We start from the raw sequence: 72,089 nt of genomic DNA, 5'->3' as shown, positions 1-72,089 counted from the left end.
CACATACAGCCTCCCAAGTATAAACCATGAAGAAGCCAAATCCCTGAATAGACCAATAACAAGTTCTGAAATTGAGGCAGTAATTAATAGCCTACCAACCCAAAACAGCCCAGGACCAGACAGATTCACAGCTAAACTCTACCAGAGGTACAAAGAGGAGCTGGCACCATTCCTTCTGAAACTATTCTAAACAACAGAAAAGAAGAACTCCTCCCTAACTCATTTTATGAGGCCAACATCATCCTGATACCAAAATCTGGCAGAAACACAACAAAAAAGGAAATTTTAGGCAAATATCCCTGACGAACATTGATTGAAAATCCTCAGTAAAATACTGACAAACCAAAACCACAAGCAGCACATTAAAAAGCTTATCCACCACGATCAATTCAGCTTCATCCCTGGAATGCAAGGTTGGTTCAACACATGCAAATCAATAAACGTAATCCATCACATAAACAGAACCAATAACAAAAAACCCATGATTATTTCTACAGATGCAGAAAAGGCCTTCAGTAAAATTCAACACCCTTTCATGCTAAAAACATTCAATAAACTAGGTATTGATGGAACATATCTCAAAATAAGAAGAGCTATTTATGACAAACCCATAGCCAATATCATACTGAATGGGCAAAAGATGAAAGCATTTCCTTTAAAAACGGGCACAAGACAAGGATGCCCTCTCTCACCACTCCTATTCAACATAGTATTAGAACTTCTGGCCAGGGCAATCAGGAAAGAGAAAGAAATAAGCATATTCAAATAGGAAGAGAGGAAGTCAAATTGTCTCTGTTTGCAGATGACATGATTGTATATTTAGCAAACCCCATTGTCTCAGCCCCAAAACTCCTTAAGCTGATAAGCAATTTCCACAGTCTCAGGATACAAAATCAATGTGCAAAAATCACAAGCATTCCTATACCCCAAAATAGACAGACAGACAGCCAAATCATGAGTGAAGTCCCATTTACAATTGCTACAAAGAGAATAGAATACCTAGGAATACGACTTACAAGGGATGTGAAGGACCTCTTCAAGGAGAACTACAAACCATTGAAGGGATGTGAAGGACTTCTTCAAGGAGAACTACAAACCATTGCTCAAGGAAATAAGAGAGGACACAAACAAATGAAAAAACATTCCATGTTCATTGACAGGAAGAATCAACAATGTGCAGATGGCTATACTGCCCAGAATAATTTATAGATTCAATGCTATTCCCATCAAGCTACCACTGACTTTCTTCAGAGAATTAGAAAAAAAACTACTTTAAATTTCATATAGAACCAAAAAAGAGCCCATATAGCCAAGACAATCCTAAGCAAAAAGAACAAAGCTGGAGGCATCATGCTACCTGACTTCAAACTATACAAGTCTACAATAATCAAAACAGTATGGTACTGCTACCAACACAGATATAGACCAATGAAACAGAACAGAGGCCTCAGAAATAATGCCACACATCTACAACCATCTGCTCTTTGACAAACCTGACAAAAGCAAGCAATGGGGAAAGGATTCCATATTTAATAAATGGTGTTGGGAAAACTGGCTAGCCATATGCAGAAAACTGAAATTGCACCCCTTCATTATACCTTCTACAAAAATTAATTCAAGATGGATTAAGACTTAAATGTAAAACCTAAAACCATAAAAACCCTGGAAGAAAACCTAGTTAATACCATTCAGGACACAGGCATGGTCAAAGACTTCATGACTAAAACACCAAAAGCAGTGGCAACAAAAGCTAAAATTGACAAATGGGATCTAATTAAACTAAAGAGCTTCTGCACAGCAAAGGAAACTATCAGAGTGAACAGGCAATCTACAGAATGAGAGAAAATTTTTGCAATCTATTCATCTGACAAAGGTCCAATATCCAGAATCTACAAGGAACTTAAACAAATTTACAACAAGAGCAACAACAACAACAAAACAACCCCATCTAAAAGTGGGCAAAGGATATGAACAGACATGTCTCAAAAGGAGACGTTTATGTGGCCAAAAAACATATGAAAAAAAGTTCATCATAACTGGTCATTAGAGAAATGCAAATCAAAACCACAATGAGATACCATCTCACACCAGTTAGAATGGCCATCATTAAAAAGTCAGGAAACAACAGGTGCTGGAGAGAAAGTGGAGAAATTGAAACACTTTTACATTGTTGGTGGGAGTGTAAATTACTTCAACCCTCATGGAAGACAGTGTGGTGATTCCTCAAGGATCTAGAACTAGAAATACCATTTGACCCAGTAATCCCATTACTGGTATATAACCAAAGGATTATAAATCATTCTACTATAAAAACACATGCACAAGTATGTTTATTGCAGCACTGTTCACAACAGCAAAGACTTGGAACCAACCCAAATGCCCATCAATTATAGACTGGATAAAGAAAGTGTGGCACATATACATCAGTGGAATACTATGCAGCCATAAAAAGGATGAGTTCGTGTTCTTTGCAGGGACATGGATGAACCTGAAAACCATCATTCTCAGCAAACTAACACAGGAACAGAAAACCAAACACATTTTCTCACTCATAAATGGGAGTCGAACAATGAGAACACATGGACACGGGGAGGGGAACATCACACACTGGGGCCTGTCAGGTGGTGGGGGGCAAGAAGAGGGATAGAATTAGGACAAATACTTAATGCATGTGGGGCTTAAAACCTAGATAACGGGTTGATGAGAACAGCAAACCACCATGGCGCATGCATACGTAGGTAACGAACTTGCACATTCTGCACATGTATCCCAGAACTTAGAGTATAATTTTAAAAAAGAAAATTAATCTAAATAAGGAAGTGGAGATGGGGGTCTCAAAAGGCCTGAGGAAGTGACATCTGAAGAAAGACCAGGAAGAAATAGGCCAGTGTGAAGGTCATGGTGAGCATTACAGAGACAAAGAAAATTAAAGAAGTGGAGGCAGAAATGAATGCAGAGCCTGGGTCAGGGAAGCAGCACAATCAACTGAGAGGTTGTGGGAGAAAAGAGAACACAGGTGACCAGGGGGCAGGTAGTGGAGGGTTTGGGTTTTATTCCAAAGGGGAATGACATGATTGGGTTTACATCATTTAAAGATAATTTCAGTTACTGTGTTGAGAATTTATGGAATGTGAACAAAGGTAGAAGAGGCACACCAATTAGGAGGCTGCTGTACCCATCCAGCCTGGAGGTGGAGGTGCCATGGATAAGGGTAACAGCTATGCACATGATTAGAAGTGGTCATATTCAGGATATAATTTGAAGGCAGAGGTGATAGAGTCTTCTGATGAATTAGATGTAGTATGTGAGAGAAAGAGTATTAAAGATGACTCCTTGGTCCTGCATCAGCACTACTGGATGAGTGACGGTGCCATTGTGATGGAAAAATCTGGGGAGGAATACAGCTGAGAAGGTAGAAATTGAGGTTCTGGTTTGCCTTTTTTTTTTTTTCTGAGACAGAGTCCCACTCTATCGCCCACGTGGGAGTGCAGTGGTATGATCTCGGCTCACTGAAACCTCCACCTCCCAGGTTCAAGCAATTCTCCTGTCTCAGCCTCCTGAATTGCTGGGACTACAGGTGCACGCCACCAAGCCTGGCGACGCTTTTTTGTATTTTTAGTAGAGATGGGGTTTCACTATATTGGTCAGGCTGGTCTTGAATTCCTGACCTCAGGTGATCTACCGTCCTCCACCTCCCAAAGTGCTGGAATTACAGGCATGAGCCACTGTGCCCAGCCTTGCATATGTTTAATAGAGCTAACTTTTAGGAATCCTATCTAAGATGTGTGTGTAGCTCAGGGGAGCCATTTGGGCAGGAGACATGAATTTGAAGGTCATCTATAAATAATTGTAATTTAAAGCTATGTGACTGCATAAGATCTGGGAAATGAGGGTAGATTCAGAAAAGAAGACAGCCAGGATCTGAGCCTGGGGCACTCCTGCATTTAGTCAGAGACAGAAGGCAAGAAGGTATGAGAGGAACCCAGAAAAGGAAGACAATGGAAGACAGTTCAGACGCTGCCAAGAGATGAACGTGACTGGGAATTGGCCTTGGGAGCTGTCAAGATGGGGGCTGCTGACTTTGGGAAAAATATTTCATGTAAGGGTCGACCAAACATGGATAGGAGCGGGTTCAAGAGAGAAAGGGAGGAGAGGAAGTGGGGATATCAAGAACAGACCAACCCTTTAGGAAGTTTATTGTAGAGGGAAGTAGAGAAGTGGAGCAGTAGCTAGAAGGAGGTGTGGGTTTAAGTCAATATTTTTCTTTTCCTTTCTTTTTGCATCAGAAGTAGAGGGAGGATCAGTTCCCTATCTCCCTATCTCCTCACTCCTATCACAAAGCACTTTCCATCTGACCACATGGATTCTCACTTCATTTGAACCGAGATGAGAAATTATGATGACCTTCACAGTTGGAAGACTATTTGTTAAAATGGGTGGTATTGCAGCACATTTGTACGCTGAAGGGAAAAACCCTAGTAGAGCTGGAGAAATTATGGATGACATAGGACAGGAACTGACAAACAATTGTTGCAGAACAAATCCGGACTTCTGCCTACTTTTAAAAGTAAAATTTTATTGAAACACAGCAACAGATGTCATGAGACTTACAAAGCCTAAAATACGTATTATCTAGTCTTTTACAGAAAAAGTGTGCTGACCCCTGAGGTAGGAGGTCAGGGGAAATTGGAGGAACTGTGGACTTGAAGAGATTAAGAGAGATGAGATTCAGGGTACAAGTGGAAGCACTGGCCTGAACTACAGGCAAGGACACCTCCCCTCTGTAACTGGAGAAGGCAGGTATGGTAAACAAATCGCACATTAGTGAATCTAGAGGTACTTCTTCAGGTTATTTTCTTCACATTATTTATATTTTTTCCATTAACTAAGAAGTGAAGTCATTTATTGAGAGTGTAGAGGGAAGAGAGTGTTGGATCTGAAAATATGAGAAATGCATTTAATAGCACCAAGGCAAGGGAAGGTGGTGAGGAGAAACATCACATCCAATCATTCAACAAAGAGTATATCTGCATAGATCATCCCTCACTGGAGAAATTGCAAATTAAAATCAATTAACATGGGACCTCACACAATCACTAAAGATCAAGAGGAAAGAAATAGTCTCACCAAGATTTCAAGAAGAAAACAAATGAAAACTAACAATTTGAGATATTAACATCTAGCAAAACTTAAAATGTGTGTTCTCAATGACTCAGTAATCACATTTTGAGATAATACCCCTTAAATGTGTAAACATAAGTAAATAGGTAAATAGCCTCATTCAAACACGTTTACTGCAGTCCTCCTAGAAAGAAAACAAACTTGGTAACAACCCATATTTTCATAGCAGTGGTACAGCCTAATTAATCTTGGTATATTTCTATCATGAAGCTCAGTACATATGTAGATCTTGAAAACATCATGTTGAGAAACATTCAATTTGCAAAATACTATGTACAGTAAATCATTTATGTAAAATTTACATACATAAAACAATGTTGTTTATTAATATATATTTAGTAAACGTATAAAACCAGACTCACAAAATTCATGATAGCATTTAACTCTGAGAAGAATAAAAAGAAATATAACCAGAGAAAGGCTGATAGAGAACTCAACTTTGTTGTTAATAGTTTATTTCTTTAAAAATCAAATGAAATATGACATACAAATATTCGCTAATTCTGGATGGGAAGTACACTGGCATTTATCTTATCCTTTTTTTTAACTTTTTGGTCTTTAGTTATTCAAAATAAAAAATAAATTATAACAGTTTATAAATATTTTGGAAAAACACAAAAACAGGAGCTGAGATCGGTTTTTTATTTTTATTTTTTTGTTTGTTTTTGTTTTTTTTTTTTTTAAAAAAAAGACTGTTAACAGGATGAGAATCACCATTATAAAAAGCTCACCAGCCTGGACAACATGGCGAAACTCCATCTCTATGAAAAAGTACACACACAAAAAAAACCCCACCAGCCATGGTGGCATGCACCTGTAATCCCAGCTACTTGGGAGGCTGAAGTGGGAGGACTGCTTGAGCCCAGGAGGTCAAGGCTGCAGTGGGCCGAGATCGCACCTCTGTACTCCAGCCTGGGTGACAGTGTAAGATCCTGTCTCAAAATAATAAAGCTAACAATCATCATCATCATCCCATTATCTTAGTGGTCAGGGATGCTGCTGCGAGTCAACTACAAAGCCCTTCACCCTTTGCTTCCTACTTAGGGGCGTGCAGCCTGAGTCCCAGAAAGGATTTCCTCTCCTCTCTATCACCTGGATGGCTCCACTCATCCTTCATCTCTCAGTTTATAAATCATCCTCTCTAGGAAGCCTTTCCTATTTTGTAAAAGTGAGTTATACTTCCCACCTTTGCACTTCAAAAGTTCTCTGTGTACCTCAACCTTGCAGCATTCATCACTCTTGTATAATTTCTTGTTTACTTGTTTGTCTCCCCTCTGAGATTGCTGGCTGTTGAAGGGAGGTGCAGTGTGGAATCCATCGTTTCAGCTCTAGCTGGCATAGTTCCCAGCCCTGAGTACACGTGTCCTACATTTTTGCTGAATTTTGTAGATTCCTGGCCCAGAGTGCTGCAGAGGGCAGCATGAGGGTACTGAATGCCTGAAGATCTCAGCGGGAAAAAGGCAAGACAAACCATCCACTGAAACCCCTTTGCTAGAGCTGGACTTGCATTTCAGAATCAACATCTAAAACTGATTTTCATGGGAAAAAAAAAAAAGTAGACTCATTTCATTTTTAAAAAGCAGCTGATCTTCAGTCTTACTTTTTTTCCTTGTTTTAGCTAAACACACAAGTAGGGAAAATTGGCTCAGAAATGATTCAAAATTGGATTTTTCTTTTACAGCCACCACTCAAAATCACCCACTTAAACCATTTTTCCACATAAAAAAAATCCAAGGCTCAGCCATATGGAAAACATCCGAATAGACTTTTTCTGTTGTTGCTATCTTACCCAATTTTGGAAAACGTAGAAACCACATCAAACCTACCTATTTGAGTAAGGAGGAAAAGATGAGGGTGGGATGGGTGGGTAATGTGGGCTGCATAGAGTGAAACCACACCTCCCATGAACTTTGACCTTAACCCATCCCTACTTTTAGAATCATGACTAAATATTGATGCCCCTTGGCTTCAGAGCTATTGGTCAGAACACCTCATCCCCTCTGACTTTCGAGGAGCACAACGTTTCTGGGACTCAGCCTGAGTGGTAGGTTGTGCAGTTGTTCCCGAGTTTTCTCTGCCCCTTCCCCACTTGGCTTGCCCCTGCCACGTGACTTGCAGAGTCCCCAGTCGGAGAAGATGAGGAGTGTGCTGCTCTGCGCTGCCATATTGACAACAGCTTGGCTAAGGGACCAGCTTTGGTCAATGAAATGAGAGTGAAAGTGGACGTGTGTGTTCTAGCAGAAAGCGTTAAGAGGCATGTGGCTTCCCCACAGCGACCTTGCTCTCCTTGCCCTCTATCAAGAGAATGACAAGCTCCAGAAAGAGGCTGCGCTTGTAGCCTGAATTCCAGAATGAAGGTGACCAGTGGTGCCAACTTGCAGCTGATAGTGTGAGCAAGGAGGGAAAACAACAACAATAAAATTCCTTTCTTTTTGAAGCCACTAAGATTTTAGTGTTGTTGGCTACCGTGGCATAACCTACTGAAAGATGACAGATAGTGAGTTTAATAATAATAATAAACTAAAACTGTGCCCCACACAGAAGGCACTAGGGTGTGGCTCAGTGGCTTCTCTGGAAGGTGGGAGGAAACTGTGGCCGGAGTTGGCCTCTTTTCTTCTGCAAGCCCACATGTAGTGAATGTTCTGTTTCTGGTACACAAGCCAACAAAAAGACTTTTTAAATTAAAAAAAATTTTTTTTCCATCCCAAAGACCCAGAATTTTCTGAGTCTAAGACAAGCTGCTGTGTTCCACTGAACTTCCCAGTGAGAACTTTTATGTTTGGGCAGAGCAGATTGTTTCCTATCTTTCCGGTCTCACTGGTTGGAAGTCCTAGAATTTCCCAAATTAAAGTGTTTTTATTTTCCCCCTATTGATTTTGCCATTAGAGACAACAGCAGCTTCTCCAAGAAGTTAGAAAACCTTTCATAAAATATTTCTAGAATGTGGATGTAGCCTAAAGCCTGCCTGTGGTTATCTTATTTCAGAGGAGCAAGACAAGGGTTTCACAGTTGCAGAGAAAAAAACAACAGAGTTTCATGGAAACATGGTGCTCAGCAGGAGTGTTGTTCTGAAGGAAACAAATTCGACTAGAGAAGGTGATTAAAATGCTCTATTAACACTGGAAATGTGGAATAAACTGGATATTGCATCCATTTGGTTTTAGTGCATTCAATACATGACATTATTCAGCTCACATAAGAGCATTCTGTACGTAAAAATAATTCCCTTTCAATGCCAAATGTACATGCTGTTGAGAATTCAACATGCCATTCTTATTTGCTATTGTCACAGGTCACAACAGTGCCTCTAACATACTGAGTGACCTGGGCTAAGTCATATCTCCTCTTTGTGTATCCATGTTCTCATTCATCACATGAACTGAGGATGTTTTGTTTAATTATTTCTAAGGTCCACTGTCACATTTCAACAATATGAATCTTGCTGCTTCTGTGTACATTTGGTCATTTGAATCTGCTAGTTTTGAATCCTCGGCTAGTTTTCCTTGAGCCAGTTTTACTACTTCTTTATTATTACTATTTACTGACATGTGGGCTTTGAAAGTAGGTATTTTCTCTTATTCAACAGTTGCTGTTACATTGAAACCTAATACTGATTGTCCCTAAAATGATATTTCTAATTTGTAGATTTTCTTTAAAAAATTCAGAATACAGAGTTGCAGAGTCTAAAAGGCATAGGGGTGGGGTGGGGAGGGGAAGAGGATTTTCTTCTGCCTGAAGATGGCAAGTGAGTTAATCCATGTTTCCAAAGAAAATGATCATGAAGCTACTCTTAAGAGAATTTCAGCATCTGTCCTGCATAAGGCAAGAGTGTTGATTTCCAATGTGCTCCCAGAGTCTATTCTTCATAAGCCAGGACCTAAGCAACAGAAGATGGTGGTGTGATAGCGACCTCTCTGTTGGTGAATAAAGGGGAGGAAGTAAAATCAGTCACATCAACATCAACATAGCTGCCTGTGGCAGGGCTAAGAAAGGCTATCTAGGCTTGCAGGTCATTTGATTCATGATCTGTCACATGGTGGATGCCTATAGCCTTCAGAAAAAGTGTTTGCTGCACATATAGTCAATGGCCAGTGTCAAATCTCTCCTGGAAGGTAAAATGACTTGTCCCATGAGCAGCTTTCCTCCCAAATAATTCCTGAATGCGAAGGGGCATTAACCCCTCTTATCCAAATGTCTCCTACTTTTCTCCACTGAGTTAACATAAACATTCTTGTTAATATTTCTAAATAAGAGAAAAAGAGATCTCAAAGATAAAATATTGATGGATTACCAAGTTTAGAGAGGTTTTGCAGATATAGACATTCTCATACACTGTTGGTACAAGCCTAAATTGGCACATCTTTCAGGAGAGTAACTTGGTAACACAGATCACAACTGTAAACACATAAAACAATTCCATTTCTATTAGTTATCCCACAGTTAAGAGGGTGCACAGATGTTTATGGCATAATTGTTTATGATAGCAAAATCTAGACACAACTTTTAGAATACACTGAATTTAAATAAGTAGGGGATTAGTTAAATAAATTATGGCCCATCTATACAATGGAATACATACAGCCACTTAGAAAACAAAATGAATCGACATGTGCTAGCAACAAAAGGTGTTCCAAATGTACTAAATTTTTTTTTTTTTTTTTTTTTTTTTTTTTTTTTTTTTTTTTTTTTTTTTGAGAAGGAGTCTCGATCTGTCACCCAGGCTGGAGTGCAGTGGCCAGATCTCAGCTCACTGCAACCTCCGCCTCCCGGGTTTACGCCATTCTCCTGCCTCAGCCTCCCGAGTAGCTGGGACTATAGGCGCCCGCCACCTCGCCCGGCTAGTTTTTTGTATTTTTTTTAGTAGAGACGGGGTTTCACCGTGTTAGCCAGGATGGTCTCGATCTCCTGACCTCATGATCCGCCCGCCTCGGCCTCCCAAAGTGCTGGGATTACAGGCTTGAGCCATCGTGCCAGGCCCAAATGTACTAATTTTAAAAGGCATATTGCAGATCTTGCTTTCTACATGTATATATTAACTCTTTCACGTAATTATATAAATATATGCAAATTGTATATGCATTAGAAAATATTTAAAAAGTATACCCAAGAAAGTATTAATAGTAGTTATTGCTGAAGAATGGGAAGAGACGGAGTAGAAAGAGAATGGTTTTACATTTCTACAGAACAATTTCAAATTTCAGTCCTCATGCATTGTTTTTATATAAAAAGATTATCAAAGTAAAAAACTAGAAACACCTAAAAAATAAGGAGGAAATGATGAAATAAATTATGGTGCAATCATAAAATGTAATACTAACCAACCATTAAAAATTATTTCCTACAGTTCTACTTGCTGACAGAAAAATGTTTGTGATGTATTGGTACATTTTCAAGGCAGTTTACAAAATAAAAAGAGAAAGAGGGTGAGCCTGAGAAGCACTGGAGCACCTTAGAGGTACATTCCAGGTCAGGGTCTTTGTCACACCAGTGCCAGCACAGTGCCCAGCACACCCGTCAAGAAAGGACTGCTTATTTGATGCTTGCCACACACCTGCACCTGCACACGCTATGGGCTTACATTGCTGATGGCTAACCCTTGCAACAAGCTCATTTATCCCATTTTACAAGAAGAAGATTCAAGAAAATTAGGGAGAGTGTTTTAACTAGTGAAGCTTGAATCCGAACCTAGATTTGTCTTTTCAAACAAGAAGATTTTTGAGACAATTAATGAACACATCAAAAAACATTCGAATGAACTGCAGAAAGATTACAGGGCTACACTTGAATTAGTACAAGAGTGAATGTGGGACTCATAATTCAGGAAGAGATCATTACCTTATCAAAACACCTGAGCAGTGACAGGGCATGGTCTTTAGACCAGGTATTGAGTTCCTGATTTCTTGACTTCAGGTATGTAACTGGAAATAAATATTTAAAGGGTCATTAATAATCATATAGTTCACTGTTTTTCAAACTATAAGTTTTAACCCATTAGTGGAGTCATGAAATCAATATTGGTGTGTTGAAATTATAAGACTTTTAAAAAATAGTAAACTGGAACAGAATGGAATAGAGACAATATTCAAGTATAATATAATAATGAATACTGTGAAGGTCCATATCTTTCTGTGAAATGTATTTCAGTTGCATTTTTATATACATAGAAATATGTGCACTGAGTCACATTACAAACTATTAGTATGAATGGCAGCCAGAAATGTTTTAAAACCCCTGATTCAATGTCTACTACTTCACCAGTTGGTGACCCTGAGGTCTGGAGGGATTCGGTGGTTCCTTTAGGCCACAGTGTCTTTGCCTACAGTACCTGGCTCCATATTGTGCTTCTCATGTACATTTTGTGTTTTAATGTTCCCATCTTTCAAATGGGGCTAATTTTGAGCTCACCTTTCTGACAGGGCCATTAGGGGAATGAAATTATCTTAAAGTGCTTTGAAAAGATAAAACCTATAAATACTGAAGCTCTACCCCCTAAGACTTCCCTTGCTATTAATACAGGATGAGCTGCTGGGCTCTGGCCAGATCCGAAGTCACTGGCTCAGTGTCAGATAAACAGAGTAGATTTCATGACCTGGAGAGTGAGAATTCCAGGTCCACATATGCTGACAGCTTAGAAAAAATGTTTCCAATCCCTAAATGGCTCACAGGTAGAGAGGAAAGCGTGTGGCACAGCACCAGCAATGCAGCATGGCAATGAGTACTTACCGAACATCCCACGTGACTGTCCTCCAAACGCCTGAAAGCAATTCCCTTTCAATGCCAATCCTTGCTCTACCTGCACCCCTGTAGCCTCAACAGGTGTATTAAATTGATAAGAAAGTTGTAATTGTGACTCACCTTAATGCTTTTTCCAATGCCTTACCCTACTCATTTTCATGCTGAGTAAAAACTGTTGCTTTTCTTTTGTCTACCAACGTACCATTTTATTACAGAAGTACAAATTTTCTTCCCTCAGGAGCATAAGGAATGTCCTCCCCTTCTCCATCTCGAGATGTAAACACTTCATCCCTCCCTGGCCCTTAACTACGATCACTTGTGCTATGAATCCTTTTGACCTGTGCTGAGGGGCCCGTGATGACCCACTTAACAGGACTCTTTATGGAAGGATTAATATCAGGCACTCCACGTGCACAGTCAAAACACTGTGGCTGGATATCAGATATCCCAAGACAAGAAACAGAACAAGGCTAAGAAGTAGATATTGCTAGATTGCTAAGTTTCCAACTTTTGTTGGGTTTTGCCACCTTTGTTTTGGTATAGTCTGGACATGGGCAGTACTAAAGACATCCTTAGAGGGAAACAGGGAAAAAATAACAAAAAAAATGCAGCACATTTTGCAGTTTTTGATCCCACCTGTTGTTTTTAACCTAAATTACTCATTTGCTCATTACGACTGGTTTGATTTAGGTGTGCTTCTTTTTATCTTACCTTGTTTTGATCCCACTAGGATTGGCCTAAGCTGGAATGTTCGTTTTTTGATTTGGAATTCCATTTCTAATCCTTGCTTATCCATTTGCTCAAAGAACAACCTGAAAGCCTTGACACATTAATTTCTAAGGAAAGCTTTGCCCACATCCACCAGGTTCTGAAGACTGGTGTGCATGGACTATGGGGGTAGCTATGGATCTATGAAGTTCTTTGTTTGTATCTGAATTTTCTCTGCCATTTATGGTCTTTCCATAAGATCCAAGCTTTCTCTTCTCTATTCCCATGGAAGGCATTTTAAATCTATGCTTAGTGTTTAGTCTGAAAATGGATTTCCCATTGGACAGAAATCCTGGCAACATGACAATTCTTGTGTAAAATTAAACATATCCCAGCCATAAAACTGCAAGTTGCAGTCCTCTGGCACTGACACTAGATCACTTATTTTTCAGTAAGGTATAGGTTAAGGATAATCAGTTCACAATTAAACAGTCAACATTGGGTCTCTTGCTATTCTAATCCATTTCTCTCTGATCTGAAATGTCAAACAGTTTGGTAAACTTCAACCTAAATCAGATGACAGTGCTATAGGTTTATCCAATTCAAGTCAATGGAAACTGAATAAGCAGTTGAAAGAGAGCAACCCATACACAAATCTAGTAACATTTGTTGTGGGCTCACTGTGTGCCCAGAGTTAACAGCTTTCCATGATCTCTTTTGAGCCTCAACACAATGTGAAGAAATTTAACTGAGGCCACTTTTTTGCGGGGGCTGAGCCATGACTGGAGACCTAGCCTACTGATCCCAAGCTAATGCTCATTCCATTTTACAGCTCTCTCTTGTCACAACAATATACACTGCATTTTCTGGATTTGTTTATTCTGGCTGTAAAATGTGCCATTGGGTTCAATAACATTTCAGAAAAAAGTATACTTCAAAACTTTCTAAATTTAATTCTATTTTTAATTGACAAATAATAATTATATAATTTATGGGCTGCAATGTAATGCTTTGATATATGCTTACATTGTGAATGATTAAATCAAGCTGCTTACCATATCCATCACTTAACGGACTTATCAATGCTTTTGCAGTGAGAACTTTTAAAATCTATTTTTTAACTAACTGCAAATAGCATATATCACCTCCTCAGTTGCATTTATTTATAGTCAGAATTTGAGTCTAAGTCTTCTTCCCATTTAGAGTCTTCTAGCTAATTCTTGACCAGAGAGCCAGAAACTTTTGAAAGAAGGAGGAGGTCAAGAGAAAGAGAGCAGAAGGAGAGACCTTCTCATGCTTTTGTATTTAATGGGAGCATTAAAACCTCCCTTCCTTCTTAGCACAATCCCACATATTCAATCAACTTAGAGAGTGAGAAGCAGAGAGGCAGAAAATGCATTTTTCAGCATCTTTCTTCCTCCAGGGAAATATGCAGCCCACAACTCCCGGAGTTGAGCAGACTTGCCCAGACAGAAGTTCCCTGGTCAAAGGTTTTCTTATCATGGAGCAGGCAAAGCCCTACACTTGAATGCCGCAATGCTGGAATGCCAGACAAAGGCAGCTCCTGACATCCTGCCTGGAGGCTGGTGGGTCCCCTGGGCCCGCAGACAACTGGTTTCCCTCCACTAAGACCTGAGGGGGTGTCCATGACAGGTGCAGTCTTAACAAAGCTCCACGGGGCTCCCATCCAGAGGACTCTCCAGACACAGGGAAATGAAGCAGTCACCTTTGGAGTCCCATGTCTGCAGGGGGTCCCTGGCTACAGCTTCCTCTAGTCTTGGGATCAGCAGCTTTAAGCAATGCTTTCTGCTCACTCAGAGCCTCAGCCTTCCAGGATTTTTCTTAAGTCAGGATTTGATCCTTGGAGTCCCGGTCAGGTGTGGCCAGATCTCCTGTGGACAGGAATGATACTTGTCTTCCACCAGTTTTTGTATCCTGAAGCATTCTGTGTCCTAAACAGGAGAGGAGGAATGTCCTAGAACAGCCCAATAAGCTTAAAGACACTCATGAAGAACTCAAGTATTCTAGTAACAGTCCCAGCTCAACTACTCTAAACTAGCAGGGTTCTTTGGTGGCAAGCAACAGAAACTGACCCTAGATAACATAAAACTTATTGGAATAAAGGGGGACTGGCTAGAATGATATATGGGAGCTCAGAGAATGGAAGGAGTCTGAGGAAACATGAGAAAGGACAGGTCTGATTTCTGGTATAAGCGCTGATTCCTGCTGCTTTGTAGCTGATGGTCTGTGTAGTCAGAGTAACAATTAGAAGAAAGCCAGTTCCTCCATAATAACTACCTTCTTTGTCAAATGCTTGTCTTAGAATTAGAATATGAATAAGCGGTTGTGTCTATCTTAAATTTCTTGATTTTTATAACTGCATTCTGGTTATGATAGAGAATATCTTTTTTCTTAGGAATGTTGAAGTATTAAGGGATAAGGAGGCATGGTGCTTGTAACCTTCCTCAAAATGGTTCAGAACACAAACTGTAATATATTATTAGAGACAAAGAGAATGATAAATCAAATGTGGCAAAATTTAAAAATTAATGTCTTGATATACGTTTGGAATTATTTTAAAGTAAGTAGTTTTAAAAGAAATATTTTTTAAAGTCATTTTCTCCAGATTATCTCATCCAAGATCAGTACAATTTGCATCTCTGGGGGTAGGATTCCAACACTGGTAGATTTAAAAGCTCCCCAGGGACTGCACTGGGCAGCCACAGCTGGGAACCAGGCTCCCAGGGTCTGAGCCCTGAACTGGGTTAAACGCAACACTTCTGAAGAATCCCTAAAGTAATAACAACCATAAACTTAACATATATAGTCTTAAGCATTTATTATATTTATGTTTTTCATTATAAAAGTAATATAACTACATTGCATAAAATTGGAAAATTATTTTTAAACGAAAAAAGCTATTACCATAACATAAACAAAGAAAGGATTTTGGTTTATTTTGTCTGAGCATTTTTTTTTTTGATTTTTTTTTTTTGGTTCTTTTTTTTTTTTTTTTTTTTTGAGACAGTTTTACTCTTGTTGCCCAGGCTGGAGTGCAGTGGCATGATCTCAGCTCACCGCAACCTCCATCTCCCAGGTTCAAGTGATTCTCCTACCTCAGCCTCCCGAGCAGCTGGGATTACAGGCATGAACCACCACACCCGGCTAATTTTGTATTTTTATTAGAGATGGGGTTTCTCCACGTTGGTCAGACAGGTCTCGACCTCCCGACCTCAGGTGATCCACCCACCTCGGCCTCCCAAAGTGCTGGGATTACAGGCATGAGCCACCATGCCCAGCCTTCTCCAAGCATTTTTTTATTGTACATATTTGCTTCCTACATAGTATGACACATTGTACATATGGCTTTAGCACTATTTTCATTGGACTTGAAAATGTCTGTAGAGCAATCATTTTTGTTGATAGTATATCAAGTGGATGTGCTGTTACTGACTTAACTATTCCTTTACTTTCGTGTATTTAGGTTGTCACAATTTGTTTTTTGTTTTGTTTTGTTTGGAATTACAAATAATACTTCAAGGAACAAATTTGTCCATAGCACTGTTTCTAATATTTCAGGCCACTTTACAGAAGTAGGATTATGGGGTCAGAATATGTCCATTCTCATAGCACTCAACACATACTGCCAAATTGCTTTGTGAAAGAGCTTTAACAATTTATGTGGCAACCAGAAAGAGATGCTAGTTTTATAGCATTTGACATTATACATTTTTTAGTGCAAACTTAAATATATGAAGATGTGTCAGAAGTAGGCCAGGACTAGCAGAAACACGACCTCAGTTTTAACTCTTGCTGTGTTACTTACTAGCTGTGGTGCTTTGAGATGGTCCCGTACTCTTTCTTCCTCATTTTATGGGTCTACTTCACATGTTTACAGAGCACCTCCTATGTTCCAGGCACTGTTCTCCATGATGGGAATATGTATTGCTATAGGTCAGGACTCTTGAGAAGAAGGCGCTGAGATGGAGATTAGTGTGCAAGAGATTAGAGACTGTTCTTGGCATCGACACTTGTGGAAGGGAGGCGACAGATGCAGGCTTGAACAGAGAGGGGAGCTGGGCTGCAATGAAGTCTCAGTGAACCCCACGTGAGCTCTGAAGATGGGATATACCTTCAAAGGTGTCCAAGGGAGGTGATGGGGGCTGGGCCTTTATATTCTCCCTTTGCTCCATGACTGCTGCATGTAGGGGCTGCCTAGGGAAGGGGGCACGGCCTTGGGTGAGGCAACTCTCTTCAGCCCCATCACTTCATGAGGAGGACTACTATCAGAGGGCTGCTGGGGCAACGCTCCCCCAACAGCGAGGAAACAATCATTCCTGAGGTGAAATCTGGGTGGTGCATGGCAATACCACTGCAAGTGATGAGCAAAGCAGACAATGGTCCTGGCCCCATGGAACTTAGAGCTGGAAGGAGAGCCAGGCACTGGTATTACAGACACAAACACCCCCCCACACACACGAAGACAAACTGAAAAGCACTGTGAAAGGAAATTTCAGGGTCGCATGAGAGTGGGCAACAAGGGGACTTGACCTAATTTGGGGGTGTCAGGGAAGATGTTCTTGAGGAAGTGATAATGAGCTGAGATATGGAGGGTATAAAGGGGGTCAATGGAGAGAGGGTGAAGAGTACACCTGGCAGAGGAAAGAACACTGTGCAAAGAGCTGAGGCTGGAGGGAGCACAGTGTTCAAAGAAAAGCAGAGGCCGGGTGCAGTGGCTCACGCCTGTAATCCCAGCACTTTGGGAGGCAGAGATGGGCTGATCACCTGAGGTAAGGAGTTTGAGACCAGCCTAATATGGTGAAACCCTGTCTCTACTAAAAAGACAAAAGTTAGCTGGATGTGGTGGTGCATGCCTGTAATCCCTGCTACTTGGGAGGCTGAGGCAGAAGAATCCCTTGAACCTGGGAGGCGGAGGTTGCAGTGAGCCATTGCATTCCATTCCAGCCTAGGCAACAAGAGTGAAACTCTGTCTCAAAAAAAAAAAAAAAAAAAGAAAGAAAGAAAGAAGAAAAGAAAGAAAAGAAAAAAAACAGAGTGGCAGGTACCTTTCAAGTCAAAGGGCATGTAACAGGCATGAGGCCATGGAGGAAGGCTGTGTGGCCAGTGCAGGGGGACTTGCTGGCCCATAGAGAGGGCATTGTTTTCCACCCCATGAACAATGTGAAATTCTTGAATGGTATTAAGCAGATGGGTAACTTAATCAGGTTTGCATTTTAAAATCTATTCTGGCTATGAAAAATGGATTGAAATAGGGCAAGAAAGGATGGGTGAGATCAATAAGGATGCTGGGAAAGATGTGATCATAGCTGGGACCAGAGGGGTGGAAGTGGACATGGAAAGGAGTGGGTAGACTTGAAAGAGAAAAAAATGGACAGAATTGGACAGATTAGACCTAGGAGGTGAAGTAGAGGGAAGCGTGAAGGAGAAACCCAGGTTTCTGGTCCACACAACTAGATGATGTCAATGCTGTTCACTGAGATGGGGACACTAGATGAGGTGAGCCTGAGCGTGGATGATACATTTGGTTTTGGTCACTCTTGCATTTGAGGTGCTTGAGTTTGAGGAGTCATACAAATGAAATGTTGAGTAGATGATTTGGGGAGAGCATTCTAGAATTCATATAAGGAATCTGACGGGGAGAGATTATTTGTCAGTCACTGACGAATGGCTGGAAACTTAAATAACAGGTATGGAGGAATCAACTAGGAAAGATTATAGAATGGAGAGGAATCTTAGCAACAAACTTTGAGGTACTCTGACATTTAAATTTGTATAGAAAGAAAGCAGGTTTTCTAAGTAGGAAAGCTCCTAGGAGTGGGTGGTTCATGGAAGTTAATGGAAGTATTTCAAGAAGGAGGAACTAGGCAAAGTGTTAAACGAAGCTGAGAAATTAGGTGAGGAGAGGACTGAGAAGTGACCGTTGGGCTGAGTGACTTGTCCTTCATTAGTGAATTCGGTGAATTCACTGTGAAGCCCGAGGACAGACTGGAGTGGTATAATGAGTGAGTGGATTGTGAGGAAATGGGGTCAGTGAGCACAAAAGTCTTTCAAGAGGTTTGGCTGTAGAGAGTACTAAAGAGAGGGGGTAGCTGGATGGAGAGGTAGGGTTTAGGTCAATTTTCCTTTGTTTTGCTTTTATGATGTTTGAATGTGGGTGGGACAGATCCAGTTCTTTCAACTTTATTATTCCCTTTGAGTAAGTACCAGGGGTAAAATGCCCCAGGTAGCAGGTGGAAAAATAAAGTAAAAGTATCCAGAGTTATGCTCAAAAGAGGCATTTCCTAGACTGAATCAAATGTTCATTTCCAGAGCCAAGTGCTGTGCTTCACTCCCGTAATCCCAGCACATTGGGAGGCTGAGGCTGGCAGATCACTTCAGGTCAGGAGTTTTTGACCAGTCTGGGCAATATAGGAAGACCCCATCTCTACAAAAAAGTAAAAAGTTAGCCAGGTGTGGTGGCACACACCTATAGTTCTAGCTACTCAGGAGGCTGAGGCAGGTGGATCATTTGAGCCCAGAATTGGAGGCTGCAGTGAGCCATGATTGTGCCACTGTACTCTAACCTGGGCAACAGAATTGAGACCCTGTCTTTAAAATACACACACACACACACACACACACACACACACACACACACAATCTCTATACACCAAAAGGTGAATTCCCTGTCTTCTGAGAATTTGGGTATTTGTCTACCCTATTTGTTCAGTGGCTAGAACCACTGAACAGGGGCTCTGAGGACCCTAGTGAAAATCATATTCCTAGTAGGCTGCCTTGGTACTCCAGAATTCTCGAGGTGAGTACGTAGAGAAACCCTCGCTGTCCCACTGTCTTTAAAATTAAAGTGGTTATGAGCCCAGCTAATCAAGTTGGTCGGGAGTGCTCTAAAAACATCAGGTAGTTTTTGAAAGCTTCCCTACCCCCACGTTATTCTAACAGGCAGATACTAGCTAACAAACTGGAAGGGCAAAAACCATCAAAGATGAACAATAATAATCACAGAAGCAGCCTTAGTGAAGACCAATCTATAAAAATTAATCACAGACGAGTCTATTGGCAAGTTATATTTACCTACAGCTAATTACCAATTTCTCTCAAGACTGACCTCACAGCTTTCCTAAAATTCCATATCCGTGACCTTTTGATGCCTGTCTGAGAAGGGGACTCTTTTCACTAGTCTGACACTTTCTCATTTTCCAAGTATTGGATTAAATATTATTTTCCCTGGGGAATCTTCTCTCACCTGTAATCTGAAGCCAGACCTATACTCTGGTTGTTTTTAGGATCCTCAGATCTAGCCTGGCTGAAACATACCACTATGTTTTTCTTCCTAAATACTCCAAATAGGCCTTTCAGGGTTTTTCTTTTTTTGCTGTTTTTTTAAAGACAGAGTCTTGCTCTGTTGCCCAGGCTGGAGTGCAGTGGCACAATCTCGGCTCACTGCAACCTCTGCCTCCCAGGTTCAAGCGATTCTCCTGCCTCAGCCTCCCAAGTAGCTGGGATTACAGGTGTGTCCCACCATGCCTGGCTAATTTTTTTTGTTTGTTTTTCTAGTAGAGACAGTGTTTTGCCATGTTGGTCAAGCTGGTCTCGAACTCCTGACCTCAGGTGATCTGCCCTCCTCGGCCTCCCAAAGTGCTGGGATTATAGGCGTGAGCCACCATGCCCGGCTGACCTTTCAGTTTTTTCAAGATGATCTGACTTTGAAGAAAAGGCATTCATGGGAGGTCTGATGGTACATCTCACGTGGTCTCAGGCTGTCTCACATCAAGGAGAATGTGTCTACACAGCACACTTGTATTTAGGGAGGTGGCAAAACATACACAGGTTATTAAGTAATTAAACATATTAAAGTCAAGGATGGGCACAACCCTTTGAGTGTTTAAAGCCTTTAAAGGTAGGGACAAACCCCGTGCTGACATGTGCCAGGATTGAGCCAGGCTGAGTCATGAGTGAGTCCGGAAGTGTTCTCTCCCACCACCGACATCTACTCAGCCCCTTTCCACCCAAAGCACCTCAGTGCCAAGCTTCTCAAGCATGATCCCTCTTCCCAAACAACTGGTCTTCACATGCCACTGTGTGATGTGGGTTGCTCGCTGTTCACAGACCTTTTTTATGGTTGGGAGAAACTAGGGTAAGGGGAAAGCTTAGCCAGCAGGTAGCTGTGAAGCTGGACCACTAGCCATCGCCAGGGGCACACCAGTGGGGCGGTGGACGGCATTTGTGCTCAGACTCTGGGTGCAAACTCCATGGGACCCAGTCACGCTCCTCTGTAGATGGAAGAGCAGCAAGACACTAAGTCTATTTTGAATTCTTCTCAAAGATGAATGGATTTATTGAGAGCATGGCTTATTTTTAGCCCTTCTCTTTGCATCATGGCTACATCCTGGTGGCATTTTGTTCATTTTGCCTAAATCCAACAGTTGCTTTTCAGATACACTTCTTCCCACTTTGACAACATGAGCCCTGTCACCACCCCAGGACATCAATGGAGGCCTGAACTCTGAGCACAGAGACAACACACGGTTTTGGGAGGCCAGTTTCTGACATGGGACATGCCATAAACCCTGAGAAAACCACTTCTGAATAACTGATAAGGTCTAATTTAGACACATCATTCTACCCTTTTAGGCTATAATTCTGAAAATGATTATTTTCCCAGAATATTTTTCTTCTCAAATGAGAATGAAAAAAATCTGTTTCCATTAGGCTAGCTTGCTGTCCTGCAAAACCTTGCCCTTTTATTCTCTACCCTTCACTACCATGAGGTCCTCACGAGATTACCAATCCCACAGTAAAGTGACAGGAGGCCTCTAAATTGTTTTCTATCACCCATGTCTTAAATTACTGTATCAAAGAAGGGACATTTTGATGAGCTTTATCTTTTAACACAAACAATGTGTCATTCTCAGAGACAAATGATCTGGGTTCTCCAGGGTTCTTTTCTCTCCTGTATAAATCTAAGGGAGTAGACTATCTAGAAAACAGATGTTTTCTAAGGTTCTACTGACTCTAACTTTGTGACCTGAGAAATGGCTTTCTAGTAAAAGTGCCAGAGAAGGATGAGGCCATTATGCATGCCACCCTGGTGACGTGTATGTGTGTGTGTGTGTGGGGGGGGGTTCCCAAAACCACTCCAAAGCTTTAGCTATTAAAGCTATAAATGGGGTCATGCTGATCAACTGAAGCAAGGTATATAAAAGTGCTTTGCAAACAGTCATATACAAAAATTATTCTATTCGGGTAACAGAAAAGAGGACCCCAGATAAATTTCTTAGGCTCTAGATTTTAGGTCTCTACCCAGTTTAAAATACAGTCATGTAGAGGTCCCCCAATCCAATTCTAGCAACTGCAATGGAGTTAAAATTTGTCAAAGACAATAAACAGCAAGACAATAGTAATTGCTAATGAGAGAGGCCATAATTTTTTTAAATAGCTAGAGAGAGTAACTGCTGAAAGTGAAGGCTTCATTTGAAAGACATTTTGGAAATTTGCATTGGTTTTGTAACACCAAATTATGTCAGAAATGTTTATTTTTTAAAAAAAATCATAGGCCCGTTTTCAGTAGACTCCAGTGAAGAGTGCCCCAAGGTAGTCATGATGCTTCATGTCCATGCCTTAGTCCTGCCCCAAGTTCCCGTGCAATCTTAGAAAAACATCTGAATCTTTAAGTTCAAGTGCCCCCGGTTACGACGAGAATTCATAACAGATTCTCAGTGTTTTCATGTACTTCACTCCTAGTAGGTAAGTTAAAGGAAAGTTATAAAAACATTTGTAAGCACTCTTTAAGTATTTCAGATAAAAGACACTGTAACACAGCCAAGGCAGCACTTCTAACTTTTACAGAGCCGGCATGCCCTAAATCTTGTTTGTAAATAAAATAAATGTGTTAGGAAAGGGATATGAAATACATTTATAAAGTGAAGAATTTCTTTTAAAACTCCTTTGGGAGGCAGAGGCGGGCGGATCATGAGGTCAGGAGATCGAGACCATCCTGGCGAACATGGTGAAACCCTGTCTCTACTAAAAACACAAAAATTAGCTGGGTGTGGTGGTGGACACCTGTAATCCCAGCTACTCGGGAGACTGAGGCAGGAGTCTCAGTAAGTGTGAGATTGCGCCATTGCACTCCAGCCTGGTGACAAGAGCGAGACTCTGTCTCAAACAAAAAACCCACATTAAGTAAACATGTAAGTCTGTATCTTCAAAATCAAATTTTCTAAAAGCACAGTCCACCTGCAGTACCACTGACATTAAACAGACATAACTATTCATGGAGATCAGCAATAAGAGCTATCTTCACATAAGTACCACACTTTTAAGGAGCATCAGTGACCAACTGTGTCACTGATTCAGACCAAGAGAAAACATATTAGTTTGTGGAAAAGATTTCCCTGGAAATTTCAAAACATAGGTAATTAAAGAATAACCAGAGGTTGGGCACAGTGGCCACATGTATAATCCCAGAACTTTGGGAGGCTGAGGTGGGAGGATTGCTTGAGCCTCAGAGTTTGAGGCCAGGCTGGGCAACACAGTTGGATTCTGTCTCTGCAAGAAATATCATTAAAACCTAGCCAGGTGTGGTGGCACATGCCTATACTGTAGTCCAAGCTACTTGGAAGGCTGAGGCAGGAGGATATCACTTGAGCCCAGCAGTTTGAGGCTGCAGTGAGCCATGATGGTGACACTGCATTCCAGCCTGGGCAACAGAGCAAGACCCTGCTGTCGCAAACAAAACAAAACAAAACAAAAACAAGGAGGAGGAGAATAATCAGGAATCACAAACAAGTTGACATTTTTCAAGCTTGCTTTTGATGTCTATCACTTTACTAAGAAAAATATAATAAATTCATTATATAGATAGAAATGACATGTACACTATTCCAATATTTGTTTCCTGTTGCAGGAGAAACCATCAAGAGGAAATCTTTTCTGGTGTATCATCATTAACACAACCCCCAAAATAGAGTAAGATTTAAAAATGTTAATAGGGTGGTATATTTACACATACATACACACAATTTTTATATTTCCTGATTTAACAAAGACATGCTCTTGGGAAGCTGTAGACCTTATTTAAAAGTCTGGTCGTCTTTCCTTCTTTTATTTTCTGCAGTAAACAGACTGTATGAATCATTTGGCATTGGTGAATTGTGTTGTATCTTCTCATGCGTGTATTCTTGTCTATACAACTAGAAAGCGAGCCTCCAGAAGCAAGTTCCCTGTGGTGCTAAGCCCAGTGCCTTGTACATAACCTGGGTGCATTAATCATTGATTGATATGTGCATTTGCAGGGAGGAGCCTGGTAAGATACACTCAAAACCTTTATTCATTGATTTACAAAATGTACAATATTTACAAAGTTTAGGCATTAATCCCATATTGACATGAATGCTGTGGAGAGTCTAAAAATAAATATGTGGCACATAGCTTAATATACACATCATGGCTCTTTACACTTAAGCCATTACCAATGGTGAGATTTCATGGAGAATTTAATGTGTTAGAAAAGTCAGATGGCTGACCAGTCCTGGACCTTCCATGTGAATGACCTCCCTTGGCTCCTTGAGGCTGGAGATAGTGAGCAAATCACTTTCTTTCAAGAGAATTAAACACAAGCCATTCTGACAGGCACATGGGATGCATGCAGCAACATCTACGCAGAGTCTGCAAGCACTCCCTGGGTGGCAGTTGAATCTGCACCACTGTGGAACTGATCCCTGTACATCAGCCAGGGAGGCTTTGGTGTGGTCACTTTCTTGTTTCTTATTCAATCACATGCAGTACTTGGAAGATGTCAGTGGAGTGTAATCATGCACAAAAATGGTACTTGTAGGTATGTACAACATCAAATTTTCATTGTCTTATAGCATCTTTAGATGCAATATCAACTATCTCCTCTTTTAGCAAGAGGGATGAATGAGGAAGCCAAACCCCTACTCCCCAGAGAAAAAACATCATCTGGGGACACATGCAAATGGCATCCTGCAACAGCAGGGCGAGATAAACTCCACATGATAAGATGGATGAATTCCCATGAAGTCAGGCCTGAAAGTATTCCTACCGGGATAATTCCACCTTTCTTTCCTCTTCAATCTCACCTCATCCCACATAACCTAAATCTGAAGGAAACGGCTTCACAACATTGTGTTTGAGTTTTGGTACCTCCATTTGGAAAGTGGAAATACTAGTAACATTCCTTATAGGATTCTTGCAGGGATTAATCCTAACTTATGTAAAGTGCTTAGCATAGTGCCTGGCACATATGAGGTGCTTAATAAATGTCTTGCTTTCTCTCCCTCTACTTTCCGACCCCAATTAAAAGCAACATATTGATAAGCCTAACAAACTCTGAATTAAGGCCATTTGATGTAATTTAGATTATTTTGTATCAGAGTTACTGCTGTCAGTTCATATTTAGTCCCTGAGGGAATCTCATTTTATGAGCCAGAGACATTTTTCTATGGAGGGCAGATGGACCCTGACAACACTATCCTCTTTATTAGCCATGGTTCTACCAAGTTTCACACAAACACATCCCAAAACCCTGCACAGAAACTTAGACCAGTGATGGTCACCACCTGAATGATTCCTGGATACCATCACTGAGGAAACCATGAGAAAAATCCTTCAGACATATTGCTCTTGCTCACATGTTAACTTTTTCAACACTGGTGCAAGTATTATAGATAACTTTCAATAAACATATATTAAAAGCTCTACCACTGTTGAAAAATATGTATTCTAATTTGATCACTTTGTTCAGAATAATGAATTTTTTAGAATATATTTTAGTTTCTAGTTATGCCTTACAAAAATAAATACTGTTTAAATTATTTACAAGGAAGAAGAAACATCATAACTTGGGGTACAAAAAATACAGGAAGGATGACAAAAATTTTACCATCTACTTCTAAAACAACATCTAAAAGAAATAAAAATTTCCCATTGAGTCTCCTTGTTAGTCTTGCAATCACCCCACTGGTCTACTTTCTCCTCATCATCGCATATTGCGCCTTGCTTCATTATCATTCTAAAGACAATTTAATGCAGAATCTTCTCCATAAAGTCACTGGGGATTTGGAAGTGGGAGCTCTTTGACAGTACGAACTGCCGATGGAGTAAGAAGCTGGCTGAGCCGCTTAGTCGGCCCTCAGAATGAACTAGGACTAATCTCCACACATTTTCCTTTCATTCTGAAATCCTCTGTCTAGATTACCTATGGCTGAATAGAGCCCCATATCTGGGGAAAACAACTCCATCCTGGTTTGGGGCTCTGGACACAACTGACTCAGGTGGAATCTAGGATCTCATGAAGCAGAATTAGGTGCCAAGTCAAGGAGAAGGCCGATCTCACCAATTACATGAAGTATATTATATGAAGAATATATTATAACACAGTCACTTTATGGACATTGGCTCCATTAAGTTGGGGAAAATCCTCCTCCAGGCACCCCGACAAATGTAACGAACTTTTATGATTGCCTTTTTGTCTTCTGCACGGAACAGAGGGAATGTAATTCCCAGCACTGGGAGAAGAATGTTAAGAAAATTAATTGAACAAATGGCTGGAATTGTTGGAATTGTTGGAATTACTACTCTTCCAGGGACTCAGTCAGAATTTCCAAGAAAATAGTCCATTCGTTTTGGAGTCAATGTTTTAAAATTATAAAGCTACAAATGAATTCATGATTATATTTAAACCAATGGTTCTTTACTTTTCTCCTGAAAAGCCCACATCTATACATGCCCCTATAACATACTCCTAATATCTTAGAGTCTCAGGACCTACTGCATTTCATGCACGTATTCTTCCAAATTAAGAACCCCAGATCTCGATAAATGCAGAACTACTTCTTGGAATGAAAACAAAGGTTTATGGTATGGAACTTGGGCTGTACTGAGAGAAGGCTTTGATGGGTCCTGGTTAGACTCAAAATGGCTACAATGAAGCAACATTTATTCCTCATGGTAAGTGGCAACGCTTGGCTGTGACCACCTCCAAGAGTGTTGTGTCACATGTGTGTAATTACTGTCAGGCCAATGACTCATGCAGGACTGTGGACCATCGAGATCCCCATGGATCGCTATTAACACATGAAGCCACTGAGCTGCTATAACATGAGCCCTAACCACAACCACAAGCAGGACACTATCACTGACATACAGCATGGGTGCCCAGTTTGTCTGATTTATAGGTGACGTCGTGGCAAATGTGGCATCAGTTTCATTTCGGGGCAGCGGCAAGTTACAGATATTTCCTTCACAACAAGAAGTGCAGACCTGAAAGAAAGGAAGAAAAAAAGATAATGAGAAGCCAGCATGTCTTGGAAGGAGGCAGGGTTTTTGAAGGAACTGTCACCCACATGGCAAGATGCAAGTAAAAATTACCTGATCTATGAAGGAGATGCCAACTCTATGTTCAGGAAGGCTGGGGATAATATTTCATCTAGAAGCAATCTGGTCAACAGGAAAACTCCCCAGGCTAAACTTCAAGAGATCTAGGTTTTGTTTTTGACACCCCCCTACTCAAACGATTCTTAGAAAGGTGTGTAGCCTTCCTGGGCCTCAGTTATTTCGCCCTTAAAACGGGAATAACGAAACTCATCCTTTTTCCATGAGGCTCTTTCTGATTACTTGAGGAAGAGAGGGTAAGCCTTCATTTGCTAAGTTTTCAAGTGAGAGTCAAGTGGCAACAACCCAGGTAATTTCAACTTGCGTACTGACTTTCATAGAACTGTTTGCATGAAGTGTCTCCATTCTCATTGGGTGAGTTAATGTTTGAAGGGTTTTCATTCATGCAGCTATTCCTGCTTTACACCACCTTACTTGTGGATCATAAGAAAGAAACCCACAGAGTTAGTGACAAAAACTGTCTTGGGGCATGGCTACACAAAGTATAGACCAGCAGCTCCAATATCAGCTGGGAGTTTGTTACAAGTGCACAATCTCAAACCTTGCCCCAGATGGAGAATTAGAACTACATTTTAACAAGATTCCCAGGTGATTCCTATTCATAGGATGGTTATTAATAATATTCTATACAGTCATTATCCTGCAGGGATTTGAGTCTGTAGTCACAGTTGACATGTGCCAGGAAGACAGCATAACGTTACAGAGATAGACTCCAAACCAGAGGTGAGTTGGAATTCTGTGCCTGTCACTTACCAGCTGTGTGACTGAGCATATGACCCAACTTCTCTAATCCTTAACTTTCTCCTTAGTAAAGAGGCCACAGTAACTCCTCAGAATCAAGTCCAATTTGCTGGAGAGGTCAGGGAAAGCCTTTGGTTTTACTCAGTTTGAACCAGGAGCAGAGTAGGCAGATTATATTTAAAATTTTAATTATTAGTGTATTCAAGAGGTTGCTTGAAAATTAGGTGTCTGCCTTAAGAAAAAGAAGCCCTTACTGACAGTGCTGTTCCCAGGTATTGGGAGTGGACAGTGCCCAAACCAGCAGGAAGGCCACCTGCAGGAGAAGTGTTCAGCTGCTAAATAAAGGCCAAGGCCTGATATGTTAAGGTCACATGTATAGACAGCAGGAGGGCGAGGCTGTCTTTCTGTGATTCTCTATATGGCCCTTCAAGGTTACCTCCCAAGCTCATTTTACACTGAGTGCTTCTGTACGTAGGCACCAGGTGTTTCCATATACAGCCTTCTGCAGGTACCAGGTGAAGAAGCTTAAGCAAACACACAAGATGGGTCTCTTGTCACCTATCTAATGACTCAAGAGCCAATGGACCCTCGCCAAACTGACATCCCAGTCACAACATGAGTCCTACTTTACAGAAAGTTATCAAAGCTGAATTGCCTTGGTCCCCCTGTGATGAATGAATGGGGTACATCTGCAAAGCTTCACCGTGATGGGCATAACTGGTCCCTCGCTCCTCTTTTTTCTAGTAGCTTTATTACTTTCCTCTGAGTGAAGAAAGGGTTTATAATAACACTGAATACCCTCTTGATGTGCGTTTACACAATTTATATCAGTTGTCCTATGCTCTGGTATAAATGTGTATTCTTTTAGAGCAAACACGAAAGGAAGAGTCTTTTCATAGAGCATAAAGACAGTCAAAAGCCAGCCTTCATGGGGCAGTAAGAATCTGCTCCTGATTACTGGCAGATGTCTGAAGAGAAGGCAGCTGGCTATGTAGTACTGGTCACTTGCTCTGTTGCCCAGACCTTGTGGCCTTCATGCTCGGAGTCTCTGCAGCCAGTGGATAAGCACTCTTCCAGCGGGACGCAGCGTTTGGTGACTGAGATACTGTTTCCTGTGACTTCCATTGTGTGCTGAGTGTAGCAGTATCTGGTCTCTGTCAACAGAGAAAATATATTTTATTTGAGACGGGAAATGTTGTCCCAACCTGCCTAAAAGGAAAATAACAGGAGTGTCAGCATTATCATTTCAGAAAAGACCTAATAGCACATAAGATGTGCATTGCCTTGAGTTTATGTCCACCCCCAAAGACCTCCTTGGAGAGCTCCACTGTGCCATGGTAGGAGGACAGTCTTCAAAGAATATTGATTTATCTGCCCAGCATTATTCCCATAAACCAAGACACAATGGTTTCTCCTTGCCTTTCAACAAATTTTGCCACTGGACTGATTTTTATTTTTAGGGGATGAGTGGTTTGGGAGGGATGACTTAAGAGGTATAAGTCACAGCAATTTTAAGGAAGATGAAAGGACAAAGAGGTTCAAAGAACTCAGGGTTAAAATGAGTTAGGCAGGTAACAGTGGTCCTCAAGGAGATAAAACACTACAGCAGTGGCTGGCATGTGTGTGTGTGTGTGTGTGTGTGTGTGTGTGTGTGTGTGTGTGGTGTGGGAAGCAGCTATTCACAGGAGCAGAACAATTTAAAACTTTGTGCTATTGAGCATAGCTGGGTCCAGGGTGCATTACAGAGAAAGACTGAAACAATAATGAACATTTTTCCAAAACTGAGGAGCTTCGTTTCTCCCTAGCATGATTTCAGTGTCCTCCTAGGATGACAGATGAAGACCATGATGGGAGTTTCCAGAGGTCCTTCTATGTGTAATGAATCTGAAAGCTTGTGATTTCTTCCAAAATTCTTTGGGGGAACTTTTTATGTGTAATTTAAAAACTAAAGAAAAATGGCTTTGTCAATGTAATTCTTTAAGACCTCCAGGCAATGTTCAGCTTTCTAAGTCTGGGATTTAGGAGAATGTTCTTGCTCTCCTTTCACATTAAAAAAGAAAATGAGTAATTCTTAAGAAATGTCACTGAGCTGTTTTTCATCCACATCTTGGACCCAACTTTGCATGCTTTATACATTTCAGATATTTAGTGGCTAATATGGAATTATGACCTCCTATGAGGTTATTTATTAGGCAATAAAAACTCCCCCCTACCAGATTCTGTCATGATTTTGGCAGCTTTTAACTGAAGAACTAATGTCCAAAGAAGAAAGCGTAAGAAAATTTTAGGTTCTGAGAATGAGCTAATACAGACCCATTAGCACATCCTGGAAGTCATCAAAACTCAGGGGTTTTAAGTCTTCCTAGAGACCCTCACCTGACAGGAATCCCAAATGGTTTCCAATTAAATCGTACTAAGAGCTGCCACATTCCCAGTGGTGATGCTATTGGTGGGTGTGCCTGGGCAGAGCCTGGGTCAACACCCTCCCCTAAATGCTGTCCCACACTGCATCCTGGCTGGAATTGATAGTTGGATTGGGCTGAGGCTTGCTCCAAGGTTGCTAAGAGTCCTACGGAGCTCTTTGGGAGTAGGGTAAGGTCATCTGGGGAGCTCACAATAAGAACAGTTGAAAGTTTTCTACCTGGCAATAATTCTCCCAAAGCCCTAAACTGTCTTAACATTGGAGTGATTGCTTTTCTGATGAAGATGAGGCAGCAGCTCTCCTCTTTTTTAAGCCTCTGACAGGTTTTGAAAAATGGAGGCCGGTGGCCTGGGAGATTTACCACATCTTCTTAGAGGACTGGTTTACTTCTTTGGTATCAGACTCGATGGACGCTTTATGGTCACAATAGGTTCATCTTTCCCACCCCCACCCCAACTTCAAATGTTCTAGAAAGCAATAAAATCAGGAATGTTCTTATCTCCTGTCTCCTCTTCATGCAGACAGCTAAGAGCAGCTGCCAGAGGTTTTACTGCTCCAAATGTAAATCCGAGCAGATAAGATCATAGGCTTATGGAATAAGTAAATCACTACATAGCTGCAGTTCTGGAAATTAGCCTTTTCCTCCAAGTAGTGAATTATCCTGTTTTAAGTAAGCCTTAAAATAACAATTGGTGAACTTGATATGACTACTTCTTTGTTCATATTTTTCTGACTTTAACAAAATATCTTATACATTTATTAATGGACCGCGTATTCCATTGAATGAAAGTAGATACAACAACTGATGAAAATAATTTTTCAGGAAAACATGCAAAAGCTTAATACCTAATAAGCTGATTTTTTGCCATTCTGGGGGTAGAAGGGAGATCAGTGCAGTAAGAATTTTTTCTTTTACTTCACCCAGTCCAATTCATGAAACAAAAATATGCAGAGAACACTGCCCTCACTTCCAGCAGTACAGACCTCAGTGCTGAAGCATCAATCCCTCAAAAGCATTTATTCCACTTCTTATCTTACAAAACTCCTAGGTGAGTTATGAAATGTTAATGTGGAAAAAGGTTCTGTGGTTTAAGAAGTTTTGAAAATGCTCAAAGTTGAACAGGTTTCTTCAGTGCACAATTTATGAGAACCTTCTATATGTGTTGTGATCTTGTGATCTCCAAAGGTATATTGCGGTGAGGAGGCAGAATTTCCCAAGTAGAACTAGGTGGGCCACATTTGGCTTATCACTGGACTGGAGTAAGGATAAAAACCAAGTTTCAGCCACAGAGCATTGTTCTCCATGCATTTCGAAAACTCATTGGGTTAGTAATGAGGTAATATGAGAATCAAGCCTGCTGATAACTTCACACTAAAAGGATTTCAAAGGCTTTTATCTAAAAGATAAAAAGATGAATTTGAATTTCCACCAGGTTAGTTTCAGTCTCTAAAATCTCATATTCTGCAACTACACGGTATTCCCAGAGGTTGTGAAACAAAAGTCTTTTACTATTAGATTCACAGGCATTCAACTGAAATCAGAAATGGAAAAGAGAACTTCATCAACAATTGGAAAACACAATTTTTATGAAATTCATACCCATGTGCACGCATGCACACAGAGTTCATAATCTAGTTCTGAAATTTAAAAGTAACCCAAAGCTAAATTGTAAACTTTCATTTACCCACCAATATTGTTTTTACTAACAGAAACTATATTTAAACAAAACATACATAAGATGATTTGAACTGAGACATTACAAATGTCCAACTTTCTTATAAAAGGCTTTCTTGCCACTCAATTATTCTTCACGGTTCTGCTAGTTTTAGTTTCTTCATAAACATACAGGTTGATAAAAATGATGCTAGAGAATAATTCTTCACATGCAAGAAAATTAATGGGTGGAGAATAGTAATACTAAGAATTATACTGAAAAATGAAAAGCCAGTCGCAGCTGCCTGCTCTCTCCCTGCCACCATTCCTTACTGTTCATGCAGCTCTTCACTTCTGCCACCTACTTCCCTGCAACGACTGTTCCTTCTACATCAAATTCCATGCCCTTTTCCCATGTCTGACCCAGCAGGATCTCTCTGTGACTCTGGGACTCTACTATGGGTAATCTCATCTGTGGGACTCTCCATCCTAGACTTCAGAGTTCCGTCTTACAGATGTTCTCCTCATCTCTGGTCTCTCCACTTTCAACACTTTCCCTAATATGAAAGTCAATATTCTCCCGTGTTCTGTCCTTGAACCTCTTCTCACTCAAGTGGCCTCATCAAATTTCTGATGCCATGTCTTCAGTCTGACTCTTTCTCCTGAACTGCAGAACCAAATTACCAACTATTTTCTGGACACTGCCAGGATCACCTCACACCTAATGTGTCTTAACCCAATGCATTATCTCCCTCCCCTTTGCATCTTTTTATCTTCACATGTGTCTATCTCAGGAAGGGACCTCCTGGTCTCTTCTCCAGTAACTTGAACTAGAAATCTAGAATCAGCTCAGACTTCTCCCTAATCTGGGAGTCTCCAAGTCCTCTGAAATGTCTCCATTATCCATCTGGTCTTTCCTATTCCATTTTCCATTTCCTCAATTCAGGACTTCATCGTTTCTTGTTTTCTTTGTCTCTAACATGCAACTCACCACACACGAAAGCATGAATGCCACCTAATTGTCAAGGAATCCTGATTGTTGAATTACTATGCCTATTTGGCCTACCTGAGCGGCTTGGGAATAGGCCATTGCTCTCTCTGCTCCTGAAGCTGTGTGTCAAGTGCATTGGAGTAACTGCTCTTCCCTGATAGAATCATCAATTAATTTCATTTCTAACTCAGAGCCTGGCATTTGAAACTTAGCCCTCATTACTCAAGGTTCTCCTTGATGGAGGCTCCAAACTATCTCATTGCCTCATATATACCTTGAGACATAGTACCACAACTTTTGACCATGCACGATGAAAAATGTGCATCCTTAGCTTGGTCTGCATATTTTTTCCTATCTTCTACTCCTGGACACCTGATATTCTTCAAGGCTCAATCCAAATGTGATAAATTCTGTGAAATCTTCCTGATCTTCCTCCCAACCAGGTCAATGCTAATCTCTCTTCTCCATGTTGCCCCAGTCCTTCTTAACTTTCTCATTTGGGGTATCTGGCTTTCCTTTTAGATCAAAGTTTCTGATCAAAACAATTGACCTTTTGTTTTTAAACTTTTTAAAATTTCACCTATTATTTTGAGAAAACTATAGATTCCCATACATTTGTAAGGAATACTAGTAACAGTGAGATCCTCTACACCCTTTACCTAATTTCCCCAAATGGTTACAACTGCAAAAGTATGGTATAATATCACAACTGTGATACTGACATTAACCCAGTCAAGATACAGAACATCTTCACAGCCATAACCATCCCTCATGTTGACGTTTTATAGTCACACCCTCTTCCCTCCTGCCCCCACCCCTTCTCTAAGCCTTGGCAACCACTAAACAGTACTGGATTTCTATAATTTTGTCATTTTGAGAATGTTATATAAATGAGTCACACACATGTAATATTTTGGAATTGGGCATTTTCACTCAATCTCATTCACTGGGTTTATTAATTTTTAAGAGTTTGTTAACTTTTATTGCTGAGTAGTATTCCACGGTATAGATGTTGAAAGGACATCGAGGTTTGTTTCCAGTTTAGAGATATTATTAATAAAGCTACTATGAACATTTGTGTAGAGGTTTCTGTGTGAATATAAGTTTTTACTTCTCTGTATGACTGACCAGAAGTAAAATTGCTGGGTTACATGGTAGTTGCATGTTTAGTTAAGAAACTGTCAAGCTGCTTTCCAGAGTGGCTGTGCCATTTTACATTCCCACCAACAACGTATGAGTGATGTAGTTTCTGCTCCTTTTTACTAGCATGTGGCATTTTTCCTATTCTTTATTTTAGGTATTCTGATAGAAGTACAGTAATATCTCATGCTTGAAATTTGCATTTCCCTTATGGCTAATGCTGTTAAATATGTTTTCATGTGTTTATGTGCCATCTGGTTATCTTCTTTGGTGAAATGTCTGTTCATACTTTTCCTATTTTCTAATTATGTATTTTGTTTACTGGTGTGTTCTGAAAATTATTTATATATTCTAGATAGCAGTTCTTTGTCAGGTATGTGATTTGCAAATATTTTTCCCATTTCATAGCTTGCATTTTCATTCTCTTATCAGGGTCTTGTGCAGGGCAAAAAAGTTTTAAATTTTGATGAAGTTCAATTTATTATTTTTTCTTTTATGAGTCATCAAGAACCTCACCTAGCCCTAGATTTATGAAGATTTTCTTCTATTTTTTCCTAAATGAGATAGGCTTTTATATTTCACATTTAAGTCTGTGTCTCACTTTAACTTTCGTAAAAGGTGTGAGACTTGGGCTAAGATTCATTTTTTGCCTGTGAATGTCCAGTTCCTTCAGTACGCTTTGTTAAAAAGGCTATCTTTTCTCCACTGAATTGCTTTTACACCTTTGGTAAAAATTAGTTGGGCATATTTTTAAGGGTCTATTTATTCTGTTTAACTGATCTATGTCTATTTCTCTGCCAATACCGCAGTCTTGATTACTACAGCTGTATATTAAATCCTGAAATAGGGTAATTTGATTCCTCCCACTTTATTCTTCTTTTTCAAAATCATTTTAGCTATCCCAGTTTCTTACCTTTCCATATAAACTGTAGAACACTTTTGTCTATGTCTTTAAAAAAAAAAAAAAAAAAAAAAAAACTCTTCCTGGGATTTTGACAGGAATTGTGTTAAACCTACATAACAATCTGTACAGAATTTGACATTTTACTATGCTGTCTTTCAATCTATGAACATGGTTTTTCCATTTATTTAAATTTTATTTTTTCATTGATGTTTTGTAATTTTCAGCATACAAGTCCTATATATATGTTGTGCTTAGATTTACCTGTAAGTATTTAATTCTTCTGAGCAATATAATGGTGTATTTTAAATGGTATATATAAATGGTATATTTTAAATTTCAGTGTCCACGTGTTAATTGATAGCATATATAAACACAATTGAGTTCTGAATTTATCTTATATCCTATGACCTTGCTAAACTCATTTATTAGTTCCAGGAATTCTCTTCAGATTTGTTGGAATTTTCTATATAGAAATCATGTTATCTGTGAAAAAGGACAGTCATTTTTTTCCTTTCCAATCTGTATGTCTTTTATTTATTTTTCTTGTCTTATTGCACTGGCTAGAACCTGCAGGACTGCACTAAATAAAAGTAGTGAAAGCAGACATAATTGCCTAGTCCTCTGTCTTAGCAGGAATGCACGCAGTCTTTTATCATTAAGCATAATGTTAGCTATAGGCTTTTTATCGATGTTATCAAGTTGAACAAGTTTTTCTCTATTCCTATTTTTCTGAGAGGTTTTAATCATAAATGGTGTTTAACTTTGCCAAGATACGAACATGTGATTTTTCATCTTTAGCCTATTAATACTGTGGATTATATTGGTTGATGTTCAGAGATTAAACCAGCCTTTCATCCCTGGATTAAGCCCCACTATGTCATGATGCACAATTCTTTTCACATATTGCTATGTTCTATTTGCCAATATTTTGTTAAGAACTTTAGTGTCTATATTCATAAAAAATAATAGATTGGAATTTTGTATCTTGTTTTTTTGTTTGTTTGGTGCTGTCTTGATCTGGTTTTGGTATCAGGGTAACTCCGGCTCCATAAAATGAATTGAGAAGTATTCCCCCTTCTCCTCTATTTTCTGGAAGATTTTGTGTAGAATTGGTGTTAATTACTCTATTAAAACGTGGTAAAATTTTCCAGTGAAATTATTTGGGCCTGAAGAGTTCTTTTATGGGTGTTTTTAAGTTATACAAATAAATTTCTTAGTAGTTATAGAACTATTTATTTCATTTTAAGTGAATTGTGGTACTTTGCTTTTTGAGTTATGGTCCATTTCATCTAAGCTGTCAAACTTATGTTTTTGAGCTGTTCATACTATTCTCTTATTTTCCTTTTCTTAGTACCTTAATGTTTTTCTTCAATGATTTTAACTGAAAAAAATTGTATGTCTTTATGGTGTACAATGAAATGTTTTAGTATACGTAATCTCATTGAGTTTTATTCTTATAATTATTTCCTGCTTTTTGTTTAGGTTTGTTTTGTTTTACTTTTGGTTTTTCTCTTCCTTTTCTATCTTCTTGATGTGTGAGCTTAGACAGTTGATTTTCCTGTTTTTAAATAAGTGCATATAGTGCTATAAATTTCTGTCTCAGCACTGTTCATTGTCTTTTTAATTTCCCTTAAGACTTTATCTTTGATCTGTGGATTATTTAGATGTGCACTGTTTAGTTTCCAAGTGTTTGGTAATCTTCCTTTTATTTTTCTGTCATTGATCTCTAGTTTTGCGTGTCAGAAAACACTCTGCATGATTTCAATTTTTAAAAGGTTGTCGAGGTTTGCTTTCTGGCCCTGGATATAGTTTATTTTGGTATGTGTTCCATGGTCACTTGAAAACAATGTATATTCTGGTGTTGCTGGATGGAGTGTTCTGTAAATGTCAATTAGATTCTGTTGGTTAATGGTGCTGTTGAATTCCATATCTTTGCTTATTTTTTCTGTAGTTCTACCATTGTACTCTATTGTAGTATAAAGTATGTTTACTAAGTTTTTTCTCCCTTTCTGATGTTTCAGATTTCCTTATCATTTCCTTTCTTCATATAGAACTTCCTTCGGCCATTCTTTTAAGGTAGGTCGGCTAGTGACAAATTCTCTCAGTTTTTCTTCCCTTGAAAATGTCTTAATTTCTTCACATTCCTGAGGGATATTTTCTCTGAATATAAGATTCTGTACTGATTTTTTTTTTCTTAACAGTTGAAAAATATTGTACCATTGACTTCTGGTCTCCATAGTTTCTGATGAAAACATTTCATTCAACTGATTTTTCTCATATCAGATGTTCTTTTTCTCTTGCTATTTTAAGACTTTTTGTTTTTAGAAGTTTGATTATGTGTTTTTGTGTGGATTGCTTTAGTTTTATCCTCTTTAGGGTTTGCTCAGCTTCTTAGAAAAATGTTTAGCTGCTGTTTCTTTGAGTACTTTTTTCAGCTTCACCCTCTTTCTACTGTTCTCTTGGAACTCTGATGATGTAGCGTTAAAACATTTGTTACAGCTCCATAGATCTCTGAGGCTCTGTAGAAGTTTCTTTCTCCTCAGACTATTTTCTATGTGTTGTTCAGATTGGATAATTTTTATTGCTCTATTTTCCAAATTCACTAATTCTTCCCTTTATTCCTTCCATTCTGCTGTTCAGCCCATCTATTGAGATTTTTATTTCAGGTACATTATGTTACAATTCTACAATTTCCATTTGGTTCTCCTTTATATTTTCTATTTCTTTGATGAGATTTTAAAAATTTGTTTCAGGTGTGTTTGTAATTACTTACTGAAACATTTGTATTATGGCTGCTTTAAAACCCTTGCCAGATAATTCCAACATCCCTATTTATCTGGATGTTGGTATCTATTGATTGCTATTTTTCATTCAGTTTGAGATCTTCCTGGTATGACAAGTGATTTTTTAAACTGAAGTCTAAACATATTGTTATTATGTTAGGACACTCTTGATCTTACACTCCCTGTTTGAGAGTGGCAAGAGTGCCTCATTAATGCTTCCCCTGTGGCCTCTACTGATGCCATGGGGTGGGAGATGTGTTGTAGCCTCATTGCCAATGGGTGGTGGTGAAAGATGAAGTCTTGACTCTCCATTAAGCCTCCTTTGACACAACTGTGGTCAGGGGAAAGTACAGGCATCTCATTGTTGCTGGTGGAGGTAAAGTCTAGGCTCCCTAACATAGTCTCCATTGACACTGTGGAAGAGACCTTGTTATTGCCTGGTAGAGAGGGATAAAAATCTCCTTTACTTGTCCTTCTCTGATACAGCAGAAAGGTTGGGACATCTCATTATAGCCTGTTGAGGATGAAGTCAAAGCTTTCCATTTAGCCTCTGCTGGTATGGGGTTGGGGCTACAATTTTTTCCATAGTGTTTTGCTGAAGTAGAACAGCTATTGTCTAAAAGTTACCTTTCTAGGCTTCCCCCTTCCTAGTCCTTTTGCCAAAGAGCAAACTTTTGTTGGAGGTTTATTTTGCCAGTGCCTATCGCATTTTTAGGATGTTGACTGCCTCAGCTTCAAGTCTAGAATATATGAGACTGAAAGAAAACCTAGTGAACTAAGCACTGTGTTATTCCTTCAGTCTTGAAGTCCCTAGTCTGTCATTTTCTTTACCCCTTTCAGTCTTTTCATGTTTTTGGTTTGTTTCTTAATAAATAATGTTCAGAAGTTATTGTTGTACTTAGCAGGAGGAATAGAAAAGTACATCTGCTCCATCTTTCCAGAAATGGAAGTTTTCAGCTTTTGACATTTTGGGCTAATTTTGTTTTGGGCACACTGCTCAGTGAATTGTAGGACATTTAACAGCATCCAACAGCCTCTTCTCACTAGATGCCAATGTCACTGCCGACAATAACAACTAAGAATGTCTCCAGACATTGACAAATACACTTTGGGCAGGGAAGAGGGAATTGCTCCTGGTTGAGATCTACTGTTGTATTGTACATTATAATCTTGAGAATCAGGCCCATTCTTGTTGGTGTCTGCATTCCCTCCAACATATAACACAGGGCCTTGCACACCATAGCAGGCATTTAATTTCTAATAAACTCTGTATTACCCGCAGAGATGGATGGGTGGGAAGAATATATCTAGCTGAGCTCTTCCATTCAAAGGTGAACCAAATGAAAACATTTTAATTTGGTTCTATGATGTCGATAACATATCTTCCATTGCTATATTTTGAATAGTCTCATCAAATTTAAGAGAGAAATAATACCACACTTCTACCAGTAGTGCAATTTTCACATACTATCACCACCTCTCAAAATTATTTGCCAGGACTACCAAAAGTAAACCTAGGTATATTCTATGAAGCTAAAATTCTACTCCTCAATATACATCCAACATGAATGGTAAGTCCTAGAATGTGCATAGAAGAACTATTCATACAAACACACTGTAAAAAATGTCAATTAGTGATAGAATGAATAAATGATGGTATCTGTTCACATAACAATGAGAATGAATGGATTCCAACTAAATCTAAAGAAATGGATGAATCTCACATAATACTGAGTGAAAGAAGTCGAACACGAAAGAGTTGTACTGTATGATTTCACCTCTACAAAGAACCCAGTAAGAGGCAAAATTAACCTACACTACTGGAAATTAGGAGGGTAACTATATTAGTTTCCAGGGTTGCCATAAAAAAAACACTGAATGAGTGCTTAAACAAAGGTGTTCTCAGTCCTGGAGGCTAGTAATTGAAAATCAAGGTGTTGGCCAAGGCTGGTTCTTCTGAGTCCTCTCTTTTTGGGCAGTCTTTTCCTTGTGTCTCCCCATCAGCTTCCCTCAGTTCCTGTCTTTGTTCCAATCTCTTCTTATAAGGATGCTTGTCAGACTGGATCAGGGCCCACCTGAATGACCTCACTTAGTTACCTATTTAAAGACCCTATTTCCAAATACGGTCTCATTCTGAGGTACTAGAGGTTAGGACTTCGACATACGAATTTGAGAGCAGGTAGGGGGAAAAGTGGGGAGGACACAAGTCGGTCCATAACTGCGACGCTTGGTGGTAGCAAAAGTGACTGAAAACAGGCATACAGGGAGCTTCTAAGATGCCGGGCAGTTTCTTAATCAGGGTGCCACTTACATGGAGTGTTCAATTTGTTAAAGTCCATAACGCTATTTACTATTCTACATATACATATTATACTTCAAAGTTCAGTGAAATTGAAAGCAAAAGAAAAAAAGAGCCCAAGATGAAAGAAAAGGATGAACTACAAATTGAGTTGCAGATAAACTGAATTATTTAAAACTTACCCTAATTAGGAATTACTACAGTCTCTGCTTTCAGGCATCAGATTGTTCTTTTGGCTTTTCTGCTCTTATCAATTACTCTCCATAGATCTTTTACAAATATGTGTTTTATCCTCTTGTCCCAAGTAAAAAATTCCTCAAGGCAGAAATTAAAAACAAATAAATGCTCATCAACCTGACTAAATCATAGCTGGTTGGTCTCCTCTACCCTGAAGTCAGCACCTCTTGAGGAAGCTGCCAAATGGAGACTTCCCTATTTTCTTTTAAAAAATATTCCTCCACATTTCTTAATGAACCTCTCCCTTGAGGAACTTCTTTTAAAACTAATCACTTAAATTCAAGAGGCAATGTACTTATTACCAAGGCCAACTCCAAAAAGGCAGTTGGGAAGGTATGCAGAGGTAGTGAGGATAGACAGGACTTGATGGTGAACAATGGTTAGAATAAAAGTGGTAAGGCAGACCATCAAATGGAAGCGTCCCAGTTGAGGCAACTGGATTTGTAAAAAATATTTGGACAAAACATTGTGAACTGGAGGTTAGATGCTCTCAGTGTATGAAAAATGTCTGGTAGTCGGCTGATAGAACTTAAGGGTAAAAACGTGCTGGAAAAGTTCTAAGACTAATTCCGAGGATTACAAGGCCAGCTGAAATGGACTGGCTTACATTGTCTTACCAAGAAACGGAATAAAATTTAAAAAGTCAATTAAAATGTAAACAACAAAAATCTGTATGAAAGCACGGGACTGCCGTTGTGGACTGGATTTAAAGAGCAAGGTACCAGAGAAAAGACAAGCCCCCTGAGTGGTGCCTGACATTCTATACCTGTTCTCCCCTCAAGGCTTTTGCTGATTCAAAAACTGCACAGGTGGAGAGGATGAGAAACCAAGCAGAAAGCTCTGCTAAGGGACAGAGAAGTAGGGCAGCACCTTCATCAGTCTCTAGGGGACTGGGAGCACAAACAGGAGATCAGAGCTAGCGGGGCAGCCACAGGAGAAAGGAGGTTCAGAGAAGCGAGACTGATAGTCTCCACATAGAATTCCAGGACGGCAGTTATTTAGTTTCATCACTTTAAAAATGTCATCTGGTTAACTTCTACCTTCTATTGTTTCTGTCAATACTAGGCAGGTTGGCAAGATTGTGCAGCAACTAGTATCTGCATGCACTGCTGGTGAGATTATAAGTGGTACCGTCATTTCGCAAACGGTCAGGCAGTATCTAGTAAAGTCAATGCTTACATACCCCATGCCTAGCAATCCCACTTCTGGGAAAGACCCAGCAGAAACGCATATGAACATGTACCGAAAGAGATACAGAAGAATGTTCATAGAAACTGGAAACAATCCAAATGTCCTTCAGTAGGGGAACAGATGAATTTTAATATATTCATATAATGATCTACTATACATCCCTGAGAAAACATGACTGTGCTGCTCAAAAATCATAGAGGAATTTCACATACATAATGTTTGAAAGCAAGGAGTACATTCTGTACAACTCCACTTACATGATGCTCAGTGATAGTAATCTCAACATTGTTACCTTTGGGGATGGAGTATAATGACTGGGGCACCCCAGCAGCCTCTGGGGGTTCTATTGCTATAGGTGGAAACACGGCATGTTCACTTTGTAAAAATTCACAAATTGTGCACTTACGATCTCTTCACTTTGCAGTATGTATGTTCAACTTTACTTTAAAATTACTTTTAAAAAGGAGGAAGTCTAAGACTTTCACTGAGCAATATGACAATAATATGATAAGAGACATCATCTGAAAACATCTTATTAAAAAGCAGCCAGAAGTGTTGGATAAAATGTAACCAACACTTTTTGTAAATGTACAAATGAATTCTCCCAAAAGGAAAGTGTCAAGGGCCAACACTGGATAAGGTACTGATTTCTCTCTCCTAGGGAAAGAACAATGTTAAAAGATAAGCCATAATAAATCTCAAGGTGCTGGGTCCCCATGGGATTCAGAGAGAGAACAGAGACTCCTGTATAAATGAAAACAAAATTGGAGGGCTATATTCTAACTGTAAAATTGCCTAAAAGGAAGAAAATTCCACCCTTAGGTTAAGTCAAACACAAAGGTTGTCTATTTCAGGCTGGGCTATGTCTGGAAAAAGTCAACAACAAAGAAGTCGTTACTGAAAATTTGTAACCATGGTCTTGTCCTCAGTTGAGCTGAGGATCATATTTACAATTCTTGCTTGTAGCAAGAACCATCAGGCAACTGATCTGGAAAAAGCTATCAAGGGATATGTCCAGCTTTTTCTTTACTTTTACAGAAAAACAGTGAAGAGCATAGAAGCTGGAGCCAAAAAAGTATGTGTCCTCTAACTCAAAAATTTCCTTTTCCTGATTATATATCAGCAATACTTTCAAATGGAGATTTTGCCTTAGAGGGAGGCATCTGTACTCCATAATTAAGAAGGAACATAATGTCTTTGGCTTAGGTATCCTCCACAAAACAGGCCTTTTAAAAAACTGTAATGTCTTTGACTTCACATTTAATTCCACAGACTTTTAATAACCATTTATACAATTCCTCTCTCTAGGACCTTTTCATCTTGCAGCACAGAGAAAAGTCATGGGCAAATGTAGATCCAAGCACATAACACTCTTGTTTTAGATCATCAGTTCCTTTAACTGGCCCCTCACATATGATTTCAAGAGCCTTTTCCATTCTGGCTCACAAAGTCAAGAAAAATTGGGACAGATTTATGAGTAGCTGATGAAATTAAAGTTGCTGCAAAGGAAGTGCTCAGAGACCAAAGCTGAAACGGAAGCCAAGCAAGTAAAGCAACCAGAGTCAGTTATGGAGAGCATCTTAAGTTTCCGTTTCTGGGAAGGAAGTATGGTACTGTGAATCTGGAAGCACCAGAGGCACAAATAATGTAATGGCGGAGAATGCACTTATATCACACACCTTCTGAAAAGAAGAGGGACAGGGAACCTGAATTAGCTACAGGTGTGTCCAGCCGATGCCGCCACTGCCAAAAGAGTGATTCCAGTCAGGAGGAAGATTTCCTGACACTTACTTGGCCAAACAATAACTCGAAACAAGTCTGAATCCCTGAATGTCAGTTGCTAAGATACACTATGTCTCTATCCACATGCATGTGACTGAGGTCAGCTTTAGAAAATTCATGACATTCAGTGAATCCCCTAAGCAATTTGGGGTGTGCACTTATTCCGTGTATATAAGATTGAATACTTAGGTGAGATGATTTTTTCACTTTCAACAAATTATTTTCACATCAGGTGATAATTTAAACCTAGTTAACTATGTCACAAAACAAACCAAAAAACTAGGAATGTCTTAGAATTTCCATCTCAGTTGCCCTTCCTAAGCCCATTGGTGGTCCTAGGGCTGCTTCAGACTACTAACAAACCGAAAAATCTAGAGTTAGCGAGTAGTGAAATACATTTTCTATTTTAATTTATTAATAAAATGGCATTATTTCCATTGTTAGAAAAATCTGAAGAAAACCTGGAGGAAAGAGCAGAAGACTCATGGGAAATAGGGCTGGCCTACCAGGAAGCTGAGTGTGGCCTCACCCCTTCTCGGGTTATAGCTTTAAGTTCCCACTCCTTACCTGATGCTCAAGGCCCTACAAAAATCACCTGGCTCCACTATTTTGGGTCCATAATCCTCTCATACAAACTAGTTGCTACTCCCATGTCAGGTCTCTCCCCATCCACTGAGCACACCTGGGGAATCTTGTCTCTACATCTTTGCTCTGAGTGAGCTCCTGGAAGACATGTTCTCTTCAATGCTGGACCTCCAGTTCCAAGTTGTTGAGCTACTGCAATCTTTCCAGCACGTGATGCTTTCGCTGGCCACCTCAGTCCCCAGTAGCTCTTCTTCCTGTAAACTCCCACAGCGCTTAATGCCAGGTTCCACTTGGCACTTACCTTTGTCCTGCTAATTTTGACATCTGATATGTTCAGATCCTATCGACCCAACTAAACTGCCTGATCCCTGAAAGAAGAAACCAGATTCCTATCTCTCAATTTGTAATTCCCCAAGGGGCCTAGCATGGCTGTTTTGTATTTTGAACCTCAGTGCAAGACTTTCTATTTATCCCTTTAAATTGAAGGACAAGAAAAGTAGAGGGGAAAAAAGAGAAAAGGATAAATTGTGTAGAGACCACTCTGCAATACCTTTAGGTATCTGGACTTAGAAATGATAGATTATGACCTCAAAAGAAAGCATCAAGATGGAACTTCCTCTTTTCTCTGAGAGGCATTCAAGCAGTGTTTCTGGTCCCTTGTTTTTTCTTTTTGACAGGGATATACTTGTATACCATCAAACGTGGCCCACAGCCTACACAGAATACCAGTTCGCATTCCTTTTTCCTCTGCATTATCTCCACTAAGGTTACCTCAAAGCTCAGTCAGTACCAGAAGAAGCATAGTCACATTTTGCTATGGTCTGAATGTGTCCCCCAAAGTTCATATGCAACTTAATCACCAATATGAGGCTATTAAGAGGCGGGGTGTTTAAGGAGTGATTAAATCATGAGCATGGAGCCCTCACAAATGGGACTGGGGCCCTTATAAAAGGGCTTGAGGGAGTGGGTCTGTTCCCTTCCCCCGCTTTTGTCTTCTGTCATGTGAGGGCACAGTGTTCCTCCCCTCCAGAGGATGCAGCAACAAGGTGTCACCTTGAAAGCAGAGAGACGATGCCCTTCTAGAACCTGCCGGCACCTTGATCTGGGACTTCCCAGCCTCAAGAACTGTGAGAAATAAACTTCTATTGTTTATATATTACCCAGTCTGAGGCATTTTGTGATAGCATCACAAGTGGACTAAAACACACTTCCCACTAAAACACAATAGCTCTAACCAACGGGGTGCCAGCTTCAAAAGCAAGTCAGCTAGCTTTATCGCCACAGGAGCCAGCCCAAAGACGACTACATATACAAAGCAAATCATCTTGGTTTTGCCTAAAGTCACTGTTCATAATGGTTCTCAAATTTAGTTGCATATTAGAACCATCTGGAGGGCTTTTAAAAATCCTTATGCCTACCTGGACCATTTAATATGAATCGCTGAGAATAAATCTAGGTGTTAGAGTTTTCGAAAGTTTACCAGGTAATTTCAATAGACAGCCACGTTTGAGAAGCAGTAGTTTAACCAGATCTATTAGCAATGGTCATTCCACAGTGGGTAATGTTAGAAAATACTGGCCCATTTGGAAATGAATAGTGACTATAGGCAGCAACAAAACTTATTTTTGATTACTCAGATGGCTGGATATCTAGTTTTCAGTTAAGCCAATCTTTAGTGCTTCCATGTTTTTCTCTGTCCTGTAGACCCCATTATCATCTCTACCTAAAAGTAAACAAGAAGAGTCTAGAAATGATAACACTACATTTCTCTTATGTGCAGGAGCTCCCCATAGTTCTTGCCCCTGACTTTTCATTAGAATCAACTGCAATATTTAAAGTACCAATGCAGGGCCCTAATCTCCGAAATGCTGGTTCAATTTGTGTACAGCTGTGATTCTTAACTCATCACCTGATAACCCTTTAGAAATACAAATTCTCAGGCCCTATCTCAGACCTACTGAATCAAAAACCCTAACCCTAACCCTAACCCTAACCCTAACCCTAACCCTAACCAGTTTTATTTCTAGACTTTATTTCTAGGTAGAAGGGTGTGGGAGCAGAAATCTGTGTTTTAATAAGCCCTCTGGACAATGATGATGCTGCTGAAGCTTGAAAACCACGGGTCTAGGCAGGGCAAAGCTTTCAGTGATTTCTTTGAAAAGTTTCACAGGTGTTTCTACTGCACACCCTAGGTGGAGTTTCCGGGGTTAAAGAGTACTAGCTTGGATAGTTGACGTTTCCTTTAATTTTGGTTTCCACGCTCTCCCAGTTTCCAATCCTCCATGAGAAGCAGAATACCACTCACTGGGCTGAATATGAGAACTCTTGTATAATTCCCGTGTTATGTTGAAAAATAATGGATTTGGTGGTGTTGTGTCCAAGCCATTTTAACAACTGAATTAGATCAGCAGTGAAACCCATCTAACTACTCATTCAAACATTTGTCAGTAAAATTCCCTGTTCTCATTATCTCTACCCCCACCAAATAAACAGACTTTCCTCCAAAGTAAAATAGCCAGTTAACAGTGACTCTGTAGCCAAATATAACCATCTATTTTTTTATAGGATAAAAGAGACATGAATATAATGGGTATTTCTTTATTTTGAAATGGGCCTTTGGGTCAAAATTCCATGCTTCAGTTCAGTGTTCATCTCATCCTTCAAAAAAAAAATTTAATAGTTTAAAAATCTCAAGGGATTTTATTTGTGCAACGATGACATTTAGAATTCTAAATTTTAGAGACTGCGTGAAAGTCTCTGGCAAGATATGTAATCAATGGAATCTTTATATGAACATCAATTCATACATTACATCAAAGAGGTTACTATGCACTGACTAATGCCTCAAAGAGTGGCAGACAGACTGGCTGTTCTCTTGTCCTACATTTCACTGGACCTGGGGGTACAGGGGAAGGTATTACCTCCTGTGGAGTGCCAAAAATACTTCGCGAGAAAGGAAACAATCCTATGGCTCAGTTTATGTCTCTGAGAATCTCTGATATGTTACTGGTGTGGTACAAAAGATCTAATAGCCTTAGAAAAGAGGAGCAGCTGAGATTGCAAGCATGCCTCTCTTTATACATGCACCAAAGTCAAAAGGGCTGTTCACTCACAGACAGCCCAGGGGACCCCAATCAGTCTACTGAGAGTTTACCTCGAGGGCAGTAGATGTCTGGAGCCCATCGGTTGCACTCATAATTGTCTGCTGCCTTTTCACAGGTGAAACATTTAAATCCACCAGGATATGGTGTGGCTAAAAAAAAGGATTAAGAGAAAAGATTAATTTTTAGACAAGGCACAGAATCCTGTGAAGTTTGATGTTTTCTTCATTTTAAAGAAAGGATTCTCAAGACAACTTAGCAGTTTCTTAAACATTCAACTACCATATGACCCAGCAACTTTACTCTTGGGCATTGATCCCTGAGAAATGAACATTTGTATTCATGCATAAATCTGTACACAAGTGTCAACAGCAACTTTATTTGTCATAGCCCAAAACTGGAAATATCATCGATGTTCTTCAGTGGATGAATGGCTAAACAAACTGTTGGACATCCATACTATGGAACATTAGTCAGCAAGAAAAATGAATGAACTGTTACTACTTTCAACAACTTGGGTGAGTTTCCAGGAAATTATTTGGAGTGAATAAAGCCCATCCCAAAAGGTTATATATTGCATGGTTCCATTTATATGACATTTTTGAAATGATTAGTGGTTGTCAGGGGTTAGGGATGGCAGAGATGGGAGTAGGTATGGACAGGTGGGGAGAGAGGTGGGTTTGAGGCCAGCTGGAGGAACCCTTGTGCTACTGAAAGTCTTCAGTGTGTCGACTGTGGTGGAGGATACACAAACCTACACATGATAAAATTAGGTAGAACTAAATGTGCACACACAGAGTAAAATCGGGGAAATCAGAATGACATTGGTAGATTGATTGTATTGATATTAATATATTGGTTGTGATATTATGCTATAGTTTTTTTTGTTTTTTTTTTTTTGGGTTTCACTCTCGTTGCCCAGGCTGGAGTGCAGTGGCATAATCTCAGCTCATGGCAACCTCCATCTCCCGGGTTCAAGCGATTCTCCTGCCTCAGCCTCCCAAGTAGCTGGGATTACAGGCATGTGCCACCATACCCAGCTAATTTTGTATTTTTAGTAGAGATGGAGTTTCACCATGTTGGCCAGGCTGGTCTTGAACTCCTGACTTCAGGTGATCCACCCGCCTTGGCCTCCAAAAGTGCTGGGATTACAGGTATAAATCACCACACCCGGCCTATGCTATAGTTTTTCAAAATGTCACCACTGGGACAAACTGTATAAGGAGTACATGGGATCTCAGTGTATTATTTCTCAAACTCCTGGCCTCAAGGGATTTTCCAGCCTCGGCCTCCCACACTGCTGGTGTTACAGGCATGAACTACCACACTCAGCATCACTGTACTATGTCCTAAAATTGCATATGACTGTAAAATTATCTCAATAAAAATTTTAATTAAAAAGGCATTCTCTGGATTTCTAATACCTTACTCATGTCAACTTATACACAGATGTCAACATGCAAATAAAAATATTGGGTTGAATCATCACGAAATTTCCTGATGTTTGAGCATTTCAATCTATAAGAGTGGCAATTTCTCTGGTACACTGTAAAATTTTTATCTGATCAGACCTGATGTTATGAATCCCTGGAGATGGTGAGCCTTAGCTAAGAGAAGAGTCTTCATTGCTCAAATATATGCTGCCCATGCAGAGGTGACCCTCTTCAGGTGTCTTTTGGACCCATGTCCATAGAAGCCGGATGCTGAGGGGACGTGGGGATGAGGCACCAGACGCTATCAGCTCCAGCCTGAGGACTAGGCCATTCCAGGAAACCCCACTTAACTCTTCCCACCACTCCCACTGGTGAGTTTCTTCTTCCTGCCTTCAGAAGGAACCATCCTCCAAGTGCTTTCATTCTTTACCTATAAGCTCAGGTGGGGAGGGGTCACACGAGATTCTAGCTCTGGAGATTGTCAGGGGCACCCAGGGCCTTCCCTCCACAAAAAGATGAGGATCACCGAAGAATGTCAGGCCCAGCTGTTCTTTGTCCTTACCACTGATGTGCATTTAATTGCTTCTTAGCTCTAATCATTTGCTTGCTTCACTACTTAGAGTTTTGCCTTTCATAAACAAAACTTGTGTTGTTTAATTTGTAAAATTACCTGGCCTATTTGAAAGCTGCAAACACTCAAACACTTCATCTGCAGGAGCCAACTGTTCTCCCTCGCAGATGGCTGAGCCTGCATATCCCACTGGTGGAAATAATCATCTCAGGGTAAATTGCTCTGCCCACATGGAACCAATTAGATATGTTATCAAAAATAAATGAAGGAGAAGGCAGCAGCTTAAGGCCAGAACGATGGACCAGATATCACTTTGATTTTCACCTTGCCGAGAATAGCTGCCCATCTATGTACATGCTTGCATTACTTCACAGACCTGACTGTGACAATATCAAATAATGTATCATAATCAAAAGTCATAAGCAGTCTAAAAAAGACGAGTAATCAGAACTTTTTATGGGCCCATTTGCATGTTCTAAGTCTCTCACATAGTAACTCAAATTCATAAACAGAATGACAGAAAAAGTGCATAGATCATTTTACAAAATGATGGAAAGCAGCTTAGACACAGCCATCCAACCACTCCATTTTCATGAGGAAATTTTAATAGGGGAAAATGTCATATAATTGTGATAAAGTATTTTGTAAACTATAAACAAATACTTTTTATATCTTCACATTACCCACCTATAGAAAAATGGGTTACACTTGAATTGAAAGGTTCTATTTAGCTAAGGACAGGTATACCTTGTTGTATCACAATTCATTTTAGCACACTTTGCAAACACTGTATTTTTACAAATTGAAGTTTTGTGGCAACCCACACTAAGCAAGTCTATCGGTGTCATTTTCCAATTGCACGTGCTCACTTCATGTCTGTGTCACATTTCGGGAATGCTTGAAATATGCCAAACTTTTTCATTACTTTTGTATCTGTATGGTGACTTGTGATCAGTAATCTCTGAAATACTATTATGATTGTTTGGGGGCACCACAAACTGCACCCACATAAAATGGTGAACTGAATAAATGTGTATGTTTTGACTGCTCCATCAACCTGCTATTCTTCCATCTCTCTCTCTCTCCCTTTCCCTGCCCCAGACCTCCATATTTTCTGAGATACAACAATACTGAAATTAGGCCAGTTAGTAACCCTACAAATGCCTCTAAGTGTTCAGGTGAAAGGAAGAGTAACACAATTTTCACTTTAAATCAAAACGTAGATATGATTAAGATTGCTGAGGAAGGCATGTTGAAAGCTGAGATAGGCTGAAAGCTAGGCCTCTTGTACCAGTTAGCCAAGTTGTAAATGTAAAGGAAAGGTTCTTGAAGGAAGTTTAAAATGCTACTTTAATGAATACATGAATGTTAAGAATGTAGAACAGCCTTTTTGCTGATACAGAGAAAGTTTGAGTGGTCTGGATAGAAGATCATACCAGCCACAGCACTCCCTTAAACCAAGGCCTAATCCAAGGCAAGGTCCTAACTGTCATTAGTTCTATAAAGGCTCAGAGACATGAAGAAGGTGCAGAAGAAAAGTCTGGAGCTAGCAGAGAATGGTTCATATGGTTTAAGGAAAAAATCCATTTCCATAACATAAAATCATAAGGTAAAATGCAAAGTACTAATGAAGAAGTTGCAGCAAGTTATCCAGAAAATCTAGTTAAGATCACTGAACATGATGGCACTGAAAAGATTTTCAGTGTAGACAAAACAGCCTTATATTGGAAGAAGACACCTAGGACTTTCATAGCTAGAGAGGAAAAGTCAATGCCTGGCTTCAAAGGACAGGCTGATTCTTTTGTTAGATGCTAATACAGCTGGTGACTTTTAAATTGAAGCCAATGCTAATTTATCATTCTTAAAATCCTTGAGACTTTAAGAATTATGTTAAATCTACTCTATCTGTGCACTATAAATGGAACAACAAAGCCTGGATGATAGCACATTTATTTACAGAATGGTCCACTGAATATTGTAAGCCCGCTGTTGAGATCTACTGCTCAGAAAAAAGTATTTCTTTCAAAATACTACTGCTCATTGGCAATACACCTGGTCACTCAAGCGCTCTGACGGAGATCTACAAGGAAATTAATGCTGTTTTCATGCCTGTGAACCCAACATCCCTTCTGTACGTGATGAATCAAGAAGTCGTTTTGAGTTTCAAGTTTTATTATTTAAGAAATATATTTGTAAGCCTATAGCTGCCATAGATCATGATTCCGCTGATGAATCTGAGCAAAGTAAATTTAAAAACCTTATAGAAAGGATTAATCATCTAGGTACCATTAAGAACATTTGTGATTCACAGGAGGTCAAAATATCAACATTAACAGCAGTTTGGAAATATGTGATTCCAACCATCACAGATGACTTTGATTTCAGTAGAGAAAGTAACTGCAGATGTGGTGCACGCAGCAAGAGAACTAGAATTAGAAGCGGAGCCTGAAAAAGCGACCAAATTGCTGCAATCTTTTGATAGAAGTTAAATGAATGAGGTGTTGGCTTCTTATGAATGAGCAAAAAAAGCAGTTTCTTGAGATGGAATCTACTCCTGGTGAAGATGCTATGAACATTGTTGAAATGACAAAAAAGGATTTAGAACATCATAGAACTGTTGATAAAGCAGTGGCAGGGTTTTGATAGGATTAATTCCAATTTTGAAAGAAGTTCTGCTGTGAGTAGAATGCTGTCAAACAGCATCACATGCTACGGAGAAATCTTTTGTGAAGGGCAGAATAAGCTGATATGGTAAACTTCGTTGTTGTCTTATTTTTAAAAATTGCCACAGCTACCCCAGCCTTCAGCAACCACCACCCTGATCATTCAACAGCCATCAATATCAAGGCAACACACTCCACCAGCAAAAGGCTCAGATGATCCTTAGCATTTTAACAATAAAGTCTTTTTAAATTAAGATATGTACATTGTTGGCGGAACATGGTGGCCAACAATGCAATCTCAGCACTTTGGCAGACCGAGTCAGGTGGATAGCTTGAGCTCACAAGTTTGAGACCAGTCTGAGCAACACGGAGAAATCCTGTCTCTACTAAAAATACAAAAATTAGCCAGGCGTGGTGGCGAACACCTGTGGTCCCCGCTACACAGGAGGCTGAGGTGGAGGATCGCTCGAGCCCAGGTGGCAGTGGTTGCAGTAAACCGAGACTGCACCACTGCACTCCAACCTGGGCCACAGAACCAAACCCTGCCTCAAAAAAAAAAAAAAAAAAAAAAAAAAAAAAAGGAAAAAAGATATGCACGTTGTTTTTTAGACATAATGCTATTCCACACTTAATAGACTATGGTATAATGTAAACGTAACTTTTATATGCACAAGGAGACCAAAAAATTTGCATAACTTGCTTTATTGTGGTTAATTGCTTTGTTGTGGTGGTCTGAAACTGATCCTGCAATAATCTCTAAGGTATTCCTGTACGTGTCTGAAGAATTAAAGTATCAAAAACAAAACAGGTTCTCAAACGCCAAAGCCATGCAATACTCTTGCAGATATTTTAATTAATCATATAAAATATTTTAGGAAATTGTCCTGATTGGATACATTAAAAAATAGTTTCCCTATCAAGTTTAAAATGCTCAATACATAAACAACTTTCAAAGATTGGACTTTAAAATAGCTTGTAAAATTTGAAGTTGAATGATCAAAGTAGACATTTTGGAAAAAAAAAAGATATAAAGCATTTGTCAAAGAACAGCATTTCTCAAAAAAAGGATCATCATATTCACCAAGGTTTATGGCTGCAAGCTACCCGTACCACTTCAGTTTGCATGATTAATTCACTGGGGCATCAAATTTTATCTGTTCTGTCACTGCAGCCAGTAAAATTTTTGGATGGAATATTGAATTAGTTATTCCTGGAAACTTTCCCATCAGAGATAAATTAAGAATTCTCAATGAAGACTGACGATCCAACTACTCCAAGAACAAACTTATTGAGACCCTAACCCTAGTAAGTTGTAGTGCTCCCAAATTTGCATTACTTAATAGACTTTTCAAAATGATCTTTTGAGAGACAAGTGACATACTAAATCAAACACTTATTTCTTACATAAGCAGGCCTGGATTCTGAAATTAACCCAAAGTATACTGAAATTTAAAAAGGAATGGGGACTAAAATACTATGGCAGCAAAATGAAGCTTTGCTTAAATTCATTTATCTCTGAGTTTATCAGCACGTATCACTGACAACCAAATTATCTCATTTTGGGTGAATTTTCTTTTAGAATCTACAGTTCCATTATCTGTGCACAGTCTCAATGGTTAGAGTTTAATATTTGCTTATAGGAACTTTTATTGACATCTTGGCAGGTAATACCAATTAGTGAATAATCACACCCTGATTAATGACAAATTTCTGCAAACATACTGCTTTAAGTGGATAATTAAGGTATAATACCAAGTAAATGGTTAAATTCTTCCCTCTTCAGATATTTTGCCAAAAATGAGGTCTACAGATGAACAACTATCACTATCTCCAGTAACTTGCTAACTGACACTGCATCTGATAAAGAGTTTTTTTTTTTTTTTTAAAAAAAAAAAGGACGGAAAGAGGTTCCTAAGAGATGTGCTATTTGCTTCTTTGTTACTTCAAAGCATTGCAGAGCAAGCGGAGTTTCAAACTGTTGTGGCCCCAGCTGTGAATGAATCTAATTTGGCTCTTGATCACAGAGTTAATAAGCTCAGTACTCTGTATTTCAGGGCATAAGTCCTTGGTCCCTTAAGAGAAGGTGATTGTAAAGAAAAAAAGAAACACTAAAGTGCCCAGTTACTTCCTGTAAAATAATCTGTCCATTAACTCTCATGGTCAGCCATAGTTCAACCGACCATAATTCATTTGTACGGTATCAGAAAAGATTTAGTCTTTGTTTCCACCTCTTGGAACTTTTGCCTAGACAAAGGCCTTCAGTTACCAAAACCGTGGTGAGAACAGACTTTTGTTTTGAAAGGTATGCTGATGTGTAACGCATCCAAACATTTTTTGATTCTTACCAAATTAACTTCCATTGTTTATGAAAACTGGATGCAAATATAAAAATTCTAGAAATCTAATAAATGTATCTTTTTTCTCAGTCCACTTGGCAACAAAATATTGTGAGTACAATTTTAATAGGGACATATTTCTAACAGAAATAAATACATTATCTGGTACCTTCCCAGAAAGTCCCCTTATTCTCCAAGATTTACGTAATATAGTCTGAACAAACTTATTTGGCTCTCTACGTGGACACAAACAAGCCCCCACAGGAATACAGCTCTTTGGTGCACATGATTAAGGAAAGATTCAAAACATGCAACCAGAAGAAAATTGGATATTCTTAGGAAAGGTTTCCTTCTATTCTAAGGAAAGAAATGGAGGCCAAGAATAGGTTGCAGCCACTTAGTATATTAAATTCTGCTATCTCTTATGATGTCTGACTACCAAATAAGCAGCTCCATTTCTCTTAATACTAACTCTTGTTTTGAAATTTTTTATTTGATTTGGTATTTTAATCATAGGCTGGGAAGAAATTCATTTTTCACATAAAAACAAGCAAAGAAAAAAACAACAACAAATGACACAAGGATTATAGAAAAGAACATTATTGAATACAGTGCTTCAGATTTGAAAGCCATGAAGTTTCTTTCTTTTAAATGTTCAGAAACTTCAAAGATTAGGAAACCAGAAAGCAAAAAAGATTAGTCATGGGAGGCTGAATTTTCCCAGCCTGGGTTCCAATCTCTCCCCAGTTATTGTCAGTGATGGCTGTTCTGGGCATTGGAATGAGGAGAAAATAGCTTCTGTTTGTCTGGTACAGAAAATGTGTGTGTGTTCTCATGCCTCCAGCATCACTGTATTCCTCCTTCAGCAGGTTCTGAGCTTCATGTTACATATTGTAACATTAATGAAATGTGGCTCACTCACAAAAGAACCCTGTTTGTGCCTTCATCTACAAAGTGAGGTGACTACATAAATAATTCAAAATCAAACTAATCCCAGACTTCCCTCATATATTTTTTACCGTCTATGTTCAACAGATACCTACTTATTTGTAGAGACTACATCTTAACATGGTCTATTGCTCAAGGACAGAGAACCATGCCATTTAAAACATCAAAGTGTAAAAACACACACACCACAAACTTCTAAAATAGTTCAAAGAAATTAGAAGTTAATGCTGATTTAAAAGTGGACAGAACAGGCCGGGCGTGATGGCTCACACCTGTAATTCCAGAACTTTGGGAGGTTGAGGTGGAAGGATCACGAGGTCAGGAGATCAAGACCATCCTGGCTAACACAGTGAAACCCGTCTACTAAAACTACAAGAAAAAAAAAAAAAAAAGAATTAGCCGGGTGTGGTTATGGTTGCCTATAGTTCCAGATACTCGGGAAGCTGAGGCAGGAGAATGGTGTGAACCCAGGAGGCGGAGCTTGCAGTGAGCCAAGATGGCACCACTGTACTCCAATCTGGACGACAGAGACAGACTGTTTCAAAAATAAAAATTAAAATTAAAAAAAAATTGACAGAATAAACAAAGTTCTGGCCAAGTAGCAGCCATTCATAGTAACTTCACTCTAACAAGAATTTATACAGTATTCCCATCATAAGTTATGGAAGGAGACTCTAAAGAGAACTTGGACCCTGATCTGCTAGTGAATCATCTACTTATAATCTCCCTTAGGAACAACTTCTGTCCTTCTCCATATCTCAAAATCATATCAGAAAACCTCAATTCTTTTTTCTTTTACTTTTATTTGTATTTGTTTTATGCTGCATTTATTCCTATGCCATATGTTTTTGTTTCTTCAGTTTCTTACGGGATATCTTTTTCTTCTCGGCAACCTCCTCTTCTGGTTTAGGAACAATTTGATTCTTTTCAGTAAGGGTCACCTCGATGTGACAGGGGGAGCTCACGTACGGCTCTTTAAGTAAGTTCAGCCGTGCATCTTGGATCCCTTGCTCACCTGGATAGGCTCAATGACCAGGGAATCTACATCTAAACCCTTAAGTACAGCATGACTCTCTGTGTTTTTAAGCATGGGCAGCAAAAAATCAGCACTCTTTTCAGGCCACTGATCCTGTGTTCAGCTTCACTGTTTGGCCTGGGCACAGCTACCAACTCCACCATTGTAATGTTAGAATGGTAGACATTAGTTTTGTAAAATGACACCTTTCAGACAACTTAGTGGCTTTTTGTACAGGCATACACTTGATGGCCTGGGCAGTTTCACAGGTGTTCTTAAAATGAACATGAAGATCTGACCCTGATTTGCATAATTTCGTTTTCCAGGTCAAGTTTATAGTGAACCATTTTTACAGATCACCTCAGGCCAGTGAGGGGAAGAGGAAGCCCTACTAATTCTTTACATATGGCAAGTTTCTTCTAATCAGGCCATGGCTTTATTTAATTAACATTGGTCATATGAGCAGAACTTTTCCATCAATTTTTCAAGAGCAGAAGTGATTTCCCACGGCTTGCAAGACTCAGCCTTCAAGACCTCCTTCTGAAATTGACTTTCCAAATAGAGGCCCACCACACAGGGCACTGACCCACCACACTACTGAGGCAGAAGTGGTGTGTGTGTTGTTAAATCCAGTCACCTTAATTCTCCTTCCCACTCTGTGTGTACAATCACAGCCTCCATGTAGGTCCAGTGTGGACCTTTTCTGCAGCCCAGTTACTACTGAGTCTGTCACTGACGTTGAGAAAGAATCACACAGAAGTTGAGAACTCTGGCAATCAACCCTAAGAGACAGAAACCTAGGTTTTTGATTCGCCAAGTCTAATAAAGTAGCATGCCTGTTTGCAGAAAACAGCAAAATGCAATCTAGAAAACAGAACAAATATTAAAGCACCTTCTCTTCATGAATATTATTAAAATAAAAAGCCCCACGAAACAAGCAGTCATATAAGTCTTCCATATGATTAACCAGTGGGCACCAGACTATACTGGTAAGAGGGTACGGAGACAATAGAAATCTAAAAAAATTATTTGCTGCCTATTAAAAGTGTATGGGAGTTATATAACACTGGAGCAGTGTATTCTCAGCACCCCCAGTTTACTAAGCCAATGATAATAAAAGCAACAATGTAAATAACCATTTGATTGCTGGTGAGGTCTAGGCCTAGTGTTTTACAGATATTATTTCTGTTCCATAAAATAATGCTACAGAGTATGTACTATATTACTTTATCACTTTAGAAAAGACAAAATTAACACAAAGAATTCTCCTAACATTGACTGAGCATTTCCTATGTCTCACACTCACTGCTAAGTGCTTCATACACATTTTAAATTTAATCTTTACAATGATAGGGAATTTATTTTAAGTCAAAAGCAGCCAAGCTAGTTGCTGACCCTAGTGGGTGGACTCCAAGCCCCAGGGCATTCTGCATACCACCTCTCAGCTAACCCAGAACATGCAGACATTAAATATTCCAACCACGTGGATTGAAGGAGTCCACATGGCTGCCTTCACTTTGTAGACTATGTGATCCTCAAAAGCAAGGACTGTGTTTGATTTGCCTTTATGCTTTCAAGCCTATCACAATCCTTGACACACAGTGGACACTCAAACTATATGTGTTAAGCAGAGCATTTCAAAAGAGTCATGCACCTTGGGGCAAAAGCTGAAGGTCAGAATACACACAATACAACCAGCTCTCACCTCAACAGGAGCAATAGAGAAGACGATTCATACAAACAGACACAATAAATACAAAGATACAGAACGAAAGAGGAAATCAAACTGCTGTGTTTCCTAAAGTGTGATCCTTAGAATATCTGCAGCAGAAGTACTCGAAGTTCTTGCTGAAAGCAAAAATCCACAGGTACAGCCTGAGATACATGCAAATCAGAAACTCTGGGGCAGGGATCTGGGCATCTATGTTGTTATGCATTCCCTAGATAATTCTTAAATATAGGAAATCAAAAGGAGGGAGAGGGCATTGGAAGTTGTGGGAGGAAATTATGCTGAAACTGAGAATTAGATGCACAGAGAGGAAGACCAGCTATTATCTCACCTATAAAGGACTGATCTTTTACAAACAATCCTCCTTCTGGGATATGGTGGTTCACTTTAATGGCTGACTTAGGACCGGCATGAGTACAAGGGGAAGAGTGTTCAGAATCAGAGTGATTGTGTAGGGAACAGAGAAAACAAGCCCAATAATTTGCCTTAACACCACCAAAAATCTTCTTGTGAAAAGGTGAGGGTAAAGCATAAAACATCTTTTGTAAATTACTGCGCCCCCCTAACTAAATCACCAGAAGTTTTCACTATACTGAAGGATGCCTTCTCCTGGCTGGTTTTGGAACCACTTCTTATTTGAGATAAAGTGATATTTCTGCAGCAAAGAGAACAGTCTTACTTGAAGGGTGGAGGTAGATAATGTCTTTCACTGTGAAATCTCGGGACTGAGCAGCTTTCAGACAATCCGCCAGCAGGCTCAGGAGCAGGAGCCAGGCCAGAGCAGGGCCAGGTTCCATGGCAGACCAAAGCGTCACTCATACAGAGGGCCTGGGAGCGGGCACTCAGGACGACAGCAGAGAACTTGCACCTGAAAAATGAAGAATCATCTCAGTGATCGACTGCAGAAAGCCACAGGAGGCTTGGCTGAGCTCCCATGCTGGTAAGATGGGATGGAGAGGAACAGGGCATAAGGAAGTGGGTAGACATGGAGAGAAACTTTATCAACAGTAATTTTAGAGAACTTAGAACATTCCAGCCCAGATACAGTCTTAATCAGGTTGCTAAGGCTCAATTGGTAGACATATCCTCTTATACCCAGCAGAGACTGTATCAAGGAGACTGAATTTTAACGAAATCCAGCTACTTTTTGCCAGGAGGCCACAGGATGGCTGTCAGAGTACGATAAAGAAGTCAGGAGCAAAAGCTCAGAAGCATTTCCCTGAGAATGGTGCAGGTCAGATAGGGAGTGCAGCCGTACTGGGCCACGGTGTCCATGCAAACCTGTAGAGGGCAGACTTTCAGATTTGGGAAAACAAACAAATACAGGAAAGCTGGTCTCTCCAAAATCAAAAAGTGCCTCCGTGACACAAAATCTCCTTAATGTAACTAATATTTGTTGACCAGGTACTACTGAAGTCCTTTATGTATATCCATTTATTCCCCCAGCAACCCTATGAGGTAGGCACAATTATTAAACCATTTTGGGTAAACTGGGGATCAGCAAATAAGTAGCAGATCTGACTCCAACCCAGGCAATGTGGCTTTGGAGTCTGCATTTTTAAACACTAGGCATTTCTGTGTTCTTAAGACTGACTTAAGGTGTATTTTAAAAACTGATTGGATGGGCGCGGTAGCTCACGCCTCTAATCCCAGCACTTTGGGAGGCCAAGGCGGGTGGATCGCCTGAGGTTGGGAGTTCGAGACCAGCCTGGCCAACAAAGTGAAACCCTGTCTCTACGAAAAATACAAAAAATAAGCTGGGTGTGGTAGTGGGCACCTGTAATCCCAGCTACTCGGGAGGGTGAGGCAGGAGAATCGCTTAAACCTGGGAAGCGGAGGTTGCAGTGAGCTGAGTTTGCACTGTTGCACTCCAGCCTGGTCAACAAGAGTGAAACTCCATCTCGGCGGGGGGAAAAAAACTGGTAAGATCGTGTTGTCGCTATAGCACGAAGTGATTATTATCTACTCTGTCCTTTATTCTGATTGTCCTTTTTTCACTCAAAATTGAGGAAAAGACAAATCTGTAATAAGGCTGAATTGCTCTGCTTACTGGGAATGCAGAGATCTGTCCTAATCTTTACATAGGTGCTATTCTCTTACTATCTTCTTGGTTTCCTATAAAGCTTATTCCTCATGTTCTACTACTTTTCTAAGTACCATTATCTCTATTTCTCTGCCAGAAGTCAAGGTTATTAATTTTATTTTAACCTAGCTGAAAACCAACAATTTTGATATTTTGTTTAATATAAATGTTCAACAAGATTTTTTAAATGCATAACAAAAGAATTCCAAAATTTGTAAAAATACGTACGCAAGGAAATATATTATGAAACAGAAACTCAGTAGAAAAAATCAGTATGACCCAATCAGATCTAGAATATACTACAAAGCAAAATTAATCAAAACACAATGATAGAAAGTGTAAAAATGAATTTAGAAAGTAGAACACTCTAAGGAGTCCAGAAATAGACCCAACTGTTTATAGGGTGCAAGCATTGTTCAAAATTACAGAACAGGACACATGTTAATAGTATTATAACTTTCTCAAATTTTTTTTTAAATAGCTGAAACCATAAAATGCATAACATGCTAAATTACTTCCAGATGTGTTGATTATTCTTTTTTAATTGGCAAATTGTTAGAAAACAGAGTAGAGCTCTCTTATCACTTGTAACAGCTTGATAATGCCAACCTTGCTAATTTCACGCTCACTACGCCATCTTCTGTTTATAATTTAGTTCCCCAAGCAAACCTGGCATTCAGGAAGAGAATGGGCCACTCAATCACTTAGTAAGTGTGACTGCCAGGCACTGTGCTGGGCACTTGGTTGAACAATATGATGAAAAAACAAATATCCACCAGTATCTTTTGTTTGCAAGTTAGCAGCCAAGTGACAGAGACAAACATCACTTCATCTTGAAAGAATGCAACAGTGCTTCTTTCCACATCCATCTGGCTTTTCTCTGCCAGCATGGTGAGGTTGGTAAGGCGAGGCTGCACCTCTGGGACAGGTCTGCACAGCACCCCATGGAGACCTGGCAGCACCATGGCCAACACCCCCATCTCCTCCCAATCTGTATGTAGCAGGGCTCAGATTGAGAGTCAGAGATCAAAATGGCATGAACATTATATGTGTAACTATAAACATAAATATGAACAAAAGCAGAGACAAAAGACCAGAGAGGAAAATACAAAATTAAGATAGTAAAGACATGGTGTATGAGTTAGCCCAGGCTGCCATGACAAAACACCATAGACTGAGGGGCTTATAAAACAGAGATTTCTCACAGTTCTGGAAGCTAGGAAGTCCAAGATCAAGGTGTCGGCAGGGCTGCTGTCTCCTGAGGCCTCTCTTCTTGGCTTGCTGATGGCTTTGCCCTGTATGCATAGTCCTGGTGTCACTTCCTCTACCCATAAGAACCCAGTCAGACTGGATTATAATCTCAGCTTTATGGCCTCAGTTAGCCTTAATTACCTCCTTAAAGGCTCTGTCTCCAAATACAATCACATTCCAAGGTACCAGGGGTTAGGCTTCAACATATGAATTTTGGGGGCACACATTTCAGCCCATTGCATGCTTTTTGTTGTTGTTGTTGTTTTGTTTTTTAGGTAACATTTCCTCCCACATGACATGTCCCAGTGATGATAATGTTTCATAATTTTAAAAGAGTGTAACTGATCTGACGTGACACAGAGTACTGTAAACTCCTTCCCAGGTTACAGGACCATGAGCTCCTCACGACAGGAACTTGCCATGATTATCCTTACTTTCCCTGCCTCAGACTCTGGCCACAGAGAGGGCTCCAAGAGCCTCTGTGGAGTGGATGGGAACATTTATGTCAGACTATTCTAATACCTCAGGGGTGGCCTCCTGCCCTCCACTCCTTTTCTTCATCAACTCATCCTTTGTTTTGCCATAAGAGATGAGTGATAAAAGCATCATCACATCAGCTAAAAACAAAAATCCAGATCCATGCTATAGAAAAAGACTTAATTTGAAGCCATGTATACTATATCGTTTATGACCAAAAATATGAGCAAGTGGGAGTGAGAAATGTCTGGAAGGCATCGTTAAAAATTCACAGTATCAAGAATATAAAAAATTATCTTCATAGTAAAGTAAATAGTAAAGCAAACTCATGGCAAAGTTTAAGTGGATGAGGATTAAGTATAGCAGAGCTTTCGTTCTGGTTACTTTTTGGAAAAAAGTAACGACTTATAAAACTATGTGGCATCACTTCAATTTTTAACTTACTCTTCCAGGTAATCTTATGAAGCATTTTCCATTTTTGTTTTGTTGCCTTTAATAGTGTGTTTAAATTGTCAAACATGCTTCCCCCCTCCCTCCACCATACCACTTACTTATCATCTAATTGGTTTGCAAATATCTATGTGCAGAACTAAGAGTGATCATGGTACCTCCATGTTGCTTAACATAGATGACGGGCTGATGGGTGCAGCAAACCACCGTGGCACATGTATACCTACGTAACAAACCTACACGTTCTGCCCATGTATCCCAGAACTTAAAGTATGATAATAATATAACAAGAAATGGTGGGCGATGTCTTTACAATATATCATGCTTCCACACCCTTTCTGATAAAATTATACACTAATGCTAATGATATATTAAAGGACAATACCAAAAACCCAAGGCTCAGGTCTAAAAGGAGATGGATATTTTTACAGACCAGTCACAGAGTACATACATGGTGTGGGGAAAATGCCATAGGGCTGCAGAGAAACGGACCCAGTAGCAGGGATGTGGCAGCAGAACTTGGCCTCTGTGGAGAATAGTCTTACATGTTTTCATGTGAGTTAGGGAACTAAAACCAGGCTCACAGCATAAAACTAGGGACTGGAGTATAGCACTCCACTTATAGAAGCTAAAAAACCCAAACGGCCAAAAATCCCAAATGGCTACAATTGCTGCTTGAAGCTGTGACTCATAACAAGCTGGGTGCCTCATGAGAAAACGAAGTTCCTGCTTTGCAGCCAGGAACTAAACCAAGTCCCCTACAGCTTTCCCGACTATATGGCAATATCTCGACATCAAAAAAAAAATTTTTTTTACTTGTATAAAAGATGCTGATGGAGGTCAGGAGCGCATTGCCTTGTATCGCCTTCCAAGGCCACGTTCTGTGTGTGCACAGGATGGTGGATCAACGTGGATGAAATTAAAGCAACTACTTCATTCTTTACAAGAGATCCACCTCTACTCATCATAGGAAAGAGCAAGCTGAATTATTTAGGCCTGATTGGTTTAGCACAAGTTTTCAAATTTGGGGGATTCAAATAATTTTTTAACATTGAATTTCATGTGTTTAATTCTGAATTTACAAATTCTTAAAGTAGTTGAATTCTAATTCTCCCAATACCTTTTACTTGTAAAATCATTTCTTCTTTGGAAAAAAAAAAAAGAGTATGTCTTTTCTAGGTTTATGTATAATTAGAAAAAGGACTGAAAGGATAGACACCAAAATAATGTAGGATTTAGGGAGTATTTTAATATTCACTTACATGTTCAAAACATCTTAATGAGCAGGTATTATTTCATAGAGAAAAAACTTTTAATAACATTTTTCAAAGAATGAGTTTGACAGACTTTTTATGCACAAGTCAGATTTTCACCTAAAACCAATGAACATAACCTCAAAATAGTCACATGTCTTCTAAAATAATAGATTCAATATGAAACAGAATGTTCTCTCTTCTCTTACCATGCCCTTCCCTGGTGTCCTAACACTATTTGGAAGATGCAAGCCTAAGACAATGAGGCAAAGTGGGAAAAGAGAGATGGAAATGAATCTAGAAAACAGGAGGCAATGTGCTTGTAGGGTACTATGCTGCTCACCACCTCAAATCATGTCACAACAGTAGAAGAGGAAGGCCTGCATCTTTGTGTAGCCCGTGGAAGGAGAAAGGGAGAAGTCATCTGCCTGGTTCCTTCCTGCTTCATCCAGTTCCACTGATCAAGCTTCACTCCACAAGGAACTCCCTCCCTCCCCTACACTTCAGCAGCCAGAATGGAGGGCCATAGCCCAGTGTGGATGGACCTCTGATCAGGAAACAGAAAGCAAGCACCTGGCACGGAAATCTGAGGTTTCTTTTATTGTACGAACATAAGATGTTTATCCATTATCAGATGATATACACTGGGTGATTTTCACTTTTTGGCTATTGTGAATACTGCTGCTGTTAACATTCACATACGTGTTTGTGTGTGGACATATGCATTCTGTTTTTCTTGGGTATATATGCAGGAGTGGAACTGCTGGGTCTTGTGGTCTTATGTTTTACTTTCAGAGGAACTGCCAATTTTCCACTGAAGCTGCACCATTTTATATTCTCATCAGCAATGTATGTGTTCCAATTTCTCCACATTCTCACTGACACTTTTCTTTCTTTTTTAAAAAAGTTATAGCCATCCTAGTTGCTGTGAAGTCTATCTCACACTGGTTTTGACCTGTATTTTCCAAGCAACCAGTGATGCTGAACATCTTTTCATGTGCTTATTGGCCATTTGTATATCTTCTCTGGAGTGACGTCTATTCAAATCCTTTGACCAATATTTTGCCCGAATATTGTCTAATTATTTTTGAGTTGTAAGAGTTCTATATTCTGGATTCTAGATCCTTTTCAGATAAATGACTTGCAAATATCTGCTTCCATTCTGTGTTGTCTTTTACTTTCTTGATGGAGTCCTTTGATCTATAAAAGTTTTTAATTTTGATAGAGCCCACACATTATTTTTTATAAACATAGATTTTGTTCCCTTATGAAAGTCACGACCAACACAGGACTAAAAAAATGCATACAATGCACAGTAAAAGAACTTGTCTACTTTATAGTAGACAAGGCTGTATTTTCCACCTCTCTTTTCCATGAGAAAAACAGGATGGGCAGGACTGTTTATTCATATCACCGACTGTTTACATTCCTGCAATAAATCATGAAGCACCACTCACTCTATTAGTATTTTCTAGGAACTGAAAAATGAAAGACGAGTGGCATGTATTCACAATTAACCTAACAGCTACTGAAATACAAGCTCTGCTGAGGGGATGGATCTTTTCCTCACAGATTCTCAGTAGTTGATGGGGCTTTAATCCACAAACCTCACACATGTGATGCTGGACATGTTCAGATATGAAGTCTTTCCTGGGACTGTGATGCTTTTCCACAGAATCTGCGGTGCCTTTGGACTGTTTTAGACATTTAGAAAAGACACTGTGCTTCCATTTTATGATGCTGCTATTTGAATATGCACTGCGGATCCTGTCCCTGAATACGGTTCTCTTTATGAAGAAGTACACTTTCATTTTCACAGCTCTGTGACCTTTCATTTGTTATTTATGAGCTTTTGCAAATCTAATGCCACTCTGACAGATTTAATTTGTGCTCTAAATTACCTTTGCATGAGTTACTCAACTGCTGGTTTTATTCCAATGGATTACTTGCTACATTCCAAAACAGAAAAAAAAAAAAAATTAGTTCAAGATCTATTGGACTTCCTCCACTTCAGAGAAAGTTGAGAAATGTTTCATTCTGAACCTTCACTCTGTGGATGGTACTAGACAATATAAAGGAGGATTTCTACATCAGTCACAGGCAAAGTACTAGGACCATAACCCAGGTCAAGTTTTACAAGTCTACACCCTAATTACTATTTCATGTACAGTGTATAAAATGAGATACTTCCACTTAAACTGGTCACTAGTAGAAAATCAAGCACTTTGGAAGCTATCTTAAGAAACAAGTACTAAATTCCAAAATCTCAGGACTAAATCAACATACAAGCAATTATAAAGTGGCAAATACAAATCTAAATACTTCAATGCTATTCAAACAGAAATTTTAAAATGCCTAATACAAGAGCAGAATGGAAATCTGAAGCCTAAAAGATCACAATCAATCTTGATTTAATTTTTAATATGGTGGTACCTTAGTTACCTGAAAAAGTTAATAGTTTCCAAAAGTATAAACTAAAGGTAGGTCTTTCTAAAGCTAAGTCTCCTTAAATATATCACTCTGACCACAGGCACCTTTCTTGCAATTCGGGAATTGCTCAAGACATGCCCTGCTTTAAAAATTTGTCTAGGGGCTGGGTGCGGCAACTCACGCCTGTAATCTCAGCACTTTGGGAGGCCGAGGCTGGAGGATCACCTGAGGTCAGGAGTTCGAGACCAGTCTGGTCAACATGGTAAAACCCAATCTCCACTAAAAATACAAAAATTAGCTGGGCATGGTGGCGGGCACCTGTAATCCCAGCTACTCCAGAGGCTGAGGCAGGAGAATTGCTAGAACCCGGGTGGTGGAGGTTGCAGTGAGCCGAGATCACGCCAGTGTATTCCAGCTTGGGTGACAGAGTGAGACTTCATCTCAAATAAATAAATAAATACATAAATAAATACATAAATAAATAAAATTGTCTGCAAATTCTTTCACATGTCGCCATTGAGATGTGAGGTCTACATCTTGTCATTTTTGACTCTGGGTCAACTTTACTAACTAGTTGACCAAAGTGTGGTATAAATGATGCTATGTGATTTCAAAAGCTAGGTCACAGAGGGTTATGCAACTTACACCTGGTACTCTGGAAAAATTATGCTGAAGCTCTGAGACCATGTAAGCAGCCTAAGTGCCTTAAGGCTGCCATGCTATGAGGAAGCCCAAGTAGTCCACAAGGAGCTACTGAGACTTCATGAAAAAAGAGAGCTGCCGAGCCAACCCTCAGGGGCTCCAGTCCCAGCTCCTCCCTTTTATTCCATAGCCACAGTTACCTTGCAACTGCATAGGAACTTCCAGAAAAGCCTAGCTTAGCCCTGCTCACGTTCCTGACCCACAGAAATCATGAGAGAAAATAAAATGATTGTTACTGCCTTCCAGCCACTAAGGTCTGTGGTGACTTGCAAAGCAGCTACAAATATCTAAATACAAGGAAGTGGAGCTAAAGAGCTAACTAGAAATTATAGTTCAGCTCATGAAGACAACTGCATTTTTAAGAACACAATGGTTGTAAGGTACAGAAATCCCAATCAAATAGGCTGTAACTAAAACTGCAACTGGGATGGAAGGGGAAGCATTATACTGTCTCACCTAACCATCTAGTTTAGACATGGCTGGACTTTTAGCCTTGTTTTCAGGAATTTTCATCCCTCAACTTTGCTCTGCCCCCTCTTTTACTTTTATTCTCATCAGGTCCTCCCAAACTACAGTCACCAGCAGTTCCAAAAGCATTCTCCAGAAGTCTCTTTCCAAAATGTTTCAAGAAAAGCTCTAAGAAAGGAGGGAGGCCCATCTTTGGACCAAGAATTGGCCAGAGTAATGTGTCATTCCACTTGCCCAGGGTTGTGTCACTAGCATGTAGCTGGAACAAGAGCAAACGTGTAATTTTTATTGAAATCACAAGGTATGAGAGTGCGGGAGGTATTGGTTTCCCACAGGAAAACCTAGGTGTTTCAAGCTCAAGCAGAAGGACTGACTAGATGCTGGGAGAGCAAAACCACAGATGACCACTACAACAACAATACAGAGTTTGAATAACCTCCTTAGCCTAGGCATGCAAATGAAGCTAAAGGTTGCTCTGGTGAATATTTCTGCAAATACCAGAAGATAAAAGTGTTCCTTATTGATATGTTACCTATTGATAAGTAGGAATGTTACCTATTTTCTTCTCTAAAACTTTAATACCACTCCATTACAATTTTTCAAATCAATATATAAGGTTGAAACAATAAAACCAAAGTTCTAGGGGGCATTTGCAATTCATTCTGCTCTATACTTCCCTCTTCTTATGGGAATGAGTCTTCTGCTAACACCAATCATATGTCACTACTGAAGAGCTTCACATTCTTACATGGCCCATCCTACTGGCTACTGTTTTTTGGGTCAGTGTTGGACATTTTCGCCAAGTCTGGCCAATTAGAAGTCTTTCTGAATATTTTTCAAGTGGGAATGGAAAAATAAACCAGTCTTCTCTGGTACAGGAGCCCCCAAGGTGTGACACGCAGGAACATGTGTTTGCCATGTTCCTCCCATCATGGAGGAGGAAGAAGAGAATGAAGGTCCTTGCTGGCTAAGAGAAACAGGAATGAGAAAGAGTCAGAAAAGCCCCAACTCTTGCATTTTGGCCAATTTTTAACTCTTCCCTTAATTCTTATAGAAGCCTTAGTATCCATCTAATAAATCTCCCTTTTGCCCAAGCTAGTTTGAGCTGGCATTCTGTCCCTTGCAGTCAGGAACTCTGGCTCCAAAAGAGTCCTCCAAGAGGATCCAGCCACCAGCTTAAATTTGTTTTGTAGACGAATATGCTTTTTACATTAAGATTTCTTTAAGGCATATCAACTAAAGGTTAAAGGTGGTTTTAAAAATGTCAATAATAGAGAACTAGGCAGAGATGATCTCTCTTGGACTTCATAGACACTGATGCTTTATTTCTACACCTAGAAGGAGAAAGTTATTCACATATGCCCAATCTGAACTGAGAATCCATCTGCATAAAAATCAAGGTTTTTTAAAGAAGTTCATTTCTCTTTCTGGAGCCCCTTGGCAAGGCTAGAGTTATAGGGAAAAGCTGTCTTGCCCCAGTTTGATTTAAAGTTCAACTGCATCAAAATATTTCAGTTCCTGAAGGGCAAATGATGTCTTTTTGTGTATGTCTACTAATATACAATCATACACCATTTAACAATGAGGATATGTTCTGAGAAATGCATTGTTAGGTGATTTTGGTGTTGTGTGAACATCATAGTGTACTTACAGAAACCTAAATGGTTGCCTACTATACACCTAGGCTATTGAGTATAGCCATTATAATCTTATGGGATTACTACTGGATATGCAGTCCATCGTTGACCAAAATGTCATTATGCGGTGCGTGACAGTATTCACAATTCTAAAGGATGTATTTATTCTAGGAGCTATTCAGCTTGTTGGTTGTACGCTTGTTTGCTTTCTCCATCAATCTGAAGGTTCTTGAGAACTGACAAGGAGACATTTTCAAGTGCAAACAGCCAGAAAGGAAAGGAGTCAAGGAACCCCTAGGCAGCAATGGAACACTAGGTACATTTCAGTTACAGTTTGCCATTTTTTATTTATTGGGAGGGGGTGGTTGTCTGAAGAAATTTTTGTTTTTGTGTCTTTTATTAAACTCTTCTTATGTTTCAGAATGCCATTTTTCATTTTACTTTTTTCAGGAATTTTTACCCTAGAGATATTCCAAAAATGTAGAAGTATAAAACATACTCAGAAACAATATAATAGCTCTAAGTGAACTAAATTGCAGCCAGGTCTTTTCTTACATTCAAAATAACCTGGTTCCAAATCTAACATTAGATTATTAGGCATATGTTTTATATCTTTTAATCAAAAACAAGAGTTATCTTGGCACTATACAGAGGTAGTCATTTCTGTATTTGGAGTGATGAATTTACCTTTCTTTTATTCATGTTTCCAAATATTCAGAAACAAGAAGCAGTAGTAATCAATTATAAAGCAGACGCTGCCTGCCATGCACCCATGAAGATATTCTGCACTATTTGAACTGAGTTTTATTGGCAGTGCCCATTGAAAGGTGTCTTGGGCCACTTTGTCATCATTTTAGAGGGTTGGCATGAAGATTCTGTTTGAGGCTTTGAGGTCGGTTCATTCTCCCACCCCATCCAATGTCTTTGGCACTGCCCTGCTCGCCCACATTCTTAAGGGTTTTCTGCCCTTCCTGACACCCCTCACCACACTGTCTGAAAGCCAAATGTAAACAAACCACTCTGAAATCTTTAACCTCTTCATGAAATGTTTCTTCCATTGCTTTGTACTGACAGAAGCCCAGTTCACAGCAAAAAAAACTGCTGCTTCGTTTTTGAGCTAAGTCCAGTAGAGGGTACTCACTCTTTCAAGTCCCATGGATTCTGGGGACAGGAGGAAGTCAGAATTCTCCGTCCCACCATAGTTTACAAATCATGCCCTTTCTTTCCACACAAATTCTCCTCCTTACCTCAAAGCCTACACCATCTGCCCTTGTAGCCAGCTGTCAAGAAGGGGTTAGAGAATGTGAACAATATGGCTCACCTTCAACCATTAACAAGCACTTAGCCTCATCTTGATTCCCATTCAAGATTGGGAAGAACCAACTCATGCTGAATCTTATGTCCTACCTGGCATGGAGTAGGGTTTTTCCCATGGTTCCAAGAATCCTGACCAAACGTTTGTCAAAACACCTTGAGAGTTGTTTCCATTTGGCCTTTGAAATAATTTAAGTTCAAGAAAGAGCTGTAATTACTAATCTGGTAGGTGTGGAGAGTCCTTCCAGAATTTCTTACAGCAGATAAGAGCCAGCCTGTGTTCTCTTTTCTTGCAGGAAAAAGAAAAAGAAAAATCAAACAGCCAACAACAAAACAATGGCTTATATAAAAACCCTATGGCTAAACCATTATTTGCAAACCACTGGGTTCATTAGCACCCAACTTCTAAATCTTAACCAGTATTTCTCACTTGACAATGAATATGTTTTAAAAACAAATCTATGCATGTACATATCCTCCAAATCTGTGATCAACCAATACCTTCAGCTACACACAGTATGTCTCCTGACAGCTGAAAGACCATCACAGTTTTGTTTTTGTGAAAGGGTATAAGATTGGCTAAATCAACCTAAACTATAATTTGACTTTTCAAACACATTTAACTAATTAGCACACTTATTTAGAGGAAAGGATTTCCCCATCCTGCATTTGAAGGCAAAAAAAAAAAAAAAAATGTATCAAATAAGCTCCCAACTCTGTATCACTGAGGCAGGAATTCTTCCTTTGTAATGCACCATCTTCATTTATAAGTCTCTATAAACAATGATAATTAAAGAAGTGTATTATTGTAGCAAAGCAGAATATAATAAGAATTTTTTTTTTTTTTTGGAATATGAACGTTATTTCTCTTTTTATTTATTTATTTATTTATTTATTTTTTATTATACTTTAAGTTCTAGGGTACATGTGCATAACGTGCAGGTTTGTTACATATGTATACTTGTGCCATGTTGGTGTGCTGCACCCATCAACTCGTCAGCACCCCTCAATTCATCATTTATATCATGTATAACTCCCCAATGCAATTCCTCCCCCCTCCCGCCTCCCCATGATAGGCCCCAGTGTGTGATGTTCCCCTTCCCGAGTCCAAGTTTCCTCATTGTTCAGTTCCCACCTATGAGTGAGAACATGCGGTGTTTGGTTTTCTCTTCTTGTGATAGTTTGCTAAGAATGACGGTTTCCAGCTGCATCCATGTCCCTACAAAGGACGCAAACTCATCCTTTTTTATGGCTGCATAGTATTCCATGGTGTGTATGTGCCACATTTTCTTAATCCAGTCTGTCGCAGATGGACATTTGGGTTGATTCCAAGTCTTTGCTATTGTGAATAGTGCCGCAATAAACATACGTGTGCATGTGTCTTTGTAATAGAATAATTTATAATCCTTTGGGTATATACCCAGTAGTGGGATGGCTGGGTCATATGGTACATCTAGTTCTAGATCCTTGAGGAACTGCCATACTGTTTTCCATAATGGTTGAACTAGTTTACAATCCCACCAACAATGTAAAAGTGTTCCTATTTCTCCACATCCTCTCCAACACCTGTTGTTTCCTGATTTTTTAATGATTGCCATTCTAACTGGTATGAGATGGTATCTCATTGTGGTTTTGATTTGCATTTCTCTGATGGCGAGTGATGATGAGCATTTAACGAGCAAAATAACCAGTTAATATCATAATGGCAGGATCAAGTTCACACATAACAATATTAACCTTAAATGTTAATGGACTAAATGCTCCAATTAAAAGACACAGACTGGCAAACTGGATAAAGAGTCAAGACCCATCAGTCTGCTGTATTCAGGAGACCCATCTCACATGCAGAGACATACATAGCCTCAAAATAAAGGGATGGAGGAAGATCTACCAAGCAAATGGAGAACAAAAAAAAGCAGGGGTTGCAATCCTAGTCTCTGATAAAACAGACTTTAAACCATCAAAGATCAAAAGAGACAAAGAAGGCCATTACATAATGGTAAAGGGATCCATTCAACAGGAAGAGCTAACTATTCTAAATATATATGCACCCAATACAGGAGCACCCAGATTCATAAAGCAAGTCCTTAGAGACTTACAAAGGGACTTAGACTCCCATACAATAATAATGGGAGACTTCAACACTCCACTGTCAACATTAGACAGATCAACGAGACAGAAAGTTCACAAGGATATCCGGGAATTGAACTCATCTCTGCACCAAGCAGACCTAATAGACATCTATAGAACTCTCCACCCCAAATCAACAGAATATACATTCTTCTCAGCACCACATCGCACTTATTCCAAAATTGACCACATAATCGGAAGTAAAGCACTCCTCAGCAAATGTAAAAGAACAGAAATTATAACAAACTGTCTCTCAGACCACAGTGCAATCAAACTAGAACTCAGGACTAAGAAACTCAATCAAAACCG

General features: G+C 39.6%; 1 protein-coding gene across 1 annotated transcript; it reads right to left on the bottom strand.

The window, feature by feature from the left end:
• Window positions 1-26,676: 26,676 nt before the first annotated feature.
• On the bottom strand, window positions 26,677-58,382 carry LYPD6 (LY6/PLAUR domain containing 6). Its single transcript, XM_030916568.1, is given in 5 exon segments — window positions 26,677-26,825; window positions 26,827-26,928; window positions 28,825-28,955; window positions 46,944-47,042; window positions 58,265-58,382. Coding segments are annotated over 5 exon segments (516 nt in total). The 3' UTR covers window positions 26,677-26,759.
• Window positions 58,383-72,089: the final 13,707 nt, after the last annotated feature.

This window comes from Rhinopithecus roxellana, chromosome 14, assembly GCF_007565055.1.
Source record: "Rhinopithecus roxellana isolate Shanxi Qingling chromosome 14, ASM756505v1, whole genome shotgun sequence".
In the NCBI taxonomy this organism is placed as follows: Eukaryota; Metazoa; Chordata; class Mammalia; order Primates; family Cercopithecidae; genus Rhinopithecus; species Rhinopithecus roxellana.
This window is presented reverse-complemented; position numbering and strand designations above follow the sequence as displayed.